The 60,948-nt window shown below is 46.5% G+C and overlaps 2 protein-coding genes across 2 annotated transcripts; both read right to left on the minus strand.

Moving 5' to 3' along the window:
- Positions 1-41,577: 41,577 nt before the first annotated feature.
- Positions 41,578-46,220, minus strand: LOC308533673 (myelin P2 protein; the record flags this gene model as incomplete). The annotated part of the gene is made up of 4 exons (XM_081111758.1): positions 41,578-41,628; positions 42,701-42,802; positions 42,952-43,124; positions 46,148-46,220. 4 exons carry the CDS (start codon positions 46,218-46,220, stop codon positions 41,578-41,580), a joined length of 399 nt encoding a protein of 132 aa, XP_080967884.1.
- A 6,078-nt stretch (positions 46,221-52,298) lies between these two features.
- LOC308533671 (fatty acid-binding protein 9-like) lies at positions 52,299-58,343 on the minus strand (the record flags this gene model as incomplete). The annotated part of the gene is made up of 4 exons (XM_081111756.1): positions 52,299-52,479; positions 52,864-52,965; positions 54,131-54,303; positions 58,220-58,343. The coding sequence occupies 4 exons, from the start codon at positions 58,341-58,343 to the stop codon at positions 52,429-52,431; spliced, it is 450 nt and encodes a 149-aa protein (XP_080967882.1). The 3' UTR covers positions 52,299-52,428.
- Between the last annotated feature and the right edge of the window lie 2,605 nt (positions 58,344-60,948).

The following is a 60,948-nucleotide window of genomic DNA, read 5'->3' on the forward strand; positions in this document are numbered from 1 at the left end:
CAGCAAGGGAGGCTGAGAAACGCAGTTTTGGTTCTCAAACCATTTGGCCAGCACAAGCCAGGGAGGTAATCTACTTCAAGTGCCATGAAATGAAGGGAGAGCAAATATTGGAGGTCAGACTCAGCATCGGCCACATCTGGGAAGTAACGTGTTAGTCTGGGTTGCAAAGTGTCCTTCTTCCTTCCGTTTCCCTACATTTGCCTCCTTTGAGCTCCAGCGTGGCCTCTGATTCTGATGTCACTGGCTGGGTGTCTGCTGAGAGTAATTTAAGGATCGGAGAGCTCGGCTGAGCAACGGGACTAGACAGGGCTGTGCTCAGTGGATTTAGCGTGACATGTGCTCTCTGGTGCCTGGCTGAGCACCTTGCTCCATGGGGAGCTCCCCGCTCCCCGGCCAAGCCCTGCTCAGGTCTGACCTACCAACAAGGTCTTCAGTTTCCCCGCCTGGAAGGATCCTGCTCTCCTTCTCCATGTTCTCAGGACTTTCATCACTGTCCTTATCACCACCACTTCCTTGCATTCGTCTCACATACTTGCCTCCATGGCTGAGCTGTGAAGTCTAGGAAGTAAGGAGTCGAGAAACCTGGGCTGTGGGCTCAGCTCAGCCGTTAGTAACTGGGGGCCCAGAGAAAGACAGTAACCTTCCCAGGGCCCCTTTCTCACCTGCTACAACATTTTTCAAAACAGCCAAGTGCTACGTGACTCAAGAAGAAAGTATAACTCCTGTCGCTTCTCTGTTCTGAAAGCTAGAAATGCATATTCTCTCCCCCACATAAATGAAAATGACTAGCCCAAGGATAGTAATTAGTCTACTGTTGTCCCCCAAGAAACATAAGCCTAGTGGAAACATAAAGATGTGTCTATGGAAGTAGATGAGCTGGGAATGAAATCTGAGTGATTAATACAAAACCTTAAATTCCATGGATTGTTTAATTAAGGTACTAAGACTCTCCATTCTAGCAAATAACTTGCAAGTTGATTGAATTTATTAACTTTTAACTTGGTCTTTCAAATTAAATAGAATCCTTTACATTTTCTTAAAGTGTTGTTTTGGGCGTGAGCTGTGTCCTAGTGCTTGAGCTGTGGCCTAGTGCTCAGGGCGGGCCTGTGAAGAGCCCGTGGCCTTCCCTGAGCAGTTAAAATCTCAGTGAGTAGGCACCAGATGTTCGTCTAGGGAAGAATTTCACTAAATTCACTCAGCGTGGACTTTAATATTCAGAAGTGGATGGAGCTGGTATCTGAATAAATCAGCCATGCAGAGTGTGTGGCAAGGATTGAATAAGCCCAGGAACTTAATATTTTAATGGGAATTTTTCTTTCAAAACCTGGAAATAAAAATAGAAGTAATTTAACCTTTCAGGTGATGGAAATGAGCTTATAAAATTCTCTGACCACAATAAGGTGCAGTCACAGAAAAAGAGGAAATAAAAAGGATCATAAAAGTTTTTATTTTCTTTTGTTTTTGTTTGGTTTAACTCTATGCAATCAACTTTGCAAACCTGGATAAAATAAAGAATGTTGTTTTATAACTTACCAAAACTCCACCAGAAGATTAAAAAATGGAGGCAGTAGTCTGAAAGTGGCTTTTTTCCCTTCAAAGGGAAATTCTGTAAACCTTTAGAAAGCGTATAATTGCAGTGTTATTTGAATTGTTTCACATCAGAGAAAAAGGAGAGTCCTTCAGTGCATTTTATGAAGAAAATACAACATTGACACCAAGGAATGATGATGATCATAAGCAAGAAAACCCATAGACCAATCTCATTTACCAACAAAGTACAAAAGCCAAAATAAAATATTCGTCAGGAAAACTCAAGAGTTCCTTAAACGAATAGGAACTTCTTCCCAAGTAGATTTATTCTAGACGTGGGAGGTAAGTCAGTATGGTGGCCTGTAAGCCATCATTTCACAGATCCCATAAGAAAGCACATGGCCGCCATTAATACTGAAAAGTGCGTGGAGCCAGCATCACACTTTAGGGGAAAACTCAATCAAGAAGCGGTCTGCTGATGTCACATTACAGTTTAACATGGGGCTAAAATAGCAACCAATGCGATTAAGAAAAGGAAAAACAGAGAACTACAGGAAGGCCGGCTGAGTGGAAATTCTACAACTAGAAGGAAAGAGAAAAGCACACCGAGACTCAGAGGAGGTGCGGAAGTAAAATGCAGAGGTACGGAGGCGCACATGGCAAGGGCTGGAAACTGAAGACGTGGCTGTCTTTCTGAATCTGGAGGGAGTCACAAGCTCCCGACTGCTCTGAAATCCAGTTCCGGGAAGTCTCTGGGGACCCAGACTCATATGGGGAGAAACTGGACTGTCTGGCAGCGGGCAGAACTTGGAACTCAAGGGTGGCTTTCCCTCAGAAGTGCTTGCAGCAATTACCGGGACACTGAGACACGGGGCCCCTTAGGGCAGGGCTGAGGATCATCCATAGCTGCTTGCTCCACCCTTTGATTCCCTGAGACCACGCCCCACCCAAGCTGTGGGAGAGGCTTTTGCATATGAAAGGCCTGGCCCTTTGAGATCTAAAATTACCTAACAAACTGCAGTTGGCCAGACAGACCCAGAACCTCCAAGAGAAGGCCCAAGGCCCCACAGCAGCTTGCATTGCTTCACAACTGGGCCTCATCTGGGCACCTCCAAACCCCAAATAAGGAAGGGGAATCTGCAGATCTCTTCCTAGCTCCTGCTGGGTAGCCTCAGGCAGAGGCTAAATTAGCACCTCCTTAGATCCAAGAACCAGTGTACCCAGTGGTCAGAGTGGGACCATCCAGATTACAACTCCTCAGATCCATAAGGGACACACTCAGGGGCAGACTCAGTGAGCACCAGAGCCCCACTGAAGCAAGTCTTGTCCCATAAGGGTGTCTTCAGCACAGAAGTTCTCCCACTGTAGACACAGCTGATTCTCACAGCCAATTGGCCTGGAGGTCAATTCCTCCCAGTGATACCTACAACAATCAAGGCTTAGCTATAACAAGACTGTGCACAGAGCCCACAAAGGGGTGCACCAAGAGTGTCCACCTCAGGTAATTGGGGAGGCTGAGCCACTGGGCCCTATAGGACACCTAGCACACAAAGCCACTCTACCAACACAGGGAAGCATAAAAAATGCGGAGACAAAGAAACAGGTCACAAATGACAGAAATGGAGGAAAGCAAACTACTGGATATAGAGTTCAAAACCACAGTTATAAGGTTTTTCAAGAATTTTCTAGAAACCGCAGATAAATTTAGTGAGACCCTGGAGGATATGAAAAAAGACCAACTAGAAATTAAGCATACACTGACTGAAATAAAGAATAATATACAGAGATCCAACAGCAGACAAGAGGATCCCAAGAATCAAGTCAAAGATTTGAAATACGAAAAAGCAAAAAAATATCCAACCAGAAAAACAAAAAGAAAAAAGAATCCAAAAATATGAAGATAATGTAAGGAGCCTCTGGGACAACTTCAAGTGTACCAACATCCGAATTATGAGGGTGCCAGAAGAAGAGAGAGAGCAAGATATTGAAAACCTATTTGAAGAAATAATGACAGAAAACTTCCCCTACCTGGTGAAAGAAATAGACTTACAAGTCCAGGATGCACAGAGAGCCCCAAACAAAAGGAATCCAAAGAGGACCACACCAAGACACATCATAATTAAAATGCCAAAGGCAAAAGACAAAGAGAGAATCTTAAAAGCAGCAAGAGAAAGAAACTCAGTTACCTACAAGGGAATACCCATACGACTGTCAGCTGATTTCTCAACAGAAACTTTGCAGGCCAGAAGGAAGTGACAAGAAATACTCAAAGTGATGAATAGCAAGAACTTACAACCAAGATTACTTTACCCAGCAAAGCTATCATTCAGAATAGAAGGTCAGATAAAGAGCTTCACAGATAAGGAAAAGCTAAAGGGGTTCATCAACACCAAAGCAGTATTATATGAAATGCTGAAAGGTATTCTTTAAGAAGAGGAAAAAGAAAAAGGTAAAGATAAAAATTATGAACAGCAAATACATATCTATCAACAAGTGAATCTACAAATCAAGTGAATAAAAAATCTGATGAACAGAGTAAACTGGTGAATATAATAGAACCAGGGGCATAGAAAGGGAGTGGACTGACAATTCTTGGGGGGAAAGGGGTGTAGGGGTGCAGGAAGAGACTGGACAAAAATTATACACCTATGGATGAGGATAGTGGGAGGGGTAAGGGCAGAGGGTGGGGTGGGAACTGGGTGGAGGAGAGCTATGGGGTGGGGGGAGAGGAACAACTGTAATAATCTGAACAATAAAGATTTAATTTTAAAAAAAAGGAAAGGAAAAAGAGAGAGAGAGAGAGGTTTGAATATTACCAGGAGGGGTTTAGATTACCTTAAATATTGTTTCATACTTGGAACATCACAAGATAATTAATAATTACTGAAATATAGCTAATTTTAGATTTAATGAGAGCAATACTCAAAACTGTTAAAAAGCAAAAAAACACAGATCTTTGGCTTCATTTAGAGCTGGGTTCAAGCCTCCACTCCTCCGATAACCAGCCAGGTAGCCCCAAGTTCCCTGACTCCTTTGGTCGCAGTAAATGGGAATCACAATAGCATCTACTTCATAGGGAGCTGACTTGAGGCTTAAATGAGACGGTGGGTGAATTGTTTAGTATAGCACCTGACCCATCCAAAGGACAAAAAACAGAATTAATACGAAACTTTTTGTTTTCATTTGAAATCACTTCTCTGGTCTCCTATTTGATCTCTTTGGGAAATATCAGTGTTTTATATCTATGGTTACCCTTCGTTCCCTGTCTGTATCACCCATCCTCTGTCTGCTCTCTGTACTCACAGTGTCTACAGCAAGGAAAGCTCAGCTGTGGGTGCAGTGGAGCCGGAAGGAGGCAGGGGCCTGGTGTTGGGATTTCTTGGAAGAGCCTTAACTGGGATGTTGGTCGGGACATGTTATCAACACTATTCATCATGCTGGGAGAGGACCTGACAAATGCCAGGGACCAGGGGCCCCAGGACAGGAGAGCAGAGAGGTCCTGGCTGGTTCCGAGTGAAGAGTCTCATCGGCGGTCCTCAGGGGCAGCAGCTGGCTGTGTTCTGAGAAGCCTCCCAACTGTGCAGAGAAAGGATCCCGGGGAGTGTTCCCGCGCCTTCCTGTCCCGCCTGGGCACGCCAGCAGGCCGGTGCAGGTGACTCTAAGCCTGATTATAAGTTGGCAGGTATAAACCACCATCTGCCTCGTGATTTGGCTCGGTCTTTATGACAGTAGGGATTTAGTACAAAGGCTAGGATGTTCTTAGCTTAGATGAGTGGTGAGTAAATTACCTCTTCATGACACAACATATGCTATGAAGATTAGTGGTACCAAGCAGTTTATAATGTATATTGTCCCTAAGGGGAAATTCTATGGAAATGTTAATATTGCACCAATCACAGTAAATCTGAAGTACCCCTTCGAGTTGCCGCATTCCTCCCCTTCTCTACATTAGTTAATGTGGTTCTCATTTTCAACAGAATGGAGCAGCTGGATTTGTTCAGCAATTGCAGGCCTGACCAGTGACTGGAGGAGTCCAGCCAGCAGCTAGAAAATGATTGGACACAAAACCAGGGATTTCTGGGACCATCAAGAAGTTTTCAAAAGATATAACAGTAGATTGTGGCCCAAACTATTACTCAGCACTCAGTTTTTCTCAGCACCATGCCTCTGCAGCCTCTCCTAATACATTTCTTTTCCCCTTTCAATAACATCTTTCCAACTCCTCAGAAAAGCACACATACACACACATACACCTTAATAGCTACACATTTGCCATATTTCTCTATTGCTTCTCCAGCCCTCCTTCTTTGCTAAAAATAAAACAACAAAAACAAAAAATGGTAAGCTTTAGGCATCAGATCATTATAATGTTAATTTGTTCTATTGAGATCTAAACTTATTGCTAGACTAGAGGCCCAGTGTGCACCAGTGGGGTCCCTTAGCCTGGCCTGCGGGGATCAGGAGAAAACCAGCTCTCCAGCATCCCTCGAGGGGTCCCGGATTTCGAGAGGGTGGTTCTCAGATGATACACCCTGGAATCGGGCTCCCTCCTCTCTGGGTCCAGGGTGTGGGTGAAGCAGATTCAGGGCCAACAGTGCCCCAACAGCAACCTAACCCACAGCCGATTCCACGAGGAATCCGGCTCCCACCTCTACTGGTCAGAGCATCTGCCCCCTGGTGGCCATTGAGCATCATAGCTACCAGGCTAATGGCTGCAGGGGTGGATGGTCACTTAGGCTTTTATATCTTATATAATTCTATATAATAAAGAGATAATATGCAAATTGACCATCACGCCCTTGCACAAGATGGCCACCCCATGTGGTCACAAGATGTCCACCACAAGATGGCCAGCAAGGGAAGGCAGTTGTGGGTGATCAGGCAAGCAGGGGAGGGCAATTGGGGGCAACCAGGCCAGCAGGGGAGGGCAGTTAGGGGTGACCAGGCTGGCAGGGGAGTGGTTAGGGGGTGATCAGGCTGGCAGGCAGAAGCAGTTAGGGGCAATCAGACAGGTAGGCAGGCGAGCGGTTGGGAGCCAGCAGTCCCGAGTTGTGAGTCAGACATCCCCCAAGGGGTCCCAGATTGGAGAGGGTGCAGGGTGGGCCGAGGGAAACCACCAGCACCCCAGTGCACAAATTTCATGCACTGTGCCTCTAGTATATACATAATTATACTTTAATTAGTACTTCAGGAAACTAGCAACTTCACATATAAGAAGTAACATTCAGGTTAGTAAAGATTATACAAGGCACAGGAAATGCAATGAAGCTAAAGAAACACTGTTGTTTCTTTAGAGTGGTTTGTGTTTTTCTCCTGAAGCTACTAGGTATGTGAAGGTGGGGATTGTGTCTACTTTTCCCACCATTGTGTTGTCAACATTTAAAACAGTGCCTGCTGCAGGGTGAGCACTCCATCAATGTTGGCGGAATAAGTGACCTCACGCAGCACCTGCTGTATGTCAGACACCGAGTTAGGTCCTGGCTAGAATGAAGCCTCAACATTGAAGGTGATCACAAGCTGTGAAGAGCTGTGGAAAGAGTGTGAAGAGCAGTGGTCTCTGCTCAGGAGGTGATGGTGGGAGACACAGGGTATATTACGAAGAGGATTTGAATTTAAAGCTGTACCTGACCAGTGAGTAGGCATTCCCCAGATAAAATGGAAAAGTGGAGCAAATATTCTAGACCAGTGGTTCTCAACCTTCTGGCCCTTTAAATACACTTCCTCATGTTGTGACCCAACCATAAAATTATTTTTGTTGCTACTTCATAACTGTAATGTTGCTACAATTATGAATTGTAATGTAAATATCTGATATGCAGGATGGTCTTAGGCGACCCCTGTGAAAGGGTCCTTCAACCGCGAAAGGGGTCACGACCCACAGGTTGAGAACCGCTGTTCTAGACAGCCGATAGGATTGCAAAAGGAACCATAAGTCAGTTGGAACCATAAGTGAAGTGTGGCCAGAGCGTAGGCTGTGTGTAGAGGTGTGAAGCAAAGAAGGCTTGGAAGGTGGTCAAAGAGTCTGAACTCCGTCCAATAGAGGAAGCCACCTAAGAGTGTTGCCACAGAATGATAAAAGGACAAGACTCAAGACTAAATCTCGGTAAATGTCTCCATTTAACAAAGAATGGAGACACCAAGAGGGGGGGATTTCAGGGAGGAGGGGAAATTCACATGGTCAAATGCTATAAAAGCCTGACAACTTAGTAGAACACCTTTGGTCCATAAAGCTTCATTTGTGACTTTGGAGACTATAGTTAATTGGTGACTATGGAATTCCAACGAAAGGAAGTGAAGAAGCCACTGGGAAGCGAGGACAAAGACTTGTGAGCATTCTGACGAGTCTGTGAAGATTTAGCAATGAAAGGAAAGGAAGATCCACTGAGAGCTTGATGAGGCAGCAATGGCTGAGGCGTTTCTACTAAGCTAACAGAGAAAATTGTCCAAAAAAATTCATCACCAGAAGGAAGAATTGAACATTCCAGAGAGAAAACATGACCCTTGGGACAATCCTGAGGAATGAAAGAAGGAAGAGGGATCTGGTGCTTGGTTCTCCAAATGATTAAATCCATCCCATCACTGTTTTCAGGTGACGGAACCATAAGTCTGTCCCAGGGAATACTTACCAGGTTACAGTTATGAAAGCACCATGCTGTTTTGAAGGATTATTTTTTAGGGCTGATATCTCAGGCTATGTGAGCTTTGACTAGGTCTGGCCTGCACTGGGAGATCAGCAGCCAGGATGCTGCTGGGTGGGTGGGCAGAGCGAGCACCTCCACTTGGCCTGCCCTTCCTTAGCCTTCGCCATGGACACTCCATTTCTTAGAGCAGCAGTGGGGAACCTTTTTGCTGCCAAGGGCCATTTGGATATTTGTAACATCATTCTCAGGCCATACAAAATTATCAACTTAAAAATTAACCTGCTCTATTTTGTCAAACATTTAATTAACTCACCCCTAATGCCTTGGCAGGGCCAGACCAAATGATTTTGCGGGCCTTCTATGACCTGCAGACGGGACATTCCCCACCCCTATCTTAAAGGAAGGAAAGCAATTATTTATAATACAGTTTCATCAACTTGGACCAAAGTTTAGTAGAAGAAGCGAATTCCTGGTTATAATATGGTTGTAAAAATACTTTCTTCATGTGTAGTGGGCAGATGGTGGGCTGAGAGATTAAACAACCTGAAAACATTTCTTCTGGGGCTGTGAGCCAAACTCGGCAAGCAATACCGGAGCACGAAGGAACACTGCGGTTGAAAATTGGGCGATGGACCAATCCACGCACTCGTACAGCTCGTAGGCAGTGTGGAAACCCAGGGCACTTTCCCTCCCAGCGTACTTCCCAGGAAAAGCGAGCAAAGACAAGTTGGTGACATATGCATTCGATTAACATGTTAGGTCAGTGTTTCTCAACCTTGGCTGCGCATTAGAATCACCTGGGACTCTTTTTTAAATCCTGATTTCTGGGCCTCATCCTCCGGAAATCCTGTTTCTTTGTTATGGGGTGGGGCCACAACATTAGTAACAAAGAAATAGAATTTCCGGAGGATGAGGCCCAGAAATCAGGATTTAAAAAAGAGTCCCAGGTGATTCTAATGTGCAGCCAAGGTTGAGAACCACTGTTAGGTGGTAGAGGGCTTGTGAACTCAAGACACGAGCTGCAATGACCAGATAAGAAATGGGGGTGGGCAGGCACCTGATGGGCTATTTCCTGCCCTTCCCATTGGATTAGGTTCTGTTCTCTAGAGCAACTGTTGACATCTCACGAAGTCCAGTAGATCTCATCAAACTTCCCTAAGAGAAGCTCTTTGTAGAAAGTAATGACTTTTCGGTAATTAAAATACCTTACAATTATCAAACCCATCAAGGCAGTAACTTGTACAAACAAAGCAGAGTAGGCTAAGAAGGTACAAGTTTCCCACTTCTAAGCCAGAGGGAGAATTTCGGATTTATAAGAGGTAAGGCCCTGGCTGTTGGAACAAGTTTAGTGCTGCCCACGTTGCCAAGCGAGGAATGCCTTAAAGGACAAGAGGAGGGAAAGGGTGGTTTGCTGAGGAAAATATTTTAAATTTGTACTTTTTAAGGAAGTTGTCAATGTTTCTGAAAATAAGCCAAGGAAAGGATCAATAAGTAGAAAAAAATCAACATTTGGGGTTCTGGGTGCTCCTGTGTTCCAGGCTGTATGTTACACAGGGCTGGCCCCCAGTTTCAGGCTCTTCGGGGCACAGCTGGCTGGTTATGTTGGGATGGGGCACACTCAGGTAATTTGGACCGGAAAAAAGACCCTCATCTTTAAGATGAGCCGAGCTGCTCAGAAGAACTAAAGATCTCAGCAGAAAGACAAAGCAGTTTAAGGCAATAAGAATAGCCAGGTGTCTGAGGGGCGTGTACTTTTCACCTTATTACATCGTTCTCAGACTTTCAGTCCAGACAGAAGTCACTGGGAAGCGATGTGCTGCCTAAAGGAAGCCCAGGTTGCCAGTGACCCTACCGACACGTGAACTACGAAGATGGGGATATTCAGGAAGTCGGGCTGTTGGCATCATAAACAACAACAACAATGTGTGTTAGGAGTTAGTGGAGGACAACTCTTGGTAGGGGCTCAGGTCAGGCCCACGTCCTAAGAGAGCAGGACCAGTGCAGACACCGAGGAAGTTTGCCAAAGCAAGAGCCAGGCCTAGGAAATAAGGCTGGAGCCCATTCATCAGTCTGTGAAGGAAGACGTTTTCTGTCCTATTTCTGTAGAAAACTAAAGTGTTAGCCTCGCTGGATCAATGGCAAGCAAGGGGCCTTTAAAAGTCTCGGTATCTGAAGGGACGTGATGAAAGAAGGAGAAACACTGGCGTTGGCAGGTTTGGGCACGGACCTGGGTACCTTCAGCTGGTTCACGGCTGGCAGCTGCCTGTCTCCTTTGAGAGTCACTCTTTCTGCATGTACGTAGGTAGATGTGGTTCACTGCACACACATGGATGGTTCACTGTGCTTGTCGAAGTACAATTCCGAGTGTAACTTCCTTTAAATACAGGTAATGAAAACACCATCAAGCCTGCATTTGAGAAACAAAGGCAACCTCCAACATTCCAGTTCTGGGCCCTCCACTCTGCCCAGGACTGCTTACTCACCCAGCTGCCAGGAGAGCTGAGCCCTGTGTACCTGCAGGAAGAGGGCGGAGGGAACTGACAGGACTGGGTGCCCCAGGGAGACATTCATACACCGACTTCTGTTTGCACCAAGTCCCCGGGCTTGTGTGTTTTTAATTATTTTAAAATCCTGAGCACCATCTCCCCTTGAGCTGGGACACATCCCTGGTTCTTCTCATACACGGAAAACAGCAATGGAGGACTGTAGATGCTGCATTTTGGGTTCTCTCCCCACCCCACACCCCACCCTGGAAACATTACCCCTTGAATGGGGGGACTCAGGACTCTCTGGGAATTAACTTGCATTTTATTTCTTATTCACCATAAGCCAATCCCAGCTTCCCTGCGTCTAGGCTCAGTTGTTCAGCCCTGCTTAGCACAGCTGGCTTATCAAGCAGGGCATTGTGGCATCTAAATAGAAACAAAAAGCCTTTTGATTTGGGCAGTTCTCCCGAGAGCTCATTGACCAGATTAGAATCTGATAACAGATCAGCACATTTACAAATGCCGAATGCTGAGCTGGGGCAGCATGTCAGGACTTTGCTTTGTTGTGCTGCCTGCAAGGGCTGCAAGGGGTAACGGCGGTCTGACCTGTCTGCAGGGGCCTGGGGTGGCAGGGAGACAGGCAGAGGCGGCCGTCCCTGGGGTGCACACCAGACCCCTCGGGGCTGGGTTTAAGTGGCTGCTGAGCGGCTGTGTGGGCAGCTGTTACGCTGAGTGCAGATTCAGCGGAAGGCAGAGGATGGAGGGGCAGAGCCCTGGTGGGTCGATCTGCAGGGAGCTGACTGGCGCCCATCCCCCCTGGGTGCCATCTCCAGATGGCAGGGAGGTGCTGAGGAAAGAGGAGAGCAGCGGGAGTGGTTCGGGAGGCAAGTGACAAGCCCCTGAGTGTTTACCTGAGCGGTCAGGTTGACAATCAGGAACACTTAAGCGACCAGGACACAAAACGCCGGTCACTCAGAAGCAAGAGGCGGTCCCCCCCTGGAGATGGCTCACACCGATCAGCTGTGGAAACCACACTTTTTGTTCACATGCTGTAATAACCAACACACACACACACACACACACACACACACACACACACTTCAAAAAATATGTTCTTATCGACTTTAGAGACAGAGAGAGGAAGGGAGAGAGAGAGAAATATGGATGAGAGAGAGAAACATGATCGGCCGCCTCCTGTACACCTACCTCCTACTGTGGATTGAGCCGAAACCCAGGCTTGTGCCCTGACCGGGAATCAAACCCGTGACCTCTTGGTGCATTGGATGATGGTCAACCAACTGAGTCATACTGGCCAGGGCACACACACACACTTTTTATTTATTTTATTTTTTAAATTGTTTTATTGCTTAAAGTATTACAAAGAGTATTACATATGTCTCCTTTTTTCCCCGCCCTTGACAGTCCCCTGGCCTCCCCTACCCCCCAGTGACTTATGTCCATTGGTTCACACACTTTTTATTGAAATAGAATTTACACACAGAAGAGTGCACATAATACGTGTGAGGAATTATATACAGTGTCTGATAGTGCACAGCCCTATGAATATTTTTAAATGAATAAATGAATGGCCTTTCACAGAATGTGAATAAGATGATGGCTATGATGCTTTTATTAAAGAGAAAAATATTGACTAAAGGACAAAAACAGGTAGAGTAGCAATAAAGTCACAATTTCAACAAATTCACAAGAATTTGGCTCGTTATCTTCACAAGTGTTTTTAAGCAAGGAGAGCCCGTGAGAAGCCTGCCGTGGCTCAGGGTGCTGGTACAGCCCCACTAACCAACACTGGTCTGAATGCACTTTCTGCTTTGAAGTAATTAAACGGAAATGGAATAATTAATTTTGCTCAGAAAGTAACAAATACACAATTATGAAGAACTTCCTACTTGTTGTGGGAAAACCATGTAACCCTTGCTTCTCGGTCCCTCTTGGGCGCAGTGAACATGTTTGCGATGGCTCTGAGCCATTTTGCTTTATTCCTTACAAGGAAGGAGTCCGAACGAGGACATTTTCTCAAGAATTCTGGCTGCCGTTTTGTGGCTAAAACATACTTGTTTATTTCTTCTTAAATATCTGTTACATATATTAGACAAGTCTCCTGCTTTAAGAAGAGAGCAGCAACGTCACTCAGAGAGGCTGACCAAACGAGGAAGAACAAAGGCAGCCCAACAAATGTCAAAAAAAGAGAAACCAACAAGTGTCATGTTTATTTCAGTCAAGTCTGAGTTCAGAGAAAAATGAATTAAACGAGGCAGTGGAAGGAATTTTATAGTGATAAACATTATGATCCCCAACGAAGAACATATGTATGAACCAATTAACACAGCGTGACATAAATCATACATTTAAAAGTACCAGAACTACAAGGAGAAACAGAGGGAAGTCGAGTAGTCAGAAGCTCTTGCAGCACGTGACTAAGCAACTTACCGGCAAGTAAATAAGAATATGAAAAACCTAAATCCATGGGACTAGTTTTGCTGCAGAGAAAATGAGGAGTAGTCCCCAAGGCAGAGAGAGCACAGTGGTTTAGTGAGTCAAGGCTGTACATCATTCCAACGTAGTGGCATTTATCAAGATTTTTCTGATGGCTTCTGGCCATGCTGGCAGTGTAGGTAAACGTGGTACTCACCGCCTCCCACAACCACATCAAAATTTGCAGCTAAAATACAGAACCACCATCATTCAGAGCCACCTGGAATCTAGCTGAACGGAAGTCCTACAACTGGGAATTAAAGAACAAGCACATCAAGACTGGTAGGAGTGGGGGAGACTCGGGACAGATTTACAGAACCTATTGGTCCCACACCCATGTTGTGGGGTTTAAAATAAAGGAGGGATAGCTTGGCTGTGGAGCTTTCTCTAAGGGGGTCCCAGCCCCACACCAGGCCCCCCCCAAGCTCAGGGTTCCAGTGCTAGAAAGAGAAGCCCTTGTAATTTCTGGCTGTAAAAAACAGCAGAGATGGTGGCCAAGGGAGGTTGGGGCTGCTGGAGTCCCAGGCAGTTCCCCTTAAAGGGCCTGTGCGTGACTTACTTGGACTCACTTCCTCTGAGCTCTAGCACTGGCGCAGCAGCTTGAAAGGAGCCTGGGACATTCGGGGAGGAATGAACTTGTCTGGAATCAGGCCAAGAGCTGGAGGGGCAGCTTTCCTCAAGACAGAGGCCATTGTTCCTTTGCTGAGACCTCCCTGCCACAGAGCTGACAGGCTGTGCCATATCTGAGTCTCAGCCTGGCTCACACTTTTGCCCTGCCCTGGTGATACCCTGAGACCCCACCCCTCCCTCCTTGCAGGCTCATCCAAGCCATTTCCAATGACTTTTCTTTCTTTCTGTTTTAATTAAATCTTTATAGTTGAAAGTATTACATATATCCTTTTTCCCCCCATTGACCCATTCCAGCCCACCCATGCCCCCACCCCAGGCCTTCACCACCCTATTGTCTGTGTCCATGGGTTATGCATATAGGCACACAAGTTTTTTGGTTGATCTCTTCCCACCCACCCGCCCACCTCTGCCTTCCCTCTGAGATTCCACAGCCTGTTTCATGCTTCTGTGTTTCTGGATCTATTTTGTTCATCAGTTTATTTTGTACATTAGATTCCATATATGAGTGAGATCTTGCGATACTTGCCTTTTTCTGACTGATTTATTTCGCATGTCCCTCTATGCTGTCCAAAGGGTAAGAGGTCCTTCTTTTTACTGCTGCATAGTATTCCATGGTGTAAATGTACCACAGCTTTTCAATTCGCTCATCTATTGATGGGTACTTGGGCTGTTTCCATATCTTAGCTGTTGTAAATTGCATTGCTATGAACACATGGGTGCATACATTCTTTCTGATTGGTGTTTCAGGTCTCTTAGAATATATTCCTAGAAGTAGGAACACTGGGTCAAATGGGAGTTCCATATTTAATTTTTTGAGGAAACTCCATACTGTTTTCCATAATGGCTGCACCAGTCTGCATTCCCACCAGCAGTGTACTAGGGTTCCCTTTTCTCTACCTCCTCGCCATTGTCATTTGTTGATGGTAGCCATTCTGAGAGGTATAAAGTGATACCTCGTTGCTGTTTTAATTTGCATCTCTCTGATAATCAGTGACTTTGAGCATTTTTTCATATGCCTCTTGGCCATCTGTATGTCTGCTGTGGGTTGTTTAATTGAACTGTTTGTCTTCCTTTTTTAAGTTGTATGAGTTCCTTATATATTCTGGATATTAAACCTTTATCAGATGTATCATTGCCAAATACATTCTCCCATACAGTGGACTCCCTTTTTGTTTTGTTGATGGTTTCTTTTGCTGTGCAGAAGCTTTTATTTTGATGTAGTCCCATTTGTTTATTTTCTCCTTAGTTTCCTTTGCCCTAGGAGATATATCTGGAAACATATTCCTATGAGAGATGTCTGAGATTTTGCTGCCTATGATTTCCTCTAGGATTTTTATGACTCCATGGCTTACAGTTCAGTCTTTTATCCATGTTGAGTTTATTCTTGTGTATCGTGTAAGTTGTTGGTCTAGTTTCATTTTTATTTATTTTTTTGCATCTCTCTGTCCAATTTTCCCAGCACTATTTATTGAAGAGACTGTCTTGACTCCATTGCACGTTTCTGCCTCCTTTGTCAAATATTAATTCAGCATAATGGTGTGGGTTGATTACGGGGGTCTCTATTCTGTTCCATTGATCTATATGCCTGTTCTTGTGCCAGTATTAGGCTGTTTTGAGTACAGTGGCTTTGTAGTATAACGTGATATCTGGTATTGTGATTCCTCCAACTTTGTTCTTCTTTCTCAAAACTGCTGCACTATTTGGTTCCATATAAAATTTTGGAGTATTTGTTCTAGATCTGTGAAATATGCCATTGGTATTTTTATGGGGATTGCATTGAATCTGTAGATTGCTTTGGGTAGTATGTGTTAGGTCAGAGAGAGCCCAGGATCAGATGCATGCAGATGTGTGAGGAGATAATGGGCCCTCCCTGGAATTTCTAACAGATCAGCATGCCAGGCACAGATACCGGCTCCTCCCTGGTATCCACAACGAGCCCCACACAGATACTGACTCCTTCCTGAATACCCTGTTGACCCCCTGCAATGGGAACTTCCTCAGTTCATGTCCCCACCCCTCACCCAACTGCAGTATGAAACGAAGCCAGTGCGAATCCACTGGCCCTGCCTTTGGGGCTCGGGGGTCACCTGGGGACGCAGAATAAAACCTTTCCTTTTCTTTCTTTTCTGATTGACTCGGCTCTCTTTATTTCCTATGCCGCCTCCTGAGCAACCTAACAGTATGGATATTTTAATAATGTTAATTCTATCAATCCATGAACACGGTTAGGGAAGTTTTCTGCCATTATTTCTTCAAACACATTCTCTATTCCTTGCTCACTTTCTTCTCCTTCTAGCATTCCTATTATGCAAATATTATTATGTTTCATGGTGTCCCACAGCTCCATTAAGCTGTCCTCGTGTTTTTTAATTGTTTTTTTTTTCTTTTTGGTTCTCTGATTGATTTTTTCTACCCTATCTTCTAATTCACTGATCCAATCCTTGACTTCCCCTAATCTGCTCTGTATTCCTCCACTGAGTTCTGTATTAGTGCTATGCCATTCTTCATAGTTGCTATAGCTTTTCTTATGCTATTGAACATCTTTGCTATCATTATTCTGAACTCTATGTCTGATAAATGTCTTATCTCCATTTCATTTAGCGCTTCTGGAGAATTTTCTTATTCTTTCATTTGGGGCTTGGTTTTTATTTTGTGTGTGTGTGTTTTTTTCTGTCTCCCTATATTACATGCCTGTTTGAGTTTGTGTCTGTGTATTAGGTAGATCTGCTACAACTCTCAATCTCTAGTGCAGGACAGTGTCAGATGCTGTTTCTGACTGGCCCTGAGTACCCTGTTTGGAGCCATCAGCAATTCACAGATTGTGGCTCCCTCTGCTGTGGCTTGGTGCCTTTGGAAAGGACCAAGTTGTTCACCAGGGTCTGCTTTTTCTAGCCCTGGTCCTGGGATTAGATCAGACAAAGACTCAAAGCTTATGGAGACTCGCCTCTGCCTGCAGTCCCATCAACACTGTCTTGATTAGCCTCAGGCTATTGACTACAGGGTGAGGTGAGAGGTCTTCCAAGGGCATGAGGCAACTGCCTTCCCCTAGGCCAGTGGTCGGCAAACTGCGTCTAGCTAGCCACACGCGGGTCTTTGGCCCTTTGAGTGTGGCCACGAAGTTTCAATCGCACTGTACGTGTGCGCCCACACGTGGTATTTTGTGGAAGAGCCACACTCAAGTGGCCACAGTTTGCCGACCACTACCCTAGGCAACAACTGTCTGGATAGCAAAGGTTCACAGAGAAAGATGTCCTCTGAAGTGTGAGGGAATGACTCAGCACAGGAAACCAGGATAGCTGTACCCTGAGCTCCAACCCCAGAACCCCCAATTCTGGCTTCTGTTCACACAGATTCAGTGTACTCTGCCCTCCCTCTGCCAGAGTCCAAGGTGAGTGGCTACACACAAATTGTGTGTGTGGCTCTTTAAGAGAATGCCTGCATTTCCAGCTGTCTCTTGCTGGCGGACAGCAACCCTCCTGCTTTTCACCGCCAGATGTTATACAGACACCTTCCTCAGTCCTGATGCTCTGGGCTGGGGAGCCCAGTTTGGGGTTTAGACCTCAGAGTTCTTAGTGGGAACCTCCCACAGCTGAAATATCCCTTTGAAACGTCAGTTGCTGTCTATGGGAGCCCAGCCAGGCCTTTTGCGCCTCCACACCTCCTACCTCTCTCTATGTGCTCTGCTCTTTCCATCCTTGGTTATCAGGGTTCTCTCCAGCTAGTTCTCAGTGGATTTTTCTGGGTGGTTTTTCTGTATTTTAGTTTTATTTCCAGCTTGATCCTGGGAGAGTGTCAGTGTAGCTTCCACTTACCCTGCTGCTATTTTTGAATCTTCTCCAATGGCTTTTTCCATAAAACTGGCCTCTCTTGCCTCATGCTTTCGACTTTCCTAAAATCTCTCAAACAAGCATCAGCTGGCATCAGCATGCCCTGGACCTCTCAATAAGTGGCCCCAGGCCTCACACTAGTAGCAACCTACCCTGGTTCACAGCTTGGCCTCTCCTGGCACCTCTAAGCTCAACACAAGTAGCATCTATTTGCAGATTGCTTTGTAGTTCATGCAGAGGCTGACATTGCACCTCCTTGGAAAGACCCAGAGTCAGTGTACCTGGTGGTCAACTTTAACCACACCAGATTACAATCCTACCACCTCCACAAGTAACACACTCAAGGGGGTGGACTCAGTGAGCACCAACGCCCCACTGAAGTAAGTCCTGCTCCATAGGGGTATCTCCTGCACAGCAGCTCCTCCACTGTAGTCGCAGCTGGTTCTTGCAACGAATTGGCCTGGGGTCAATCCTTTCCAGTGAAGCCAACATCAATCAAAGCTCAACTACAAGAGGACAGTGCACACAGCTCACACAGGCAGCGTACACCTGGAGTGCCCAGCTCAGGTGACTGGGGAGGCTGAGCCACTGGGCCCTCCAGGACATCTACTACACAAGGCGACTCTACCAAGTCTGGGAGATATAGCAGATCTACTTAATACATAGAAACAAACACAGGGAAGCAGCCAAAGAATCAATTATTACAGTCCATGCTTGCCTCGCGGATTTGCCATGCTCTTTCTGTCCAAAGCCAGGTTTCTGCACGTGTGCGGGTCTGTTTTCTGGGTTCTCTAGTCTGGCCTGTATAAATAGGAAGAGATGCCTACCTCATTAGTCATAGAAATGCAAATTAACCCATCTCACATCCACCAGCTTGGCAAAATTAGAAGGCCAGATAATATCGGGTGTTTCTACAGATATGAAACAATAGAGGTGCTCACCTGTGCTGGGGGAAGGGTACGCTGGTAAAACTTTTCAAAAAATTTGGCCTTTCCTAGTAAATTCGAACTCTTGGACCCAGAAATTCAATTCCTAGACATATTCCTCAAAGGAACTCTTGCACATGTGCAGAGGAAGGCACACATATTAATGTTCACAATAGCATTGCTTGTTAACTAAACACCTGGAAACAAACAAAACACCTGTCCCTGTAGCCAGGATAACTTAGGTTACAGTCATATCATGGCAGATACACAGCAGTGAACTGGAATAACCTCGGTTACATGCACCACGTAACATGGAGAACTCTAAAAAATGCATCTTGTGCCGAGCCGGCGTGGCTCAATGGTCAGGGCACATGTCAGGGTTGCGAGCTTGATCCCCAGTAGGGAGCATGTAGAAGGCAGCCAATCAATGATTCTCTCTCATCATTGATGTTTCTATCTCTCTCCCTCTCCCTTCCTCTCTGAAACCAATAAAAATATTTTTTTTAAATGCACTGAGCACAAGAAGCAGTCACAGAAGAATACATAGTCTACAGAGTGTGGGCTAGGTGAGTTAGAGGTAGATATGGAAGTGAGAAAACTATGAAGAAAGGTAAGAGGTGGTGCAAACACAGGATGCTGGCCATCTCTGGAGTGGTTGGGATGAGAGCAGATGTAATTATGGGATTCTAGCCCTGACCAGTTTGGCTCAGTGGATAGATCGTCGGCCTGCGGACTCAAGGGTCCCAGGTTCGATTCCGGTCAAGGGCATGTACCTTGGTTGCAGGCATATCCCCAGTGGGGGTTGTGCAGGAGGCAGTTGATCGATGTTTCTCTCTCATCAATGTTTCTGACTCTCTATCCCTCTCCCTTCCTCTCTGTAAAAAATCAATAAAGTATATTTAAAAAGAATATATGGGATTCTAACCTGTGTGGTGGGTACTTTTTAAAAGAAGTATTTATTATTTAAACAATATCTATAAGTCTATATGATTTTTTTTAGTAACACTGCTTTAAAAAGAAAAGGACTATACCAGTGATGGCAAACCTATGACACGTGTGTCAGAGGTGACACGCAAACTCATTTTTTGGGTTGATTTTTCTTTGTTAAATGGCATTTAAATATATAAAATAAATATCAAAAATATAAGTCTTTGTTTTACTATGGTTGCAAATATCAAAAAATTTCTATATGTGATACGGCACCAGAGTTAAGTTAGGGTTTTTCAAAATGCTGGCACGCTGAGCTCAAAAGGTTCCCCATCACTGGACTATACTATATTTTGACAAATGTTACCTAACATTACTGTAGTTAGCTGGATATTAATGAAGGAAAGGAAGCAAAGGGAGTCCAACCACCTGCTTGTTTCACCAGGAAACTACAGCTTCATACACACTCCAGGGGTCCAGGCATTGCCCGCCAACAATCAACAGCCTTCCCTTCCCCCTGCTGGCACTGGATTGTCAGGGGGAGGGGAGGAAAGCACATGCTCAATAGAAGCCAAAATGACACAGGGGCAGTCCTTGACCTAAAGGCCCAGCAATCTCACCTAGAAACAACGGGCTGGTCAGGGTGGACCCAACAGGCTTTGGAAAGCCTGGGGCGTTCATTGGTTATTTTTAAAAAGCTCCTGATTCTCCCCAAACCCAGGAAAATATAACCCCTGGGACAAAGCATTTTTTCTCTGTCTGCCTGTCTGTCTCTGGCCTGTACTCACCTGTTCATCCATACACTTTCTCACCTCAGAGCAGCCACCTGGGCCTGCGGCAGATCATGTGGGTTCCAAAGGACTGAGCTTTAACATGAAGCAGAAGCTCTGGACACTGGCCTTTGGTTTGGCCTGATGCAGACAAGGTTGGCCTTTTCTATGGTGGATGGACAGACACGGGACACTGGGGACCCAGAAGGGGAACTCCTCTGGTTTTGCATCTCGAATAAATTTTGCCGCTCCAGTCTCCTGTGCGTGGGCCCTTCGGATGCTTTTCTCACAATCCTGTGGAAGAACCCATTTTCCACCAGCAACACTGGGAACCATTTTTTTAAAGGTATCCTCATGGAAGGAGATTAATTTATCCAGTTGCTCAGAACGCAAATCAAGGTTTCTAGTGGGCGGGTCAGCCAGCAACCACAGCAAAGGGAGTTGGATGGCTCTGTGGTCGGGCCAGGCCCCTGAGAGAACCGTGACCCTTCCTGCTCACAGACAACAGTCTGGACAGTCAGAGGACAAATGACCCTCAGTGCTAACAATGCATTGCAATTTTACTAGCTAATTGTCACTTACCCTTCTGAGGGCCCCGATTATTAAAATATCACTTCCTTTTTCCAACATAATTTAAAAACGAGTTATGCCCTAGCCAGTGTTGCTCAGTGGTTAGAGTGTTGGTCCATGCACCAAAGGGTCATGGGCTCCATTCCTAGTCAAAGGCACTTACCTGGGTTGCAAGTTTGATCCCTGGCTGGGTCAGGGCATTTTTGGCAGCAACCAATCTATGTGTCTCTCTCACATCATGTTCTCTCTCTCTCCCTCTCTCTCTCTCTCTCGCTTTCTCTCTCTCTCTCTCTCTTTCTCCTCTCTTAACCCTCCCCCCTTCCACTCTCTCTAAAAATCAATGGAAAAAATATATCTTTGGGTGAGGGTTAACAAAAAAACAAACAAACCACAACTTCTAAATCCCATGTTCACAAATCATTTTCATTGGTTGCATTTTTGGTTGACTGTTTTAGAGAGAGCCACCTCCAACTTTTCCCTAGAATTTCTCCAAATTCTATCCTAAAATTAATTGCTTTTTATATTTCCACAAGCCAAGCACTGAAGAATCTTGTTTGATTTTTTTGTTCACCTGAAGTTACTTCCTCGACATCCCTAAATTTAGTCATTTACTCATGGTCCTCAGCGTGGTTTACTCCTTGTAGTAAGTAAGGCAGCTGTGCCCACCTCCTTGGGGTTGCATCAGATATTTCTATGGGAAAATGCCTGATTAAAAGACCTTCTCAGTTGTTTCTCTCCAAAGACAGATTAGATCTCGGACTGGATTCGTTTTATGCAAATAATCTGTGTGCCTCAACGCTACAAGTGAAGAAATGCACACATCAGCTTCTTCAGGTTCTCCAGCCCCGTGCCCCGAGGAGGAGGGACGTAGTAAATGCTTCTCTCTCCTCCTCTCATCCACAGCGTTCTCTCAAGGCTGTATCTCACTGCGCTCACCTCCACCCACTTCCTGTGGGAATAGCCCAACTGTATGGACTAAACGCATGGACTAGAGTAGTCCAGTGATCCCGGGACCATCCTGGTGAGTTGGCCCCAGACAGTTTCATTCCGAAGCTGGGGACAGACGCTGTGTCTGCTCATGGCCAGCTCCTCAGAGCTCTTTTTTTTTTTTTTCCTGAATTCCCTTAGTCTTAGCTTCTTGGTTTTCTGGGAACTCTTGGGGATCCAATGGGCAGAGTAAACAACAGGGAATGGAACAGAGCCCACATTCTGATTCTGAGAAAACCCCACCCCCTTGGCAAGAGTTCTCACTTAGGGAGTGGAGGGGGGAGGAGAAAGAGGCAAATTATTCAAGCAGCTTCTACAGCGCGGAAGAGTTACCTCAGATGCCGGCAGAGAGAGGGTCCTGGAGCCCCAAGGCCCCGCTAGATGTCCCTTTTCCAGTTGAGGATTTAGGCTATACTTTCAAGGTAGACTGGCTGATCCGTTTTTGAACCCCCGGCATTCATACTTAGCACACTTACAGTTGACCTTGTCACATGGGCACCCACTCTCTGAGGAAAAGATGTAAGGGACGTTTGAACTGGTCAAGTGACAAGAATCCACTCTGAGAAAAGACAACACCTCCTTCTCTTGGTGCTAAAACATGAGTAGGTGGCGTTATGTCTGGAACTACTCACCCATACGCTCTGTCCAAAGCTCTTAGCGACCATCAATGATTTTTTTGCAGAAGTCACATAATGCTGCTGGAAGAAATTCATTAAAAAAAAAACCCAATACATGTCTTTAAAATTGTGCTGCCAGGAATTCCATCAAAAATTATTATAAACGGATGTGATGGGGAAAATGGAAATCAGACAGAAAAATAAATCCATTCCATTAGTACATCCCACAATAAATGCAGAGGAGCCTAAACAAACAGCAACGAATGCGATGGAAGGCATGGAATAACCCTGATGGCTCAGTGACCGCAAGTGACCACTCAGGATGGTCTGACCTGACCAGATTCCTCCCTGGGCGGGCCATGTCCCGGCCTGCCGCTTCCTCCGTGAGGTCAGCTTTACCTGAAGGGAGCCTGTGCCGGTGCTTCCACATCTAAGATAACGAGCCTTTAAAGGTCAGTCGTTTCTTCTCCAGACTCCTGGGGCGCAGACAGGCGCCAGGGCAGCGCCCTGTTGCTCCTGTTCCCACACACCACCCACCTCCAGGTGCTGGGACGCTCACTGTGACCCCTCCTGCACTCACCAAAGCGAAGGGAGTGTGTGTCTCTCCATCTTGCTTTTCATCTGATCCTAGAGATTTCCCCCTTTGCTTCCCCTGCCTCCATAACCTACCAGCAATGGATTCCATGCGCCTTCCTTTTTCCCCTTTGACTCCAAACATATGAAATGAGGTTGCAAAAAATGCCCTTCTCTGAGCATTTGCTCCATTCATCAAGGTCTTGCTTCAGGGCATGTCTTCAAAAGTTTGGCTCAAATAAACTCAAAAACTTTTCCTATAGGTTTGGACATGCTCTCAGGACAGTAAGAACCAGGCCGCCCAACTTCCAGGAACACGTCTTGGAATCTAAAAGTCAGTGCCTCGCTTTCTGAAAGCTAATTTTAGAAGCTCTTGAAATAATAAAATAAAAACCGATTGTGTTAACTTATACTCTCATAAATAAAAAATAATTTACCAATTTATCTGAAATTAACAAAATTGATGTCATGCTTATCACCACCTGCCTGTGTATGGAATCTCCTAAACAAAGATTCCTATTCTAAAGTGTTTTTAATTTTCTTTTCATTTAGTTTTCTTGAAATTTGGGGGAATACAAAACAGGACGCACTTAGGAAACATTTACTGAATGGCCCTATGCTGTCCTGGAGAAATGAAATAATTCCAAGAACTCATAGGTTTCACTGCTGGGTGAGACGAAGAGGTTAAAGACTAAGGAGAAAGGAGTGGATGAGGTTAGAAAAGGGAGACTCGCGGGAAGTGGGAGGCGGGCAGTGCACATTATCAACTGATGATCATTTCTGAAGCTCATTTAAGCACATAACATGGTTGAGTAATTTACGAACTGTATGAGGCCCCTGCTCAATCCTAATGCCGGCTCCTTCCCGAACTTCCCTCCCCCTTGATGACTTACCCTGCACCCAGCCTTTTCCCTTTACTATTTTTGAACAACACAAACCCTGGGGTGTGTCTGAGTCGGCAGCTGCAGGGGCATTGTTCTCACCACCTGATGTGGCGATGGACACAGAGTTCAGCTTCACAATGGCCAGGACTTCTGGCAGCTAACGAGACCTCTGGGGCTTGCGTGACTCGGGACATGTTTTTCTGAACCTGAGGGAAGCGAGTCAAGGTTTTATTGCCTCGCCTTTTGAAAAGCGGCCTGTCCTGGATACAGGCAGCGATTGGAACTAGAAAAGAGATTGTTGTGGCGAGAGCAATGGGCTGTTTGATGAGAGATACAGGGCAGAGGTGGGGACTCCCTGGAAGGGACGGACTGGCAATACCTCCTGGCGTTCCTGTACAATGAGGCCAATGAAGAGAACCTTGAAGTCCTCAGTAAGATGGGGGAGTTGAGGCTTCTTTTGTATTTCAGAGGCAATGTTGATCCCTTTTCTCAAATGGTAGGAAAAAAAGGAACTCCCCAACCCTTCCATGTTTCTTAGATTTATTCTTGGCTCTGGCATGAGAGACGCAATCAATAATCTGACTGACTGTGGGAGCCCCGCCCGCTTTGAGTGGAGGTTCTCCATCTACACTTGGCAAGAGAGGGCAAGAGAGCTCCCCTCACCTGTGGGTGCTCCCCTCACCTGTGGGCTGCTCACCTCACCTGTGGGGCTGCTCTCCTCATATGTGGGATCTTAAAAATGCCAGGAATCTTACCTTCCCTGAATACTTCTCCCACCAGATGTGAATCCCAATATTAACTCTAATAACGAATTAGACAGGTATGTTTTCTCTGTATGGCCAGGGCCCTCTCTTGTTGTTTATCACAGGAGAACACTTTCTTTTTTCTTTTTCTTTTTTTAAAATATATTTTATTGATTTTTTTACAGAGAGAAGGGGAGAGGGATAGAGAGTTAGAAACATCGATGAGAGAGAAACATCGATCAGCTGCCTCCTGCACACTCCCTACTAGGGATGTGCCCGCAACCAAGGTACATGCCCTTGACTGGGATCAATCCTGGGACCCTTGAGTCCGCAGGCTGATGCTCTATCCACTGAGCCAAACCGGTTAGGGCAGGAGAATACTTTCTATGATGAAGCAAGACATATCCAGCCCTGTCGGAGGGGTGGGCCTGGGTCAAAGGTGTCACGATATATTGATCAATCGCAGAGGAGTGGGCAGAGCCTCCGGCTGTTCCGCATGGCCACATCACTCTGCAGTGCCTGTCAGTCTTGGAATTCTGTGTTGCTCCAGCCCCAGCGGGGGCCATCCACATAGAGGGAGACATGAGCAGCTTTGTTCTGGAAAATCAAGCCTGAGTTATCAGCGTGGGAGAGTAAAGCAATCATACAACATTATTTTATGTCCTGAGAGAGCATTGCCCAGCCCAAGGTCCCATTCAGATAAAAATTGGCAAGGAACCAATTCATGGGTTCTCCATAGTCATGGGAATGCTCCAGAAATGGCAGTTCCCTGCCTGCATGTTATCAGGCACACTCCACCTGCTGTTCTGCTGACATGGTTGAGTCACAAAGAATGTGTATGTATACACAGTATGTGTGCAGAAGCATGTACGCACCTTCCTTATGTATGTAAAACAGAGTTGAGGCTCGCAATTCCCCCCAGGTAGAAGGAATTTTGGGCATCCCTGCCATGAGCATTTTTTGAATCTAAGCACATACATATGTCTTTTTGGTGGGAAAGAGTTCATATTTTCCATCAGCGTCTCAAATGGAACCATGACCCCAGAAAGGCAGAGCCATCATGGATTTAAAGCTTTGCACGACTGGCTGCTCTGAAGGGAAGGACAAGAAAGGAGGCGTTTCTAGTGAACACATGCATGGCCCCTGGTGCACGCTGCCTCCAGCAGACACGGGATGTGCAGTCCCATTCGTTTAACTCCGGGGCTGATGGGGAAGCTGCCCAGAACTCCTGCACGTGGAGGCACAGGACCACATTCCAGCGAAGGCCTTGCTCACATTCTCCTGGGAAACATGGGTTCTGTGTGAGAGACCAGCAGACATCCTCCAAACGGTCCTTTGATCTCATGGAAAGTCTGCCCTCAGTCACTCCCACCCACAGACCAGGGCGGCCGAGCCCAGAGTCCTGCTCCTCTGACCTCCAGCCTTTGCTGTGGCTTCGCCAGTGGGAGATACGACAGGAAAGCATGCTGAGACCCAAGTCCCTCACAAACACCGCGGGATCGGAGGTGCTGCCTGCCGCGGATGAGTTTATGTCTAATCCCTGACCATTTACTTGCTTCTGCCTATAGCACCTCCACCCTGCAGCGCTGGTTGGGAAGTCACGTGAACAGTTCAGACTTCTCCTTGCCATTTCCAGATGCTTGTTTCTGAAGGGTTACTGAGGCTGTGTTTCCTGTGGCGACATCAGGTTTTCTGCTTCATCTTCTTCCTCCTTAAACTGGAATATTGAACGTGACCTTCCATTCTGGTCTCTTTGAGCACAAGCTCTGATGGGGGTCAAAGGACAAAGACCTCCCTCTCTGGGTCGTACCCCCTTTGGTGCCAGAAAGGACACACACTGGTTCACAGTGACCAAACAGACTGGTTTTAATTGCTCGGGAACATTCAGGCATTCACCAAGGCTCCTTCAGCTTTTTCTTTTTAAAAATGAGGCCAACGGGGCTACATTTCAGTCAGGACAGGCTCGGTTTTGCAGTGGTAACAAGCATGCCCTAAATTTCAGTTGCATAAAAAAACAGAGGTGCTCACAGGTCCAGCACGAATTGGCAGGAGAGGTTGGGTCTAGGTAGGGATCAGACTCAGTACCTCGTCACATGCTGCCCTCAAACAACCAACACACTCGGCTAGTATTCAGCTTTTAAACCTCTTCCCAAGACCTGCTGGGACTGACCAGCAGACCCTGAGCGATGGATGAATTACTCTGACACAATGTTTGCTGTGAAAGAGAAGGCTAAGGGACGGCCTGGCTAAAGGAACAAGACAGCCTCCATCACCTGCCTCATTAGGCTTTTATTGTAACAGCAGTTTGAGATAAAGTTTATCTTTTAGATACAATCAGTAGGGTAAGTAATCTTGGGGGACACATGTGTCTGCAGTGTCCTTTAAGCAAGGACACTAAAGATTAAGCATAAGGATTCTGGTAAGCACCCGAGGGTCTGCACGTGCACAGACTTGTTTGGAAAGGTCAAGGAACAATTAGGGGTTGCTGTCTTCAGTCAAACTCCCCTAAGTCGGAATTCCAAGAAACAGGGCGGGCCACCTTCAGCCCACTCCTTTTTTCGGAACTTTCCTCCTTACACACTTTCCAACCAAGTCCCATGCTTCCCCACAAAGACCTTGCACTGACTAAGTGCGGCAAAGCTTCCCCTTTATTTCAGGTAAAGATGTACTGGAAAACACAGAATGCTACCCTCCGGGCTTCCAGTAAGAGTCTGCTCAGAAGGCATCGCTTTGTTCCTCAAGCGTTGCTATATATTTTAGTTTGGTCGGCCACCCTAACTATGTTTACTAATTAATTACGGATACTGATTTCTATACCCATCAGGTCAGTGTGGATTATGCTGTGATCGCACACGACTTCCAAAAAGGTCAATGGCCTAAAACAGCAAAGGGTGACCACTCACTCAGAGCACACCCCTTCGGTGCTGGTTAGGTGTTTCCTTGTTGTGGCCTCTAGGAACCAGGCTCAGCACCATGCAGCTGCCTTGGCAAACAGCTGGCTGTGTACCACAGAGCAAAGCCAGCTGTGGAGGCTCCCACACCAGCACTTACATACACAGTGGGAGTGTCACATGTTCCTTCCACGCACAACTCAATGGCAGGAAAAGTCACCTAATTCCACTGAAGGGGCTCTCTGGGTGACCAGACTGGGGCAACTCGCGGACGTTTGTTGAAAAGCGCCCCTGACTATGACAAGCGGGTCCTTTGCTGTCGTAAAATCACAGGATGATATTATTCTTACAATGGCTTGGATGCCAACCCTGGGCCACCGAAATCCTTGGATGCTTGGGTAAAGAATGTCATTTAAAGAAAGATTTCTGGTTCCTTAAAGGCGGTGACATTTCAGCACCTATGGATGAAGCTGCCTGGCTCGGTCTGCACTCGGTTTGGACCCCCTGGCTACCCCGTTGTGCCAGGGTTTCTCCGGGACAGTGTCACCTGTGCCAGCGAAGGCTGGAGTCGGGCGTGGCGAGGGCACAGCACTCTCCTCTGGTGCTGGTCCAGGTGCTGGGGAGCCCGCTGGCAGCCAGCTCTCCGGGGGACCCGCGGCCCAGCGGTTCTGAGCAGAAAGCAGAGCCAGGAGCAAAGACAGAGGCATCTGTGTTGACGGGGTGAGGTATTCCAAGCACACGGGTGGATGTGCAACCTGGAAGCTATGGCCTCATCGTGCAAAAGTGTCTATGTCCGACTCTGAAGGAGAAGGTGGCTGGTACCCTGGGAGGCCAGAGCACCCTCCCGTCTGTCTTCCCTCTGTGTTCACATAGCAAGGACAGGAAATGAGAGCAAACGAAGGTCACAGCGTGTGGTCCAAAGGGCAGATGTGTGGACTACAGCTCTTAGACTTCTTGCGAGAAAGGGGAAATTTGTCCCCACACGCTCAACAGGACCAAGTGCAAGTCAGAATCGGGGGGTGAGGGGGGTAGGGGTGTCGGGGAGTGACTGGGCTGTGTACAGGAGTGTTGGCATCCATGTGGACACTGGCTCTGACCATTTTTGTGGTCACTGAGTTCCTGAAATCTAGCAAATTCCTGACTTGGGATTGCATATTGCAGAAGTTCAGTCTTCTACCAGAAGTTCTTGAGGCAGCTTGTACAGCCTGTCCCGCAGCTGTAGGACCTGGGGCAATTGTGCCATCTCTCTGTGCCTCAGTTTCCTCATAAATAAGCATGTTCCTACAGGCAAAGCACTTACCCCTGTCAGCCTGCGGGCTCCAGAGCCCCGGTTTCTGAGGATGTGGTGATATCGCAGCCATGTGACTTCCACACGGCGAATGGAGGAAGGGCTCTCTGAGTGGCCTTGGAACAGATCAGGAGTAAGTGTTTCCGGGCTCCCCCGAGCTGGCTGCCGGAAGTGACTTCAGAGGCTCAATGGGCTCTGTATTCTGAAAACAGGTTTGTGCAGAGAGAATTCTCCGCGCCGTCCAGTGTTCTGAATGAGGCTGTCTGGCTTCAGTTTACTCCTCTCAATCCTCTTTGGAAGGAAAGAATGTCCCCTTCCTGAAGATGGGCCAGCATCAAAACACGTCCTGGCAATAGGCTCATTGGCTCCGAGAGCCATTCCAGACGGCTTCCAGCACCTGTAAAAGTCACCCCCGACGGCACTGGAGACAGAGCCCATCCCAAGGCACATTCCGTGGTTTCATATCCTTGGAAATGCCTGCAGAATTCCAGGGAGGATAGAAAGCTGGGGCGGGGGAGCAATTTGAACTTACAATCAAGTACATTCTTTTATTTAGAATTTTGGGGCAAAAAACTCTATGTAGGCACATCCCTTGGGATGTAAACATGGCAGCCGGGAAAACAGTGGATTAGAGAAGATGGACAGTTAAAGCTCTAGGATTAATGTCTAAGCCCTAGAGCAGCTTCCTCCAGGAGGGCGGCAGGGGGTGGGCCCCTCATCTCCTGGTCCTTATTCTCCAGTATCCTGACCTCACCAATGGGGTACCAATGCCTCACTCCTGAGCCCACATCCCAGACAACAGAACAGGGTTCAAGGGCAAAGGAGGCACGCCCCTTCCTGTAACGCTGTGACCTTAGATAAGGTGGGCTCCACTGGCATCCCACTGAGCAGAACTCAGTCTCATGACTACATATAGCTACACAGGAGCCAGAAGATGTCGCCGTAAATCTGGCAAATGCCATCGGTATTCCTGGGGGTCATGTACTCAACTAGTAATCGGTCTCAGTACTAGGAGAGGAAAGCGAAGAGCCCGGGAGCCAGCTCTGCCTCCACGGCAGACAGGATGCTGGTGACGCCCGCACAGATCTGGGCCCTCCAGTGCTTTACAAACCACGGGGCTTCCGGGGGGCCGTGCAGGGAAGCCACGCCTGACATTCCGTGTGATTGCCATTGGGGGAATCACCGAAGCTGTCCGTGTCTTAGCCTCCACATTGTGATAGGGACGTTCACAGCTACAGGAAAGATCAAGAAATATTTGTTGACTTGACAAGTCTGAGATCAGAGCTTTCAAACCAGTGACATATTCTTTAAAATGAACTGAACTATGAAGTTGGCACTCCTTTTAAGAATAGTTGATTTTTTTGTCATTGATTGTAGCCGGTGGTTAAAAAGTTGTCTTTTCCATCAATGAGTTTATCCCTTGGAGAAAGGCAGCTGTTTTCATTTTTCAGTCAGATTTCGGAATCAAGAGGACTATTTATTTCTCAAATTCAGGAGATGTTTCTCAGGTTGCCACATTGTATGATGAAATGTGTGGGTAGGGAAAATATATATTGATGAAAAATTTGGGTTTGGCTTAAAGAAAATGGAGTAGAAAATGATTAAACAAATAAAGGAAATTCAAACATCTAATCGTTCATTCAACATATATTTATTGAGCATCTACTTGGTTCTGGCTGGAAGCTGGTTTTGAAAATAAAGGCAGGCACAATTCCTGCCCTCGAGACTTTGCACGCTGCTAGCAAACAGAACATGCAGTAATGCGATAGCAGATAACAGTAGATGCTATGAAACAGATCAATGATCTGACCTGATAAAGGTTAACAGGGGGCATCTACTTTAGATGGCATGGCTGAGGAAGTCCTCCTTCCAGAGGCAGGAGAAGACGCCAGATTGGGAGGAGGAGGACTCCAGGCAGAGATGGCCAAGGCCCGGGCAGAAGCTTGGTGGGCACGTGCGGCATGAACGGCAAGGTGAGCAGCAAGACCCAGTGTATGTGTTTGCAGCACCATCCTCTGCGAGTGCCCATGGTTTAGATTTGTTACCCATGCCTCCCCATGTTCACTGTAGCATCCATTATTTTTTGTTCGTTAAGTAATAGAATTTATCAATGAACCAATACTAAGCATTAAAATTTGATGGCCAAGAGAAGATGTATACACATAGACACCACTAGGATGATGTATTTCAGAAGTGCATAGAACCAACTGCCAAAATGCCAGGAGCAAAGCTGCCAGGACAGGGATGACTTCCGTGGCCATTGGCAGTCCTGGCCGCTGCAGTGCTGGGAGAAGTCCTCCTGGACTCGGATGGGCTGCGGTCCCTCCCATGCCAAGCTGGCACGCATTTACCTTACGGCTGGAAGGATTGTCCATTCCTGGTCCTGTATTGTTTTCTCCATCCTGAGCACAGGGCTGTCTTCCAGCTCAGGTCCCCAGGGAGCCAAGCACGGCTATATCGGGAGATCCCATCACACTGAGCACGCCGTGGGCCACAGCCCTTCCGTGCTTTGAAACAGCCCCTCGCTTACAGAACAGATCCTGAGATATGACGAGCAGTCTGCACGTGCCTGTGTGTGCCAGCCCTTTCTTCGAATACCCAGGAAACCATTTTGCAAATTGCATAGAGCAGGCTTGCATTCCCAGACTTTCTCAGTAACCTCCTAAATTGCAAAACCTCCTTTCAGCAGGAAACTCTTGAAAGGAGTCTGTAGAAATTTGGTGATGAGCTCTGTGTTGGCAACGGTGTCTCATGCTCTGTCCTCTCGGGTGGCCTGCTGAGGACCAGCCCACAAGGGAACAGAGCCTGGGCAGAGGCCACGGCCACGGTCAGCGCCTGACCTTTGCGTGAGAGCCCTGGGCAGCTCAGTGCGTGGAGGGGACGTGTGCCTGGCAATGGCCTTGGCACAGAAACTCTTGTCCGGGAGACTATCCTGTCTGTCCCTAACAAGGAAATCTCCCTAAGTGCAGCTGAGGGTTCCTGTTTTGGAAGGACGCTGCCTGCGCCTTGGGGAACTTCCAACAGGCACAGGAATACAGAGCAAATGTGGCTTTTGCCTAGGAAGGGAGCTCTGCAGAAGCATGTGGTCACATGCGGTCTGACAGGCTGTCCTGAAATGTGTGGACTTGGTGAAACAAGTCAAAAGTTTCCTAGAGGACCGGCCTGGGGCGGGGCCACAGCCTGCCGCCTGACTGACCGGCGGGCTGCTCAGAGCCTGTGGGACGGCTCTCGGGACTCCACGTGCATGGCCAGGCTTCCCAGCTTCCCTTGCGTGGGACTGTGTTCAGCTCCTACTCAGGAAGAGGCCTAATACCTTCGTGAAAATCTGACAGATGTGTTGATATGTCCCTGTCATCGGGGATGAAATCAGATAAGGTGGCTACAAATGATGCAACCAATTTTCCACCAGCTTTTCCAGTGACTTCTGTCTCAGGCCCTCGCCCTCTCCTCTGGCCCTGCCACTGTGGTTTCCGAGCTTCTGCCCGGTCACCCCTGGGTGGGGGCAGGAGTGGTGTGTGCTCTGGCGCGTGTCACTTCACGTCTCACAGCCGTGGCTGCCCATTCCGTGAAGTGGAACGGGACCTCTCAGGGATGCTGCCGCCGCCACCTGGCCACGGTCTGACGTATTTTGTAGGTCGTAAAGGGTTAAACCAATGCCGTTGCTCTGCATTGGTCTTCTATCAGCCTGGGGGGAGAGGGCTGATTCTAGATTGTTCATTCCTTGGATGACAGTGGGGATGGAGAAATGAAAATACTGAAAAGGATTGATGCCCTAAGCTACTGTGTCTTCGGGACAAAGTGTGACTTTAGGAGGATGTCCTATGAACTGTCATGTGCATGGGAGCCACCTGGAGGGTCTCGTTAAATGCAGATTCTGACTCAGCACATGGGGGCGGGGGCGCTGACACTAAGCATTTCTAAAAGCTCCCGAGATGCTCACACCAAGAGTCCTCGACTGCACGCTGCGTAGCGGGGGGTCAGAGAGCAGGGTCAGGAGGGAGGTGATGGCGCAGTGAAGGAGGGAGGAACACAGAGCCTTCCTGTCTGTGTTCCCTGCGTCTCGGTGCCACAGCAGTGACATGAGCTGGAGTAACATTGTTAATACCGGAACATGGCTTGTTGCTCTTCATTGAGCATATTTCTTGGGGAGTAAAGCTTGGGCCAGAGATACAGAGAGGAAACTGACCGAACTCGGACCATGCCAGCCTGCTCCAGAGCTACACACATGGTAGGAAACCAGGAAGATTCAGGCTGTCACAGAAGCAGCCTGTGTCCTTCCGGTTGGGAACTGATCCAATGACGATAAGATCATTCGCTCCGGTGACCTCAGCCGCATTGAAAGTGTTTTCTCGTGGGACCCAGCCTAACAGGTCTTGATTGGACATTGTGAGTTAACATCCTTGACACTCACGTTTAGAACCTAATGATTTCCTTCTGACATTCCCACCGTGTTTGGTAGCCGGCCACGACATTATGCATTGTTCAGAGTAATTTTCCATGTTACTGGGGCTGATTCCCCTGATTTATAGGTATTTGTGAAAGTTAGCTCTCCAAAGAGGGTGGAGGAGTCCAGAAAATAACTTCATAATAAACCACTCCAAACAAAGAGCAGCCGGTGAAATTCTTGCAACATGGCAATGATTCTGTAAAGGACTGCGCTTATGACAGGTAGTGCTCTGGCTGACCCAGCTCCAATGTGCACACGTGGCACATGCGGTTGGAGATGCAGTGATGCCATGGCTTGTTTGGTTATTACCAAAATAGCCACTCACGGAAATGTGCTGTTGTGACTTAAAGCTACACAGCCATGAACTCTGCTGAGGCACATTCTCTAAGACCTGTCACTCCAGTTGGTTAACCAGAGCCTTGGTTTAAACTGCCTATAGGGGACTCACTTTGATGAGTGAATCTCAAGCACATTTGGAAACTCTACGCTAGTTCTATACTTTTATTTATTTTTAAAAATATATTTTTATTGATTTCAGAGAGGGAGGGTGAGGGAGAGGGACAGAGAGATAGAAAATGAATGATGAGAGAGAGTCATTGATCAGCTGCCTCCTGCACGCCCCACACTGGGGATCGAACCCACAACCCAGGCATGTGCCCTGACCGGGAATTGAACTGTGACCTCCTGGTTCACAAGTTGACACTAACCACTGAGCAATACTATACTTTTGTTTATTGTAAAGTTTTAAAAATCACAAATATGAAAAATATCAGAAAACAGAAATACTCAGTGGTTTGGTCCTGGCATTAATTTCCTATTCTGTTGGCAAGGAATCCTTGCGGTTCTAGTGAAGGTGGTTGAAGGCAGTGCTGTACGATGGTGTAATTTACATCCAGCGGAACTTACTGCACTCAAAATCAGGAAGCCCCATGTTGAGTTTCATAAGGGATCCTACCGTACCAGAAAGTGGAGCTGACAGATGCCATCTTTCCACCGAGGAGGATTTCCCACATACTCATGGACTCTGCGGTTTGGTTTGGCCATGGTTGGCAATGAGGCTCCCAGCCAGGCAGGTAAGATGCATTTGTGTTAAGATCTTCGGGCTTCCTAGTCTGTGACCACAAGGGCAGGGCAGGTAATTCCCCCTCAATCAGGTCCTGCAGAGCCACACAGCCATCCTAAGGGAAAAGTTGATTTAAGTTCTCTCATGAAGACCCAGGTATAGACATGCCGTGAAGTCTTTGCCTTCAGGAAAACTTGTTAAAGAAAGACAGTGGGTGGTATAGGACAGGGCTACCAAACATTTATGCATAAGAAGCTCATGTCAACCATCTCCCTGAAACCTATCCTCAAAGAACAACAAACAGCTCATTAAAATTGTACGTTTTGTTCTCAATGAACCACCCTTAACAGGCTCTTGCCCTCCAGCTCCCATGGGCTCACCAAGATGATTTAGTTACATGAAGGCAGGGCCTCCTCTCCTTCCCCTCGGCCAGCAGTAACGTTTGTTGACTGAGGACTGCCAGCAGAATTTAGGTTGTGATTTGCTGGGCAGGGGACTTGTTGAAGGTGATGTGTAACATGTAGTTGTTCTTAACAATGACTGTAAAGAAACAACATGTTTTTCACTAAGCTCATTGGAATCAAGAAAGCTGGGTGGGGAAATCGCTTGGTGTTCTTGTGGATTGTGAGTGTCCTTTTATTTTCTGCAGTACACGCTGCAAAGAGGGACAGACCCAGATGGATATTTGCTGATGCTGCCTGCTCCCAACGCCCCCACGGGAGAGCCTCTTCCTTCAGGATGGATTGATGTCCCTTTCTGGGCACCTGGGAGTTACTCCAGCGTTTCCCTGGGAGTTACTTCAAATGCCTTCTCTCCATCTCACCCACTGTCTCCTGAGAGTTTTGACCCAAAAAGAGGCAGATGCCTAGTGTAGACATCTGATGAGTGTGGACTGGTCTGAGTGAAAGCCATTTCCACAGCTGAATCATCAAAACAGACACAAATCAGCAGGCCGGCTATTCAGATGCTGAGAAAAACTGCAGGAATTCTAGGTTTAATGAGCACTAAATGCAGCTCACGAGTACCCAGGGGACTGAAAGGAAGTTCAGGCTGTGCTTTTCTGATGATTCCTGTGTCCTCGCCACACAAATGTTTTTGCACTTACGTCAACACTCAAAAAATCTAAAATCAGCATGAGTTCTATGCAGAGTGTGCGGTAGGAAAGGGCAGCTCTAACTTATACTCCAAGTTATATGTGGGAATAAGCCTAAATCATATAATACTAATTCCTGGACTGACCTGTCTTTTATGATTTATTTTTTTATATATGTATTTTTATTGATTTGAGAGAGAGAGGAAGGAGAAACATTGATGAGAGAAATACCCATCAGCTGCCTTCTGCATGCCCCCTATTGGGGATAAAGCACATAATCAGGGCATGTGCCCTGACCTGGAATTGAGCCAGCAACCTCTCCATGCCTGGGAGGACACTCAACCAACTACGCCCCACCAGCCAGGGCCAATTTTGCTATTTTTAAATCTTCACTTTCCCGTATGCCACAGATAATGGCTAATTGGGTTGCCTCCCGTGGAAATGACAAAGATAAGAGGTCAACACTTGCTTCCTAAAACAAAGGACTTGATTACATCTGGGTTGACGTTATGGCAGTATTTTCAATACCTGCTATTATTTAGTGTCATGTTGGAGACATTAGATTCTCTTAACTTTTTTGTTTGTTAATCCTCACCTGAGGATATTTTTTCCATTGATTTTTTAGAGAGCGTGGAAGGGAGGGGGAGAGAGAGTGAGAGAGAAACATCAATGTGAGAGGGACACACCAATGGTTGCCTCCCACGCCCTTACTGGGGATTGAGCCTGTAACTGAAGTATGGGTCCTTGGCCAGAATTGAGCCCGCAACCCTTCAGTTCACTGGCTGACGCTCTAACCACTTAGCCAAACCGGCTAGGACAGTACTCTTAACTTTGATGACTTTTTACTCCAAGTTAATTAACAGCAACCTTAAATGTCTAACTTTGGAAGACTTGACACAGTGGTTCTCAAACTGGCCATACACTGGAATCACCTCAGGTGTTTCAAGAAAAATATTGATGCCTGGGTCTCACCCATCACTCATAGATTATGCCTCAGTGGGCCTGTGGTGCATTATTGGAGTTGGAATGCTTAACAACTTCCAGATGATTCTACTGTGTAGCCATACTTAGAGAGGTGCCGCCTGGTTTAGGAGAAATAATCTTAAAACTTAAACAGAGTGACTTTTTAATAAATATCAAAGTAATTCTTTAGTCAAAAAGTGGAAATATGTGACCAATATGAAACTAAGACTCTCATTAGCAAAACCCAAATACTATGTTTCTTCTAGGGAGTGGTGTGCCAACAAGTGTTTAAAACCATATCCTCAAGAAACAAAGCCTTAACCAGTTGTATTTTGCCTGTTTCCCTGGTGTAAATTCTCCCAGCATGGCTGATTTCATGCTACCACCCAGCATGCCAAATTCCTGAAAACCTAACAATCAGCTCTTGTGGGACAATTTTAGCCAGCTCTGCTTCTAGGAGAACTACATCTGGTTTGCCAATCTCTATCTGATGACAGCAGTAAGTTACTTATCCTTTGGGGATGAGATGTACTTATTTAGATTGCAATAGATACTCATCAATTGCCATTTTAAAAGCTGTGTACATTAGCAGAGTTATTTAGCAATGTTTGCAAGCTTTCTATGGATCCATCTTAATAGGTTTCATGATTGTTTTTACTTTATGTAAATAATATTCTTAATAGATGTGGTCATTTGGTGTGCAAATAAATAGCTTTGAGGTCTTGTACAATCTCTGCATTTTGAGATTGACTAAAATGATCTATTTGAACATCATTCACATCCTATATAATAAAAGGCTAATATGCAAATCAACGGAACAGTGGAACAACCATTTTCTATGACATGCACTGACCACCAGGGGGCAGCTACTTGACGCAGGAGCTGCCCCCTGGTGGTCAGTGTGCTTCCACAGGGGGAGCGCCGCTCAGCCAGAAGCTGGGCTCATGGCTGGCGAGTGCAGCGGTGGTGGCAGGAACCTCTCCTGTCTCCCTTGCAGCACTAAGGACCCCTTGGGGGTCCTGGACTGCAAGAGGGTACAGGCCGGGCTGAGGAACACCCCTCCTCCTGTGCACGAATGTCATGCACCAGGCCACTAGTTACTAGATAAATGATAATAACACAGGATAATCTATCATGCTTCTTCTAGGCCAAGCACTGTTCTAAACTCCTTCCATATATCAACTTACTTATTAATCACAGCTCTGAGGTGTGTCCTATTATTATCTCCATCTTGACAGATGAAGGAACTCAGAGTCAGAGAGGTTAATTAACTTATCCAATGACACACAGCTAGTCAGTAGCAAACTGGAATTTGAACTGGGCTGTCAGGCTGCTCTTAACTGACATATTTATCAAAAAGACCTAGAGAGCCCTGGCTGGTGTGGCTCAAAGTGTTGGGTGTCATCTCAAGCACCAAAAAGGTTGCTGTGTAGATCTCAGTCAAGGCACATGCCCGGTTGCAGGCTTGATCCCCAGTAGGGGGCATGTAGGAGGCAGTCAATCACATTGATGTTTCTCTCTCTCTCTCCCTTCCTCTCTCACTAAAATCAATGTTAAAAATCTTTTAAAGAAAGACCTAGAGAATCAAAATTATTCTCTGAGGTTATTTTTGAATACTGCAGAAGTCTAGTCACCGCCCACCCCCACCTTTCCGGTTATTTGGAAATCTTTTTCAAATCCAACAACATTTGTTCACCTGCTGAAATAATTATTTTACCTTTCTCATTATCAGTGTAGTGCCATGTTTCCTGTTTGGAAAGCAGAAAGTACCCTTGACTTTTGTATAAAAGTGCAATTGTATTTACTGAGGGATACATTTTATAGCAAGTCATATTACCAAAAACACCAGAAATAGCACTGGTTTTGAAACGCTCCTTTTTATGGGTTTACTTGGCTGGAGACAAAAAATTTAAAAAAATAAAGCATACCTCGGTTATGACACTTCCAGAGGCAGAGAAGGTCTTTTATTTTTTTTTAATTTTGCTTGGAAATCATTTTAAACTTGCAGAAGTTTCAAGAATCAGACTGAGGCAAAAAAAAAAATCGCTTGTGCTTAGATCCATGTATTGTTAGATTTTAGCCCATTTGCTCTATCAATTGCTCTCTTTCTGGAGGTGTGTATGTAATGGATGTACATGCACACAATGTTTTTTATGAAACTTTTTAGTAAATTGCATACATGATGGACCATGACCCCAACCTACTTCAATGTATTTTCCCAAGAATAGGGATATTGTCTTGTGTAGTCACAGTAAACTTCTAGTCTAAGTTGCCATCTTTATTCCAACTTGCCAGTTCCTCCAATATTGCCCCTTGGAGTATTGTTTTATCTGCACAGGTGCAGCGCGAGGCACTGGCTGCAGGGAGCTGCCAGGTACGTTTAGTTCACATCCAGTGGGACATTTCCCCAGAGCCTCTCTTTGTCTTCTGTGATTTTTAAAGAATTCAACCAACACCCCTCCCCCCCTTTTTAACAGAACATTCCTCATTTGGAGTTTGTCTGCTGTTTCTTCAGATTAGGCCCAGACATGGGTTCCTGGCCAGTATACTATGCAAGTGATGTCACTTCCTTCTCAGGGTGTCACATGGAAGCCACGTGTTTTGCACCCACCCTTCGTTGGCAAGGTTCATGTGAGCTACCCGGTCAGGAGGTCACCCAGTTTTCCCGCTGCGCAGCTGCTATTCTTTCCCGTGTCACTAATGAGCAATCCGTGTGGAGATACCTTAGGAGCAAACCAATATCCTGCTCCTAACCAGAACTTCCCGCTGGCTTCAACATCATTGATCATTCTTACTGAGCCATTATTTACTGTGGTGGTTGAAAAATGATGATTTTCCAATTCCCACTCTTCTTCCACACTTACGGGTGAGCCCATGGCACTCTATGGTAAGGAAGACAATTCCTTCTCCTTTCTCTCTTCTCTTTCTCTCCCTCCCTCCAGTGTTACTCACAGATTCTTATTTTTCCCCAATGGTCTGTAATTTATGATTTTTCTTTATTATTTTGCTTCTCAAATTATCCCAGTTTGGGCCAACCAGTGGGAGTGCCTTCAAGCTGATTGGCATATTTAGGTGACATACCTCGTTATTTATTTGTTCGTTATTTATTCGAACAAGTCCTTACTTGCTGTCATAACAAGATATTTTAGACTCAGGTGGTTCCTACTGCTCTCCCATTGGGATTGGCCTTTTTTCCAAAGCCTCCTTCGTTTTAGTGGGGCATGAGGTGTAGACACCAAGGTGTGGGTGCTGGGTGTACTCATTCCTACGGAGGTGTCTTTGCTTCTAAGCTCTTTGGCAGATATACTAGTAGTTGGGAAACACATGCATGTGTGTACATGTCCAGTAAGTCCCTTCTCATTCTCGGCTTTGCTTTCTGTGGTTTCAGCTAGTTACCTGCAGTAAATCAAGCCCAAAAGTATTAAATGAAAAATTTCAGAAATAAACAAGTCATAACTTTTAAGTTCCATGCAGTGCTGAGTAGCATGATGCAATCTCGCGCCATTCTGCCTGCCCAGCCTGGGAGGTGACTCCCCTGTCGGCGTCTCCACGCTGTAGATGCTCCGTGCCCGGTGGTCACTGAGCTGCCGTCTGGGTTGTCAGATCGCAGGGCTTGTGTTCAAATAACCTTTGTTTTACTGCATATTGGCCCCAAAACGCAAGAGTAGTGCTGCTGGCAATTCGGATATGCCTTAAAGTGCTTCTTTTAAGTGAAAAGGTGAAGACAATACAAGATATCTGAGAGAGACCACACACACATAACATTTATTAGAGTATATTGTCATAATTGTTCTATTTTCTTGTTAGCTCTTGGTGTTAATATCTTACTGTGCCTAACTTACAAATTAAACTTTATCGTAGGGCTGTATGTATAGGGAAACAACATAGTATGTATAGGGTTTGGTACTATCTGTGGTTTCAGACATCCACTGGGGGTCTGGGAGCGTATCCCTTAAGGCTAAGGGGGAACTACTGTATACATACACATTAATACATATGTGCATACGCACATCAGGACATGCAGGTATGCATGTCACATTGTACACACACATACAAATACATGCCTTAGAAACCGTGAATTTCCATCTATCCCAGTGCATTTTCACATTGTTTGCTTCCCCCTCATTCCATAGCTGCATGTTCCTTCTTCCAGAGGGAGAATTCTGTCTCCTAACATTAACACATCTTCTCATTTGCTCAATCATGTAATACATCGGAAATAGTTTCATTATTATTGGAACACAGAGTTCCTTCATTCCTGCCTGTCAAAACCAACTGGACCCAGGAATTTCATGCCTAGTAATTCATCCAAAAGGGAGGAACTCGTGTGTCTACAAACAGCCTTGTATGAGAATGTTTGTAGGAGCTTTGCTCATCATAGCCCCAAATTGAAATAGCCCAACTGTTTCAAGAGAATAAGAGATAAAGAATCTGTGATACATTCACACAATGAGATACTGCTCAGCAATAAAAAGAAACCCATTACTGCTGCAGGAACAATATGGATGAATTTCAAAAACATGCTGAGTTTTAAAAGGCAAACAAAAGAACACATAACATATGAATCCATTTACATGAAGTTTGAGAACAGACAAAACGAATCTCTGGTGACAGAAACTAAGCCACTGTTTGCTTTTGTTGGAGGTGGGACAGGGCAGGACACGACCTGGGAAGGGGCATGGAAAGCATTCTGGGGTCAAGGAAATGCACTATGTCTTGAACAGGATGTGAGTGACATGGGTGCGTGCAATGGGTTAAACTTTACCTTGAAGACATGTGCATTTCACTGTCTATAAGTTAACCTCAATTTGAAAAAATTGGCTGGAGTCGAGTAGAGACGGCTTGTCTTGGCTGGAGCTGCTCCTCTGGGTTGCCTCACTTCTGGTCCTCCCCCTCGGCACTCCCGCCCGGCAGGCATCTGTGTGAGCTACCCCTGACCAGAATGTTTACTTCCTTTTATTATCATTGCAGGTATGCAAAATGCAAGTTAGAATTTTACAATTAATTACATGACATTATCAACTATTTAGGTCAGGGCAATCTAGACACTTTAAGACAGCAAAATATGCAAGCAATTCGAATATTGAACATATTCGAATAATGCTGGATTGTAAATTAATCCTGTCTGATCTACTAAGATAAAAGCAAGAACAAGCACACTGCAGTGTAGTCAGACTCTGCCATGGAAACAGCTGAGCAAATATCAGGTCAACGAGGCATCGATTTTCTCAGACCTTCTCATAGACTCTGGTGCAGACCACGCCTTTCATCTTACATTCCTTTAAAAAAGAGAGAGATGAACTGGGTACCTAAAGCCCAAGCGAGGGGACAACAAATCTGTAGTGATAACAGAAATTAAAAACCATCCCACGAGATTAAACTCAGAAAAGTTTAAAATATCAGCATGCCAGTCTCCAGTAATTTAAAATCATGGCCACTAAAGCAGGAGAAATAGTTTTTAAAGTTGATCTATGCTACAGCAGAAGAATTCTTTTAAAATGGCAACTTCCTCTATGCTGGACACCTGGAAGTAATACAAAATAGTATTGAATGGAAAAATAAATAGATAAATAAAATTATATGCATGCTTTTAAGTCTATTAAAACAGTGGTTTTCAAAATTACCTGCACATTTGCCTTGTCTGAGGAACACTTAAAAATACGGATGGCTCCTCCTCCCCAAGTGGTGTGATCTGTGATGGGCCCCATATTGGTACTTACTCCCCATGTAAGTCTATTGTGCAGTCAGGGATCAAAAAACCTCTGTTCTAAAGGAAGAGACATTCAAAACAGCATGTGAATCTATTTACAATTAATGTGTGTGCTAATTAGTGAGCACAGAACCCAAAACTTCAAAAAATCATCAGAGGTCACCTCATGTAACCTTTGTCACCCTTCTCATCTGCCGACTAACGAGGTCTGCCGTGAGCTCAGCTGCAATTCTTGGCGTGGTTTAGTCCAAGTTACTATGGATTCTTGAAAACACTTAGATATCTACAAATATTCACTAATTGAGCCTTTTGGATTTGTTTTGCTTGTAGAACTTAGACTTGCTTTTCTCTTTGTGAGTCTCAACTAGTGAGATTTCTCCAGACCCTCTTTAACTTTACTATCATTTTTAGGTGTTGTTAGATCTAAAGTAACAAGTAGGCTTTCTTAGTTCTAAATTCTCAAGCCTTAAATTGGAACTCTTGATAGTTTAAGCCTCACCCAAACACTAACTCTGCCTCACTCTCAGCCCTTCTTAGCCATTGGGGTTCTAAAGAAAAAAAGAATATTTTTGAAAATATTATAACCAATTTCTTTATTTCAATGGCATCATTTCTGTATTTAGAAGTAAAGACCCTCTTACCACTACCATTTTCCCATCCACCAGCTTTCTCTTTATTGTGGTCTCTTTGCCATCCCATTTCTGCACTTGATTCAATGAGCCCCTGGCCAAGGTTACGACGCTCTGCAAAGACAAGTTCACATAATTGGTTGATTAAAGAAGCATTAGTAAGCACATTCATTTCCAACAGAAGGAAGTAGTCTACCCTCTCCACACTAGCGGAGTTATCCTCTCTCAAGCTGGAGACTTTGAAGAGAAACACTGGAGCTTACCTTTGTTTTACGGTTGTCAGCTGTGGTTTCTTCAAATTCCTGGCCAAGCTTGAAAGAGATCTCTGTATTTTTAAAGGTGCTTTCAGTCCTTATGGTTATAGTATCCCCTTTCTTACTGATGATCACTTTGGGCTTGGCCAAATTTCCCAGTTTTCTGGTGGCTAACCCCACACCTGAAAAGCAAGGTAGAATTAGAATAATGCGGACCCAGAGAGAGCACCTAGAGAGTCTGTGGGGCCCACATTCCGGGCTCAGGTGGGCAGACGGCAGGTAGTGACAACCATAATTAAGAGCCTCCTCCCATGTTTCATCTCCTAATGGAAATGCATATCATGGACTTGGATATTTTGGGTTTTGTTACAAAGCTGACGTCTGCAAATTTGAAAGGTAAAAGTGTTCAGCCCAGAGTCATCCAACTGCACCTCCATTGAAAATCACTCCCACCTCCACCGCACCTCCGTTGGACATCACCCACTGTAGTTTTGTCTGGACCAGTACAGACACTTTAGCTTGCACACAGATTGTAGAGGTTTTTTTAAATGATGTTATGACAGATGCACACTGTCCCATGACTTTTCTCCCTCAGTAACACACTATGGATATAGAAAAGAGTTTCCCCACATCCTTGATTGAATTTCATTTCTGAAATTTTGTTGTGGCCCCTAAATCTAGTGGGTAGAAGAAACAATCCATTTCCCTTCAAGACCTACCTGCACCATTCCAAATGATCATTAGTAAATAAAATCATTAATTTTTTCTGCATTTGAAAAACAAAACAAAATTAGACTCAAGTATTATTAGTATTCAAGATTATACAAATACATGGAAAAGGGAAATGTCAAATGAGAGTAATATATTAAAATATATAAAGGGAAAACTAGTATATATATATATATATATATATATATATATATATATATATATATATATATATATATATATATATTAGAGTTCCAGTGTACGGTAAGGGGGGGAGCTCAGCCCAGCCTGCACCCTCTTCAATCCGGGACCCCTTGGGGGATGTCTGACTGTTGGCAGTCAAACATCCCTCTCACAATCTGGGACCACTGGTTCCTAACTGCTCACCTGCCTGCCTGCCTGATTGCCCCTAACTACTCCCCCTGTTGGCCTGGTCACCCCCAACTTCCACCCCCTCCCCCCCCCCCCGCCAGCCTGGTCACCCCAAACTGCCTCCCCTGCCGGCCTGGTTGCCTCTTACTGCCCCCCTGCTGGCCTCGTTACCCCCAAGTATTCCCCCGCCAGCCTGGTTGCCCCTCACTGGCCCCCTCTGTCAGCCTGCTCACCCCTCACTGCCACACACTGCCGGCCTGGTCAACCCCAACTGGCCCCCTGCCAGCCTGGTCGCCCCATGCAGCCGTTCAGTCGTTTGGTCACCCCTCACTGCCCCCCCCCCCCCCCCCCGCCGGCCTGGTTGCCTCATGCAGCCTGCTGCTCAGTCATTTGGTCGGTCCTCACTAACCCCCCTGCCGGCCTGGTCGCCCCACACAGCCTGTTTGGTTGTCCATTCGGTTGTTTCAGTTGTGACGGTCGCTTATGCTTAGATAGATAGATAGATAGATAGATAGATAGATAGATAGTCCCACAAAAATGTATACACACTTTGAATAGTTATAAAGGCAGTGTTTATTAAAATACATTTCATTTTCAAAATTGAGCTATCAGCTGTTACAGTGTATATACATTTTGGGGGGCACCTTCTTGTATTATTTATTAAAATTATTGTATTATTTATTTGTACTACACTGTAAATCTACTTTTGCCCATCCCTGTGTCCACCTAATAAGAAGTGACAAGTTAGACCTAATAAAGAATGGTGAACTGTACTCTTTTTTTCTAATTCTGATTAATCTTATATTATCTTATATGCTTTAGAGCAATGTTTTTCTAGCTAAATTTCTGCAGGAAAGCCTGAGGATCTACATTTTACCACCTCCCAGGCATTCCTGTGTGCTCTAAAAGTGGAAAATGACAGAATCAGGAGTCCTTCATTGAGACTTGCTCATATTTTGCTTCTTCTTCAGCTGTAAAGTGAAGTCCATGCATCTAACTAATCTGACTGTATGGATTGATCCCCATAAGGTCTCATAGTTTTCTAGGCAACATGACAGGATTTGGCTCATTTTATCCATAAAGAACCTTTCTCATTAGCTTTCTGAACAAGGAAATAAAGCCACAGACACTTTGGCAAGCAGGGCAACCCGGTCCTTGGCATCCCTGTCTATTGGATTGATACAGCTCTGGGAATGTCCCAAGACTCTCCCCATCGATTGGGCTCATATTTGTGGAACAGTCTCTAGAAATAGTGTCAAATAAAGTTGATGTAACTAATGACTGGGTTTTCCACCTCCATCCACTGCTCCAACTCCAGGAAAGTCTAATGTTAGTGTAATTGAGTTTGAATTCACTGCCACAACCCAGTTCTTTTTATCTCAGTAACTTCCCTGGGCTAGAAACATCCTGGTTTAATGCATCTTCTTTTTACAAACTCTCTATCTGCATGATTATGTCATAATGGACAATTAGAGCAGTGATGGCGAACCTATAACACGCATGTCAGAGGTGACATGTGAATTCATTTTTTTGGTTGATTTTTCTTTGTTAAATGGCATTTAAATATATAAAATAAATATCAAAAATATAAGTCTTTGTTTTACTATGGTTGCAAATATCAAAAAATTTCTATATGTGACACGGCACCAGAGTTAAGTTAGGGTGTTTCAAAATGCTGACACGCCGAGCTCAGAAGGTTCGCCATCACTGCCCTAGAGGTAGAGAGAGAAAGCTTATAGTTTAGCTAAACATCAACATTTTAACTTCAGTGCCTTCAGCTCCTTGTATTATGAGCACTTTAGTTGTTACAAAGCCAGCATTCAGGAAAGCCAAGGAATGGGTTGACTAAACGTCAAAGACTTTTTCCTGTGGTCCTGAACCTAAAGCCCTATTGACACGAAACTGCCTTTGAAAATTGTGGGAGTTTCGTGCATCTAAGCAGATCTCATGTAAGTTAAAATCTATTAAAATTGCCACAAAGGAAATGCAAACAAATTAACTGACACAAGAGAGGATCAAGTCTAGCAGAGGATTGCCCTTCAGCCTGTGCAAACTTCCCCAGCCTCCTGGAAAAGGAGGCAGAAGGCAACAGTCACACAGCTTTCTCCAAAAGAGCCTTCCTTACCCAGCGCTCTCATGTAGTCATCGAAGTGCTCGCTGGAGACCAGCTTCCAGGTGCCCACAAAGCTGCTGCTCATTGTGCCGGAGGAGAGTGCAGCCCGGGTCCCGGTGAGACTCAGGGGACTCCACTGAGAGGTTGGGGCCTCGGAAGACACTTTTCAAAGACGTCCAGAACACGTGACGCCCACAGAGACCCAATGGGGAAAGGCAGAGTCGGGCCCAGGCAATGAGTGGCTCATACGTCATCTACTGGGACAAAAGAAAACTCCACATAATGTTTCCTTTCATTTCCAAAAAATTTTATAAAGATCAACGAGAGTACTATTTGAACTTTCAAAAATTTTTTGGTTGATCTTACATTTTTAAGAAGTGCTTGGGTCCTTAATACTTTGGGAAAGACTCTATACTGAACTAAATGATCTGAGCATGAATGAATGAAGGCGTGTGTGTGTGTGTGTGTGTGTGTTCAGGCATCTTGGTCAGTCTCAATCCTGAGTCTGCACAATTAAGAATTCTTATTGAAAGAGAAGACTGAGGGAGAAATGTCCCTGAGGACTGTGATGACCGCCTCCGCTATGCTGTGGGAGAGAAAAGCCAGAAGCAGAGTGAGGACGTGGTCATAGGTGAGGGAGGTTCGGCATAGCTCACATACTCAGGGGGGCAGAGTAGGCGGCAAACATAGCCAGTGTGTTAGAGCAGGGACAGAGCCTGGATTCACGGGGGACAAGAATAGGGCCACCACACGCTCCTTGGCCCCAGCGAAGATCGTCATCTAAGAAAAACCTTGAGTCTGAATTAGGCAGGCTCTTAGTTAATAAAGAAACTTTGAATTTAAGTCCTTTAAAATAAATCCACAGTTATATAAAGAGAACGGGTTTTCTATAAGAGGAACCCGAATACAAACATCTTCAATTCCAGGAGCGAAGTACTGGTATTTCAACCATTTTTCCAAAGAGCAAAGCAGAGATCATGGCAGGTAGGTAACTTGTTCCCAACACGTGACAAAGGAGAAGTAGGACTTGAACTGGGCGTTGCTCCCTGGTGCCTGGTCTCTAGACCAATATTTTGCACAGAGGCCCTGGCTGACGGCAAGCCATCTTGACGTCACCAGGACTAGACAGGGACACTCATCCTCAAGTCAAGAGAAGTAAGTGAAGGTCATGAGCTGAAGTCCCTAGGCTCCCATGGTCATCAGAGACCCCGTCTTTGATCAGGGGGTGCAAATGTCAAACCACCTGGAATAGGAGTGTTGCTCTTGGGAATAATGCCTATTGCTGCCACGCCTTTTCCCAGCAGCTTTTCACATTGGCTTTCATCCTGCTGTGAGGCAGCTGATACTATATATGTATATCAGGTTGGCACTCGTCACGGCCATGAAGCACCCTGTGGTCCACTTGCTAATCACAGTAGAACTGCTGGCCTCCAGAGCTCAGGTCTCCAGTGCCACAGCTGTGCCCTAACCATTGCAAGTAGGTGGCTCGTATAACCTAGGTTGCAGGTTTGATCTGTGGTTACGGCACGTGTGGGAAGCAACTGGCTGATATTTCTCTGGTACATCAATGTTTCTCTTTCTCTCTCAAAAAATAATCAATAATCAATAAAAAACATATCCTTGGGTGAGGATTTCAAAAAGAAGAAAAACATGAGGGCTTTCCTGTGCTGGTCCATTGCACGTGGTCCTCAACCCTCCCCACAGCGCTGTAACGATCTCTCCATTTTGCAAAGGAGAAAAGTTCGGTGGTTAAGCAGCTCATTTCGTGCTCACACAGCTGTCGGTGGCAGGAGGACTCACGTCCATTCCCCCACTTCACCTGGTGGGTCTCTGGGTGACAATGGACTCTGTGTGTCTCGGGCTGCTGGGTAGGTGGTCCCTCCCCTCCTCTCCCCTCCCAAATCACACAGCATCTAGATACCAAACGTCAAAGTGGACAGATGATATTTCCCCCTAAATGTTCAAAAAGAAACCTTTAGAACCTATAATTTGGGGATTAGGTTATGCCCTGACACTTTATCCTAATTTTCCATCAATTTTTGGTTATTAATTTTGGAATAGTCAGTCAGCTGTCTTTCTATGGCCAGTGAAGAAAAGTATGTCCATTTGTGTTTATTGAATGTTTGTGTAAAAGTGTGAAAATTAAATACACTAAGAATGTTCAAAAATTATTTCTTTAGTGGGTTACTGAATAGTATTGGATACCAAGAAGAAGAAGAAGAAGGAGAAGGAGAAGGAGGAGGAGGAGGAGGAGCAGAAGGAGGAGGAGGAGGAGGAGGAGGAGAAATCCGGTGAATTATCCTATCTAATAATAGACAAACAGGGTAATTGACTGTACCTTTGCTACACCTCCCATTGGCTAATCAGCGTGATATGCAAATTAACCACCAACAAAGATGGTTAATTTGCATATGTAGGCGCCCAGCGGCTATCAGCTATCAGAGCCTGCAATCAGAGCTGAGAGGTCCCCTGCCCAGGCCTGACGCCTCAGTCAGAAGCATTAGGCCTGGGCATGGGTGGAGCCGTGATGGTGGGGAGCAGGGGGAAAGCCAGCGATGGTGGGGAGCAGGAGTGGAGCCAGCGATTGCAGGGAGCTGGAGGTCCCCTGCCCAGAGCTAATGACTCGGCCAGAGGTGTTAGGCCTGGGCAGGGGCCAAACCGGCATTTGGTGTGAACTACAGAGGAAACACCTTTTCTGACCACTCATTGGCTTAGCTCCCTGTATGCCACTGGTAATATTCTTAGTAACTTGGGTAATAAGAATCCAAATAGGTGATCTAGGGTTTTTCAGCACACTCCTGGAGAAAAAAAGGAAGGTCCGCTGCTGGAGCATTAAGAAATGTCATATCCTGTCCTAGCTGGTTTTGCTCAGTGGATAATGCCTCGGCCTGCCCACTGCTGGGTCTGGGTTCAATTCTGACTAAGGGCATGTACCTAGGTTGCAGGCTCCTCCCTGGCCTGGGCCCAGTTCAGGGCTCATGCAGGAGGCAACCAATCAAAGTGTTCCGCTCACTTTGATGTTTCTCTCTGTCTTTCCCTTTCTCTTCCACATTCTCTAAAAATCAATGGAAACATATCTCAGGTGAAGATAAAAAAAGAAATAAAGAAAGAAATCTCATATCCTATGAAAGACACATCTTGAAAATTCCTAAATAAAGTTGTCATTTTTTCATGGCGAAGGGACTGGAGTCCGTGTTGATGAAAACACCTTGGTGCCTGCGGTGACTGGCAGTGGCTGCAGCAGTGGGGTGATGGGGCTGGTGCCTTCCCCTGACCAGCCCGGTCACCTCCCACAAAGGGAGGCCAGACTGTGGCTTAGGCCCGCTCTCCAAGGGGAGCAAGGAGCAGGGAGTAGGCCATTCCCTGAGTATGTGATAGGGGGCAAGCTGGGCTGAGGGACCCCCCTCCAGTGCACAAATTTTTGTGCACCGGGCCTCTAGTTCTCTAATAATAGTATTAATCATGGTTTTATTATGATTGATTTTGGTATCATTCATGTTTTCCTACAAGCATCAGTCTGTATTTAAAATAGAATAGTTTACTATTAAATTATTCAGAACCAAATTTTTTTTTTAACTTCTCTATTGTTTAACAAAAATTTTTGAAAACAAAATGTATTTTCCTGTGTGACTTATAAAACCTACACCCACTTCCTTTGGAAAATGAATAAATTATGGCTTTTCATTGCTCAACTCACTATAATGAATAGTTTTGTTATTTCCAATACAACTTGATACAAATGACATTTTATCATTTCCTTGTACAGAGATAATGATAACTCTAATGCTATTGATTACTGTGGCATTATCATTTACTCACAGAGAGATAATGACCTTGAAGGCAAGGCAGATATGCCAAGAGGCTCATCTTAGAGAGGAAGGGAGAGGGAGAGAGAGATAGAAACATCGATGATGAGAGGGAATCATTGATTGGCTGCCTCCTGCACACCCCCTACTGGGGACCGAGCCCACAACCCAGGCATGTGCCCTTGGCTGGAATCGAACCCAGGACCTTCAGTCCGCAGGCCAATGCTCTGTCCACTGAGCCACACCAGCCAGGGCAAGAGCCTGATCTTATAAAAAGTCCTTAAGAAGACTAAGGCATCTCAGTAGAAACTTATTTCTTATAGACATTTGACAGAATAAAAATAAAGGCCGGAGGGCTTCGTGATGCCTCTGCTACTGGCAACATCAGAAGGCAGGCGGGACCCCCCCGTCTCCCCCCTCCCCCCGCCCCCCCCCCCTCCCCGGGTCTAGCCCAGTGCCTGTGTGCAGAAATAAGTCCCAATCCAGGACTGTATACTTCTTTTCTTAGTGATGCCTCTGTGACGCCGAAGATTTAAATGAGTCAGTGGCTAGTGTTTTTAGAGTAAAATATTCTCCCTGTGGTTGCGAACCACACCTCCACCCGCTCTGAGGCGGTGCCACGGCACCTGTGCTCCGACTACCAGGCGTCGGTCCCTGGTCCTGTCGTGCCCAGGACACCACCTGGGGGGGTGAAAGCCCCTGTGAGTCCTGGGGAGCGAGATGGTCACCTCTGTACACACCAGAGTCCTTGAGGGAAGGCAGGGACGAGTCCTGTGGGGCGGAGGTCCCTGCTCACATCGGCAGGGGGAGGCCTCCACCCAGCGGCCACTGCAGGGGCACGGCCGTGCGCTCAGAGGCCGTCAGGGTGCATCTGCCAGCCCTCCCTCCTCTCCTGTCAGGGGCTCAGATCTGGCCCGGCCCGCTCCGTCCTGCTGGGCATGGCCCTCCAACCCCTCCTCACACAGCGACCGCCCTGGTCTGCCGGGCGGCTCCAGGCCGTGCCCGTCGCCCAGGTGTGATCACGGAGCGCGCTCCTGGCCAGCGCCACTTCTCACCCAGCTCAGGTGACAAATGGCACGGACTTTTCATTTCAGCACACATTGGACACGACTCCAAACATTTTTAACCAACTGTTATCTATTTTTAAATTTAAGGTGCACACAATATTTACACAATTCTTTCTCTGCTACAAATAGCCTGTTTTCCAGGCTTTACCCATTAATTTTATCTCCAACAATTATTTTACTTATTTAATATATTTTCATTGATTTCAGAGAGAAAAATCAGAGAAATTTCAGAGAGAAACAAGAGAGAGAAACATCAATGATGAGAGAGAATCATTGATTGGCTGCCTCCTGCATGCCCCCCACTAGGGATCGAGCCCACAACCCGGCACATGCCCTTCACTGGAAATGAACCCGCGAACCCTCTGACCACAGACCGACGCTCTATCCACTGAGCCAAACCAGCTAGGGCTCAACAATTATTTTCTTACTGATCATTTAGAAATTCAGGGCTGGCTTGTAGTGACATGTCGTTCTGTGAATACCACATTGTAAACTGTGGCAGCAGATGCACCAGCCTGGTTATTTTAAATGGGTTTATGGGTAAGTAAGACAATAATTGTTTTTAAATGTTCTTCTATAACAGCAATTTTCAACCGATGTGCGACAAGAATTTTTAAAACAGGCAATACCTGACTATTTAGTCAGGGGCACTGATCTCTTTTCCCTTAGCTTGTCAAATTAAAAAATGACAACAGCCAATACAACAATAGCTTTTCAGTGTGAATAAATCAAAATTATACCTATTTTTTTGTCAGATCAGCAAAAAATATAATCTGTGTGCTGTAGAATTTTAGCAATTAGTTTATGTTTGCCACTAGATGAAAAAGGCTGAATTCAAACACAGTGTCTAATGTCCAGGTTCTACTTTGTTATCTACCTACTTGCTTGTCCATCCCTCCATCCATCCACCCATCCATCCCTCCCTCCATCCATCCATCCCTCCATCCATCCCTCCATCCATCCCTCCACCCATCCATCCATCCATCCATCCTAACTACTTTAAGAAGGTCCAAACTTCTAAGGCAAAAATAAAAAGCCAGCGATGTTAGTTCTCAGCATCTGTGCTGCCCAAGGCAGGTTCCAATGATGATAATGTCCCCCCCTTTGAAGCCATGTGAATCTCCACAAAGCACCACTTGACAGATATTTTAACGTGGGTCACGCCAGCCCTGGGGGGCAGGTGGCAGAGGACAAAGAGGGCGCTGGTGCTCCTACAATCGCACCACAGGCCAGGAGCTTCCTGCCCCACTGGTTTATCACAATGTCCCAAACTCAGTATGACTCAGCTCTGAAACTGCACCTAATCTGATGCTTTATTGAGCGTTTCTACTAAGCAATTTTTAAAATCACTGGCCCTGAGGCAGACCTTCACCCCCGTGTTTTCTTGGTGAGTGGGTTTTCACAGATGCGGCGGCTTTCTTCATTCCTTTCTGAAGACTCGCCTGCTGACAACATTATTCATGGTGTGTTTCTGAAAGCAAAGAGGAGTCTGTTAAGTTGGTAGCTGACCGGTTAAGCCCCTGTGGCCCTATTCCCCAGTCCCGAGAGTCGGGTGCAGATGGAGAAGCTGAGCCCCTCGGGAGGCCTGCCTCAAGTAGGAGCATCTAGAGCAGTGGTTCTCAACCTTCCTAATGCTGCGACTCTTTAATACAGTTCCTCATGTTGCGGTGACCCCCAATTTCATTGTTACAAATTGAACATAATTAAAGCATAGTGATTAATCACAAAAACAATATGTAATTATATGTGTTTCCCGATGGTCTTAGGTGACCCCTGTGAAAGGGTCGTTCAACCCCCAAAGGGCCCACAGGTTGAGAACCGCTGATCTAGAGAGTCCCATTCGGAGGAAACTCACCGCCACCATTTTCCCATCTACGATTTGTCTTTTGACTGTTGTCTCCTTGCCAAGCCATTTTTGGACATGGACCAACGAGTCGCCGTCCAACCGTATGATGCTCTATGAATGCATAAAGGAGTCAGTTAGAAACAGCAATTCCCTACTCTCTAATCGACACAAGATGACACTTTAATTTCTATTTTGAAATTTTTCCTCCCAAATCCTCACCTCAGTCCTGTTATAATTTAATACTGTCAACTAGAGAAGTCTCCAGGGACTATTCAGTTAGCTCCCTCCCCCACCAGGCAGGCAGTACCCAAACGGTCTGTGGAGAATTGTTTTCCTCTATGTACTTTTAAAATTTTTATTTTTTTATTTATATTTTTTTGTTAATTCTCACCTGAGGATATGTCTAAGAGAGTGGAAGAGAGAGGAGGGAGGAAGGCAGAAAGAGAAAGAGAGAGAGAGAGAGAGAGAGAGAGAGAGAGAACCATCCATGTGAGAGAGACACATGGATTGGTTGCCTCTCACACATGCCCAGACCAAAGCCTGGGATGGAACTGCAACCCAGGTACGTGCCCTTGACTGGAAAGCGAACCTGAGATCCTTCGTTGCTCGTGCTGAAGCTCTACCCATTAGGCACACTGGCCAGGGCTATATGCTTTTTTTTTTTTTTTTTGGTCTAAAGTTTTCCATATGTCTCCTTTTTTCCTGATTGATCCCTCCCCCCCCCCCCCGCCCCAGCCATTCCCACTCCAGGCAAGCCCCCACAGCTCCAGTGTCTGTGTCCATTGGTTATGCTAATATGCATGCATACAAATCCTTTGGTTGCTCTCTAACCCCCCACCAACAGCAAAGAGAGATCAGAAAAAAAGTGAAAGCAGGTTAGTTTTGGCCCTGTCAACCACCAGAATCATTTGCAAAAGATTGAATTTGGCCCTAGGTGGTTTGGATCAGTGGATAGAGCATCGGTCTGTGGGCTGAAAGGTCCCAGGTTCGATTCCGGTCAAGGGCACATGCCCAGGTTGCGGGCTCCATCCCAAGTTGGGGACGTGCAGGAGGCAGCCTATCAGTGATTCTCTCTCATCATTGATGTTTCTATCTCTCTCTCCTTCTCCCTTCCTCTCTGATTAAAAATATAATTTAAAAAAAAATATTGACTTTGGAGATGTGCAACATTAATGGGCACCACAAGGTCATCAATCAGATTAGATATGAATGAACCTCACCCAACCACCTTCTAGGTTTTTCCTGATTGGAAAGACCAGGATGATTTGGTTCTTACCTTCACTTTCCGGCCGTCCGCTGTGGTTTCGTCAAACTCTTCCCCCAGCTTGAAGGAGATCTCGAAGTTCTTGAAAGAGGTCTCTGTCCTGAGGCTCACCTTGTCCCCGTGGGCGCTGATGCAGATCCTGGGCTTCTCCAGGGCGGCCAGGTGCCGGATGGTGCCGGGCACGCCTGCAGGGCAGACACAGCAGCGGCCCTTCTTAAGCCGGTGAGGAGGCAGTGCCAACAGTCATCTTGGCAGCAACGTACTAGTAAAAAGAGCGCGGGAGCTGGGCCATCATTTATCCCATTTCTCCCATCCTCTCTAGGCCCGCAGAGGGCTGGATGGAGCCAGACCCGCCCGCCTGGAGGCCTGTCTGCGAACTCCCCGGGTCGTTTTGCAGAGCCAGCTTCACTTTCCGAGCCTGTGCTTCGCCTAAAACGAGTATTTGACGGGGCCTCCGAGGGGATCAGGTGCGGGGGTGGGGCGTTGTGACCCTCATTTCAGAGAGGAGGACACAGTGTCCCCGAAAGGTCGGGGGCTCATGCTAGGTGACGTGTCTGGTGAGTAGCAGAGCGAAACTTAAACACAGGTTTTCTAATTGTTCAAGGACTTGAGAGAAGCAGACGCAGCCCCCGGTGCCCCAGCAGGAGGAGGCCAGGGACAAAGGTGACGGGTGGCCTGCGGGACCACCCAGCTTCCTGGGCCCACCCCCATGGCCAATGGAGAGCCTCGTGACCCCAGGTCAGCCCCAAACTGGGGCCCACCCCGTGTCCACCATCAGTAGAATGGACAGCTAGGCTGTGTGCGTGCAACGGGAGACAACACTGCACTGAAAACGAGCGAACTCCTGCTCCCGGCCACTGGACGGATCTCACACGTGATGCTGAGCGAAAGGAGCCGATACAAAAGGACGCACTCTCTTCGAGGGGTGCCCGGGGCCAAGGGGACTGAGGATTCCGCTCCGGCCAGTCGCCCCCTCCTCCCGGCAGAGGCCCCGTCTGGGGAGGCTGAGGCCCAGGTCTGGCCCACATGGGCGTGGTTGGTGGGGGTTCAGAGCTGACCCTCCCTTTCCCGGGCCAGACCTAGGGAGACCCCCAGGGGAGGCTTTCGCAGAGAACAGACACATCCTCGAGGCTCAAAAGTTGGCCGCTTGTCTTCTTGATGAACCCGGATCATGAAGACAAATCTAACCGCCCTGTCTGCCGACACTTTGCCCAAAAAGGCCCCTGTCGGTGTGAGGGCCTCTGTGCCTTCGGCCACCCAGGCGGCAGCGTTCCTCCTCTGTGACACTGTGCCTTCCCGCCACCTGCAGGCAGCCCTGGGGACCTAGCGGCCATGCATTTCCCGGCGGCCCTGGGACCGCTGCTGTGAGGCCGTTCCACCCACCGCCCGCAGTCCGCGGCACCCACCCCGCCACCACCTCCCCATTTGGGGTCCAGAGTTGTGTCTCACCACCGGGTGAGGTGGGCGCTCCTGCTGATCGGCCTCCAGAGCCTTGCCTTCAGGCCCCATCTCTGCGCCCCCGGCCGCCTCCTGGGCCCTCTCCCCTCGCCACTGACTGCCGAGCAGGAGGCGGCCTGGGGGCGTCACTGGGTACTGTCTCGGCCGTCTGTCCAGCAGCCCCGGTGCTGCCCTCAATCCTGAGCCTGGAGCAGTTTCCCCACCCCTCTGGCTGCTTGTCTCAAGTCCCTCCATGTGTGAGTCCGCCCCGCCCCCCCGCCCCGCCCATGTTGGCAGCTGCCCTGAGGAACTCCCAGGTTGTCTGGCCTGGGGTCAAGTTTGGATGACGGGGCAGCGTCCCTTCCTGACTCCCTGCTCTTGGATCCCGCCGTTTTGCCGTCAGCAGCACGGCCCCCACCGCTGCAGCCTGTGATCGCTGCGCTGGGGGACGTGCATCGGGCCGGGGCATGTCTGCGGCTCCCCCACTACAGTGCTGCTGCCGAAACCAGGGAGGCTCTTGGTGCCTCTCGGCTCTCCCCACCCCAACAAGGGAGCACTGGCAACTTCCCGCGAGCCTGCCTCCCTGGCCCCCCATTCTCTGGTGTCACTTTTTCTGGGTCTGACCCAGGCCCATGAGGTGTGCACTAAGCCCTCTGGTGGGCCCACCCTCTTCCTCCACAGCTGTGTTCCTTACACCAGTCCCTGAGGCCACGGGTCTTCTGTGGAATTCTGCGATCTCCACCCGGACAGTCCTGCACCCTCTCCCCACCTCCGTCCCTGTGTCGCTGCCGCTGGTTGTTTTCTGTGAAAACGGCAGTGAGCAGGCTCAGTCTCAAACTGGCCCTGAGGACATGGGTCAGGAGTTGTGTGGGCAAGAGGTGGGTGAGAGCTGTTGGAGAACTGAAAATGAATTTTAACATTTCTTATATTAGTAATAAATGCATTAGTAATAAATGCAGGCCCCGTCTGGGGAGGCTGAGGCCCAGGTCTGGCCCACATGGTCATGGTTCGTGCAGGGGGCCCGATGCATGAAATTCATGCAAAGGGCTCGGCCCCTGCCATGGCTGCGGCCCCGGCTGCTGCAGCTTCATCCAGAAGGTCATCTGGAAGGACGTCCGGTCTAATTAGCATAATGCGATTTTATTATTATAGATACAAATTTCAAAGCACCTACACTGTGCTAAAAGAACAGGACCTAAAGTCCAAGATCCTGTCTCAGAGCAGGTTCAGTCCCGTCTGGCCAAGGGAAGAGGAGGTGGCAACCCAGACCAATTGGCTGAGAAGCTGGCCCTGCTGTTCAGGTTGGGACTGTCCATCCTCATACATGACCCCTGCAGGAGGCGGCAAAGAGCTGGCGCCACACCCAGTGTTGATATCAAACTCATTTCACATTCAGACTGTGGGAGGACAAGACCGGTCGGACTGCCGGGAGCAGAGCTGGCCCTGGTCAGAGGAGGGCAGGGTGAGTGGTTAAAGCCGGGCTCCAGCACGCAGCCCGGGCTCATTATCTCAGTAGTCAACTGCGCACAGCTATGGGCCTCGCCTCACAGGTGTGTGGGAGATGAAGTGGGAGGGCTTGGATGCTAAGTGGCACATAGTAGGTGTCGGCTGTACGCTCTCTTGCCTCTGTCTAAGCCCAGCTCCCAGTCAGCACAAATGCTACTCTTGCCAGAAGCCCCCCGTTTCTTACATGCCCCCAAATGTAAACGCAAAGCAGATGAGTCTATGAATCCATAAAGAGATAAGGAAACATGTTTCTTATTAGTCCCTGAGAAGTTAATACTGATTATGCAAGAGAAACAAAGATTACATTATGAACATATTGACTTCTTACGATGCATTGATTATTTCAGCCAACTTTTAAAAATTAGGTTTAAAAGTTCTTGATTTTTATATACAGTTTGTTATTGCAAGGGAGGTTTCTCTTAATTATTTAAAATTACTAAAATAGATAGTAAATAATTACTGTTCTTCTAGCATTAGTAAAATATAGTTTAGTTGCTACAGACCCGAGCCACTTTATAGATGTTTATGCAACGTGGATAAGTGTGCAACAGTGGGTAGAGTTTACACTTCTGAGAAGTAGCCATTGGTGAGACATTTAATGAGAAAAAATGTTCCATTTTCCCAATAAAAAATTTGAAATTCTTCAAAATAATATTTTGAAAATATCTTCCACAGGTATCATCAGAACTCTAAAAATTAACCAACTGAAAACTTCGTTGTTATTGCTCTTTTGAAGTTATAACTTAAAGCAAACCTTGAAACAAATTTAGTTGATAAAGTTAATTATAGATAGTTATTAGTGTCCATACATTTGAAACTGGGAAAAGCTACTTGAAGAAATGACCAAGCTAAAGAGAAACTTTATCAAGGGGTTATTTCCAAAATATTTTGAAATATTTTCATAAAGAATATATGGACTTAAATATATGGATGATGACTAGAAGGAAATATATGTGAGTCTTGTAGTCCCAAAAGTGACAATTATTACTAATAATAGAAAAAGCAAAAGTAGCTACATAAACTTGGTTAATCTCGTGTGAGCATACCTTAGGACCACAAACGAAAGAGAGAACTATAAGAACACGCATGGTGAAGTACAATCCCAGCCCCGTCACAAGAGCATGGCCAGTTTCCAAACCTTGCACTGGTATTTCTCACCCAGTTGTTCCAAGTATTCCTCGAAGTTCTCACTGGATTCCAGTTTCCAAGTTCCCAAGAAGGGCTCGACCATGATGGAGAGCTTGCTGAGAAGAGGCACCCACAACCAGAAGCCAAGAAACATGGGCAATCCAGTGCTCCCCACATCTTCACTTACAAGGCACCTTCGTCATGTGACTTCTGAAGTGGCCAATGGGCAGCAGGAAGACCAGAGAGTCTGGGCACTGGCGAGGACTCGTTTTATCTACCTCCAAATTAAGGTGCAGAAAATTAACATGTGAGTTGAATTTAGGTCAATAATTGTAGCTTCTAGCAAAGAGATTTATACGCCAGGGTCACCCGATATATAGATATAGCTTGAGAACTGGAAACAATTTTCAATAGAGATCAGCCTTTTGAATGCATGCCTAGTCACCTCCAAAGGAATCTCCTGGCGCTGTCTAAGGAACACCTGGCTGAGGTGTTTTCCCACCTGATACAAGGACATCCTTGCTTGGCTGCACCTGAGGTGTTTTTTGTTTGCACGCTGCCTGAGAACTCTCTTCATTAAAATAATATCTGCCGCTCCCTCCTTTGAGGGTTGATGAACCGATAGTAGTTAATGTAACTGAAATATCTACACTTGCTTGGAGTGAGGTGTGGGCTATTATTAATATTATCATTGTTCTTCATCAAGAGTAATTGTGGACTGGAAGGAAAAGTAACAATTATCATTGATTAGTATTCTGTGATTTAAGCTCAGAAAGGGAGGTAGAGCTAATGTTCGGAAAATTCATTATTTTAGGCTTACAAAGTAAGCTCGGTGTTAAAATATACCACTTGAAATTGTGAGGGAAAGTTTTCCAGAGAAATACAGTATTTGGATACATGCATTCTGAAGACAAAGGAGCTGGTGACTTAAATCTTTATGCAGTGTGTCTGAAAGCATCTTCTGCAACCCAAATAATGGAAGTGGACCTTGTGGGTATCTACACTAATAAAAGAATTGACCACACCTTTGCTATGCCTTAAGCCACGGCCACCAGCCAATCAGAGCGACTATATGCAAATTAACCCAACCAAGATGGTGGCCAGCAGCCACGGAGCTGGAGCAAGTAGGAGGCTTGCTTGCCCCAGTGATGGAGGAAGCCAAGCTTCCTCCCTGCTGCAGCTGGCTCTGAGCTCCACTCAAGGCAATAAAGTTTCAATTATAGAAGATAAATAAACCCCAGATACCTGCTTTCAGCCGGCCATGGCCACGGAGCTGGAGAGAGCAGGAGGCTTGGGTTTTCCCTGGCGATGGAGGAAGCCAAGCTTCCCGCCTGCCACAGCCGGCTCTGAGTTCCACTCAAGGCTACAAAGTTTCAATTATAGAAGGTAAATAAATCCCAGAATAAGAAAAAAAGGAGACACTGGGAGCTCCCGTAACCGGCGGGCTTGGCCAGCCTGAAAACGGCCCTCCGCACCTCACCCAGGCTGGCCAGGCATCCCAGCAGAACCCTCACCCTGATCTGGGACACCCTTCAGGGAAAACCAGCTGACCCCTACCCATGCACCAGGCCTCTATCCTATATAATAAAAGGGTAATATGCAAATTGACCCTAACAGCAGAATGACTGGGAATGGCTGGTCACTATGACACACACTGACCACCAGGGGGCAGATGCTCAATGCAGGAGCTGTCCCCTGGTGGTCAGTGCGCTCCCACAGGGGGAGCTCTGCTCAGCCACAAGCCAGGCTGATGGCTGCCAGCACAGCAGTGGTGGCGGGAGCCTCTCCCACCTCCTCAGCAGCACTAAGGACATCCGACTGCAGTTTAGGTCTGCTCCCTGCTGGTAAGTGGACATCCCACGAGGGCTGCCAGGCTGACAGAGGGATGTCTGACTGCCAGCTTGGGCATGATCCCCCAGGGAGCGGGCCTAAGCCAGCAGGTGGACATCCTCTGAGTCCCAGACTGCAAGAGGGCATAGGCCCGGCTGAGGGACCCCCCTGAGTGCACAAATTTTTGTGCACCGGGCCTCTAATATATATAAAATAAGGGCTATATTCCAAGGCTGTAGATTTATATCTCAGCTCCAAGCACCAGTTGTTTTGAAGACGGCTGGAAAACTAGAATAATATTCATACTATTTAAATTTTTTTCCTTTTATTGAATTTATTGGGGTGACACTGTTTAATGCAATTATACAGGTTTCAGGGGCACAATTCTATAACGCATCATCTCTGTACTGTATTGTGTGTTCACCACCCAAGTCAAGTCTCAGTCCATGACCATTTATCTCCCCTTACCCTCCTCCACCTGCCCTCATCTCATCTCCCACAGCAATCACCACACTGTCCTCCCTGTCTACGAGTTTTTCTCCTTTTTTTTTCCTCAATCCCTCCGCTCTCCCACCTGGCACCCCCAGCCCCACCCCATCAACAGTTGTCAGCCTGCTCTCTATCTATGAGTGTATCTCTATTTTTGCATACTGTTATCAGCCTTGTTAAATATTCTTCAAAGAAATATTTATTCAAACCGTGTCTTTGTGGAAAAAAACATTTTTTTAAAGGTTGGTGTTTTGGCACCACAAGTTTATAATGTAAGTAGGCTAAAGAATGTCTTTTGATGAACACATATAAAGAGGAAATTTTTAATGCAATGTATTCATAAGTGGAATAGTTACTGAAGTATATGGAGAGCAAAATGGGAAGCAAAACCCTAGCGTCAATTTCAGGAAACTAGGACACGGGCTCAAGACTAAGTGCCT

The sequence above is a fragment of the Myotis nattereri genome (genome assembly GCF_964212035.1).
Source record: "Myotis nattereri genome assembly, chromosome: 17".
In the NCBI taxonomy this organism is placed as follows: Eukaryota; Metazoa; Chordata; class Mammalia; order Chiroptera; family Vespertilionidae; genus Myotis; species Myotis nattereri.